General features: G+C 39.2%; 3 protein-coding genes across 3 annotated transcripts; 1 reads left to right on the top strand and 2 right to left on the bottom strand.

Annotated features, from left to right (window-relative positions):
• Positions 1 to 6673: 6673 nt before the first annotated feature.
• LOC110208647 (mas-related G-protein coupled receptor member H-like) lies at positions 6674 to 7500 on the bottom strand (the record flags this gene model as incomplete). The annotated part of the gene is given in 2 exon segments (XM_020986769.2): positions 6674 to 6789; positions 6792 to 7500. Coding segments are annotated over 2 exon segments (825 nt in total), but the record flags the coding sequence as incomplete, so codon positions are not given.
• A 6492-nt stretch (positions 7501 to 13992) lies between these two features.
• Positions 13993 to 27165, bottom strand: LOC110208648 (mas-related G-protein coupled receptor member H-like). The gene is given in 4 exon segments (XM_020986770.2): positions 13993 to 14548; positions 14550 to 14998; positions 18458 to 18543; positions 27156 to 27165. Coding segments are annotated over 4 exon segments (1101 nt in total).
• A 32751-nt stretch (positions 27166 to 59916) lies between these two features.
• On the top strand, positions 59917 to 61739 carry MAS1 (MAS1 proto-oncogene, G protein-coupled receptor). The gene has a single exon (XM_020986732.2). The coding sequence runs from the start codon at positions 59979 to 59981 to the stop codon at positions 60972 to 60974; it is 996 nt and encodes a 331-aa protein (XP_020842391.1). The 5' UTR covers positions 59917 to 59978; the 3' UTR covers positions 60975 to 61739.
• Positions 61740 to 72089: the final 10350 nt, after the last annotated feature.

Here is a 72089-nt window from a genome sequence, read left to right as displayed (position 1 = left end):
CGCCATCATGTTATAGATGGAGAAATCCAGGCCCAGAGAGGCTAAGTGACTTGCCTATGCCATTTTGAACATTTTTCTTCCTAACCTAAAAATGCTTGAATTTAGAATAATGTTAAATTAACAAAAAAATTATTTCTGGAAAACTTGTACCTAAAACACAGGATATAGCGTTAATTTTTTTTTTTCTGAGACAGGTGTTTTTTGGGTTTTTTTTTGTTTTGTTTTGTTTTGTTTTGGCAACTGGGATTAAGTGACTTGCCCAGAGTCACACAGCTAGTGAGTGTTACTGTGTCTGAGGCCACATTTGAACTCAGGTCCTCCTGACTCCAGGGCTGGTGCTCTATCCACTGCGCCACCTAGCTACCCCCTCTGAGACAGTTAAGTGGAAACAACATTGGCTGTGGAATCAGAAGATTTGAGTTAAAATTCTGCCTCTGAGACTAATTGCTGTGTGGCCTTGGGCAGATAAATCACTTAGGTTTTCTGGGCCTCAGTTTCCTTATTTGTAAAATGAGGGGGAGATGACCTCTAAGGTGTTGGCTGGCTCTAAATCTGTGATCCCATTATCCTAAAAGAAAATTAGACCATGAGTCAGGGGACTCCCAGATCAATCATTGTGCAACTTGAGAAAGTCACTTCTCTGGTCTTCAATTACCGTAGTGATAAAATAAGATGTTCAGATGAAAGGCTCAGTCAGGTTCCTTCCAACTCTGACGTTCCATGACTGTGTGCAACAAATGCCAGGTTCTGTAGCTTTCATGTGGCAGAAAATGTTCTCCAATATCTCCTGTAGACCCGTGGGAAAGGCAGGGTCCTCAAGTGCCTTGGGACATTCGGGGGCACTCCATTCAGACCCCAGCTATATGGGCCTTTTTCCAGGAACTGACTTTTTTATGTGGCCAACTACTATTTCTGGAGTTTCATTAGTCCAAAATATCTATATGTAGACCTGGGAAAAAGTGACCTTTAGTTCAGGCATGTGGAAATCTTTATTCCAAAATGGAAACTTGAAGTAGAGGAAGGAGAGAAAGGTTAAGGATTTAGGTAAATATATCATCTCCTAGGCCTGGGACCTCTCCTACCTGGGACTTTCCCACAAAAGTACATGAAAGGACTCAGGATTGTTCCAAAGTAAAATGCAGCTTTGGAGCTAATCTCACTGTTGGCAGGCAAAAGTTGTTTTTGGCACTCACCAGTCACTGCCTTTCTCCTTCCTGGCCTTTTCCCCCTCAAGGCAGCCAGGTGGCCCAGTAAATAGAGCAGTAGACTGGTAGTGAGGAAGATCCAAGTTCAAATCCTGCCTCTGATACTTATCTTTCTCAACCTTAGCTTCCTCATCTGTAAAATGAGGTTGTTAAGAGGACCTTAAAGCACTACATAAATGCTAGGATATAACTAGTCATCACTTCTCTGTAAATTCTTCCCCTTTCAAGTCCTCTCCTGTGACTCAGCAGATGAGCTCTGGTTAGAAGAAAGCATTGGATGTAGTAAGCCACACTAAAGTGTCCCTTATCGTTTCTTCCAAGGGCATTCACATTTAAAAAAGAAGACCCAGAGTACACACATGACCTTTGACTCATCCCTCTCTCCCTCAGCTTCTTATCCAATCAGTTGCCTGGTCCTAAGGTCAGACAGTCTCTCCCTGCTGTTCTTCACTGCCACCATTGTGGTTCAGGCCCTCATCCCCTTTCTCTCCTGGTCTATTCCAATCCTAACCGACTTTCTGGTTTCCAGTCTCTCTCCTCTCTAATTCCCCCTTCACACAGCTGCTACATTATTCTTTCTAATATTCGGGTCATTGAATTATAACAATGCAGAGCAGGAAGGTCAGTCGGAGATCCTCTAGTCAAACGCTTCATTTTACAGATGAGGGTTAGCTCAGCGCGTAATTACTAGTAGAGCCAGGATTTAAATCCAGGTCGTGACTCCAAGTTTAGTGCTTTTCTTATTATACTGTGCTGCTTCTTACATGCTCCCACCACTGCTCAAAAATTTTCCATGGCTCCTTATTGCTCCTAGGATAAACTGTTAACTCTTTACTTATCCTGGTACTTAAGGACCCTCACAGTCCAGCTCCAAACTACTTTACCTTTCTTGAATTACTCTTCTTTACACACTGTGTGCCAGAGAAACTAAGACTACTTGATGCTCTGTCTTCTCAACTTTCCCAATCCAGGCACTGACATAGGCTGTTCTCCCAGGATTGGATCACATTCTTTCTACATCTTTGTCTTTTGAAAATCTCCTCTGCCTTCAAGGCTCAGGTTAAGGGCAACCACCTCCTCAGTGAATCTTCCTTGATACCCCCACCCAAAAGTCATTTCTCCTTCCTTAAGTTTTTTTTGGGGGGGCAGGGGGCTAGTACTTTGTGCTTTTCCCTTTGTGCATTTCTCTTATTAGACTGTGAATTCCTTGACGGTGGTGTTTTGTTTTTTGTTTTTTTGTTTAGTCATTTCAGTCTTGTCTGACTCTTTGTGACCCCATTTGGGGTTTTCTTGGTAAAGATACTGGAGTGGTTTGCCATTTCGTTCTCTCGCCTGTTTTACTGATGAGGAAACTGAGATAAAAAGGGTTAAGTGACTTGTCCAGGATCACACAGCTAGTAAGAGTTTGAGGCTGCATTTGAACCTGGGTCTTCCTGACTCCAGGCCTGGTACTCTATTTCCTGCACACTTAGCTGCCCATCCTTGAGGGCACGTGTATAATCTCTATTAAATTTCTTGCCCTCAAGGAGGGGCTTGAGGAGGGAGAGAGGGAGAGAATTTTGAACTCAAAATTTAAAAAAATGGATGTTTAAAAATTTTGGCTTACATGCAATGGAGGGGAAAAAAAGATGAAGCATAAAAAAAGAAGAAATTTTCCTCTAGCCAGAGTTGTGAAAAATTCTTCTCTCTCTTTTCCTCCATTAAATAAAATGCTATGGTCTTTTATGTTTAAGTCAGATACCTATTTGGAACTTGTATATGTGCTATAAGATGCTGCCCTAAACCACTTTTTGACAGACTGCCTTTCAGTTTTCCCAGCAGGGGAAGGGAAAGAAAGGGAAGGAAAGGGAATAAGCATTTTATATAGCACCTGCTATATGCCAGGCATTGTGTTAAGTGCTTTGCAAATATTATCTCATTTGATCTTTATAACAACCCTGTGAGGTAGGTGCTGTTATTATCCTCCTTTTACAAATGAGGAAACTGAGGTAAACAGAAGTTAGATGACTTGCTTAGGGTCACACAGCTAGAAAGTATCTGAAGCTGTATTAGAACTCAGGTCTTTCTGACTCCAGGCCTAGTGCCCTATTCATCATGCTGTACGTAGAGCAAACATGTAGTCGGGTCTGATTGATTGAACACAAGGTTATTAAGATCAACTTGTGAAGGTAAAATATTGGACCTATAAGTAATGGTTTAGAATAGATTACTTGACAATGAAATGAGAAAAAAAAATTAGATAGCTTAGGCATGAAATTCTTTTGTTGATATTATGAGGTAGATAAAAAGACATATTTTGATCTCATGTTTTGCAAAGAGATCCTTTCAGTTTGTTATAATACTCTTTTTGAAATTTAGTAACACAACATTTTCCAGAGTCACTGAGGGAAAAAAAAAACTTGAAGAGCTGAGTGATTAAGGTGAATCATGATGCTTCTTTGCTAACTAATTTTTCTCCCCTTATTGGAAGGTTCTGAGACCTTTTCTCTATTTACCTGTGGTTATATTTTCTAATGTCAGTGTTCATTATGCTTAGTGGAAGAAAGAGACTTCATTCTGGATTTCAGGTAAATTAATCAAAGACACATTTATTAATTTTTACAAGTAATTGTAGGGATAGAGATTACAGACAATAAATTTTCCTACTAATCAGAGACCTTTGTGACTCTGGAAATTTCCAACTTACATTGTAAAATAATAATGAAACAAAAGATGAAGAAATTTTATAATTAGGAAAGAACAAAGGTATGTCTACAGTTTTCACAGGCTGATTGTGGACACCAATCTTGTGGGAGATTCTGACTGCTCAAAGAATTAATTTTGTTGTTGTTTAATCATTTAAGTAGCATCCGACTCTTTGTGACACCATTTGAGGTTTTCTTGGCAAAGATACTGGAGTGGCTTGCCATTTCCTTCTCCAGCTCATTTTACAAATGAGGAAACTGAGGCAAACAGGGTTGAGTGACTTGCCCAGGGTCATTCAGCTCTCAAGTATCTGAGAGCAGATTTGAACTCAGGTCCTCTTGACTCCAGGCTAGGCCCTCTTTCCACTGTGCCACTTGCCTCCTTTCATAAGATTAAGGATACTCCCAGTGCTTATTTGGGCAGTGATTCCCGTGGACATTAAGTCCACCCTAAACACCCTAATCCTTAGTTTTAATAGATTCCTTAGGATTGTTGGCTTTTTTTCCCCCCTTACGTTAGGGTGAAAACCTTGAGCTTATCTTTACTGTGTCTGGCCCACTAGTTATCTATGTATTGGGAACAGTATTAACAAATGCTTTGGAGAACAATTACCACAAAACAGGATGAATGTTGTGAAACTCTAAAGAACAGTCTTGATCCCAAAGAAGATATATGAGAAGACACCTACATTTTGCAGGAGTGAGGATTCATGGGTGTGGGACATTGTATGTAACATTAGATTTTTTGATGTATTGATTGGTTTTGCTGATTTTCTTTTCTTCTTTCTTTAAAAAAAACCCTTATGAAGTTGACTTTTGGAAAGAAGAGATATAGGAGAAAATATAGGCAATGTAAAAACAAAAAAAAAATCAATAAAAATCTACTTTAAAAAAAAGAAAAAATATGCTTTGGAAACCTTTGAAGCAAAATACAACCAATTCAGTAATTTACTTTCAGAAGACATTTATCAAAAGTCCCTACCCTTGCCAGCTACTGTGGTGTATGTGTATGTATATGTGTACATTATATATATACATATATGTACACATATACATATGTACAAACACATACACGAAAGACAAAACTGAAAAACTGAAACAACCTACTGGAGGAAAACATCATGAACCCAGATAATGAAATATATAATATATACAAAATCATTTTTATGGGCAGAATGAAAATACTAACAACTTAGGTGAAGGGGCTTCAGAATAGGTTTCATATCAGAAGTAGCAATTAAGCTAAGTCTTGAAGGGAGCTTGGGACTCCTAGAGAGGGAGGGGAAGAAGAGCATTCCAGCTGTTCCATAGGGACAGCCTATGCAAAGGTATTAAGATGGCAGATGGAATGTCTTATATGGGGAATAGCACATAGACTAGATTGCCTGGAAAATAGAGGTGTGTGGAGGAGGAGAGTATAATCTGAAATTAATTTGGAAAGACTGGAAATACTTGTAAAGGGTTTCGAATGTCAAGGAGGAGTGTGTCTTAGAGACAATAGGGAGCCACAATAGAATCTTAGTAGGGGCAGCTAGGTGGTGCAGTGGATAGAGCTCCAGCCTTGGAGTCAGGAGGACCTGAGTTCAAATGTGGCCTCAGACACTTGACACTTACTAGCTGTGTGACCCTGGGCAAGTCACGTAACCCCAGTTGCCTTAAAAACAAAAAAAAGAATCTTGAGTAAAAGAGCGTAGTATAATCAGATCTGTACTTTAGGACCATTAATTGGCCCGCTGTGCGGAGGATAAATTGAAGTGACTGGAAGCAGGAAGAACAATTAGGAGGCTACTGTTATAGTCCAGGTAAGAAGGCCTGAATTGTGTTGGTTACAAGGGGATTACATTCTACTTGAGGGAGAGGGAAGAGTGAAGAATGAAGAGTTAAGGTCAGAGGATCATAGCTTTAGAGTTAAGGGTCCTTATGGGCCATTAAATCTAGCTTTGTCTTTTTATAGATGAAGAAGGACAAGTTAAATGACTTGCCCAGGGTTTCTTAAGGGTCTAAGGTGAGATTTGAACCTCTCTCCTCATAACTGGACTTGGGTCCAGTGGCCTATTGGCTACATCACATTGCAATTTATAAGAGGAGAAGGAAGGTGGAAGAAGGAAGGTGGAAGAAGGAAGAAGGTAGGCTATCTTCAGGGATGTGAACCTGGGCAACTTGAAGACTGATATCCACAGAAGTTGAGAGGCAAAAAGATATAAGGAGTTTGAGGGAAAAGAGAATGAGTTCTGTTTTGGCAGTGTTAAATTTGAGTTACTTATAGAACATCCAGGTGGAGATTTCTAGGTGGCAGTTGGTGACATGGGACTTGCAGTCAGAAGAGAGATGAGAGCTAGATATGTAGATTTGAGAATTTTTGTTGCTATATGATAATTGAACCTATGGAAATGGATGAGATCACCAAAAGAAAAAATGGGGATTAAAATACAAAAAGTCAGTCTCAGCCTATAAGGAAATACAAATCTAATCAGAAATGAGAGACAGAAAGAGAAGGGTTTCCAGGACAGATCTTTTGAAAATAGCTAAAACTATTTCCCAGTGTCTGGTTTGGAGAATAAGATTAGAAGGAAGTGGAATGAGTTAAGGACAGTAAAGACAGCTTTATCAGTGTATATGTTTATAACATCTTCCCTAGAAAATGCAAAGAGAATTTTAAAAGTTGTCTACTCAAATAGGCAGCAATCTTTTCTTACCTTGGCTGAGAATATACTTTCTAGGTAATCTTAGTTTAATACAGAATAGGATTTATTTCCAGTGAGGAGCACTGAATTTGGAGTGAATCTATGATCCTGTGATCTCATTCTCAAAGACCCTTTGCAGTGTATCTTTCAAAGACTTCCTGGTTGTCTTTCTCCTGATCTGACCGACCACCAAGTAGACAATTGGGTTGACAGGCTATTCATAAAGGATAATGTATTCAAATATGGATGTAACAATCTCAGAGACTCATAGTTTTCATCTTCAAAATTACGTATCATCACCAAGACTCTTGAAGGCATAGCAGAGAGAAGGAACAGAATGACTGTGGTTATTATGATGGTGTAAAGCTTCGCTGGTTGGCAGTGCTTCAGCTTACAGAAGACCTTGATGAAGAGGATCAAGTTCGAGAAGACCATGAGAGGGGCAAATACGAGGAAGTTCAAGATAAGCAAAAATATTTCCACAACCACGCATGGTCTAAAAGAGAATCTGGGCTCTGCTGCCCACACACACAAAAAACATTCTAACCAGCTCACAAAAACAGAGAATACCCACAGCAAAGTACAGACAATTGCAGTTTGGTGCTTCAGACGTTGACATTTGTACCAAATGGGGTAAAGGACTGAAAGACACCTTTCTACACTGATGGCTGTCAGGAGGAAGAGGCCAGTGTTGTAGCCAAACAGAATCAGCACATAAATGCTCAGACATGACTGTAGCTCGAATGATTTCATATTAAAATTGTAGGAAATTATTATGCCCGTATTAACAGTAGATGTACAAAGAAGGAAAGTCAAGTCAGCAATTGAGAGGTATAGGATATAAACAATAAAACGGTTCTTGAAGTGGAAGAAGAGAAACCAGATGACAAGTCCATTGCCAGCTGTTCTCAACAGAGTGATGAGCAGAGAGACATAAATTGAGATAATTTCAGCAGATTGTAAATTTTAAAAAGACCCTTTCATATGGCTTGGGGCATCTGGTGTGGACTCTATAGAAGGTCTGCTGGTTGAGGACAGCACCATTATCTAGAAACCATCAATTATGCTCATCACACCTGTCAGCAGAGATAGAAAATAGTGTCTATATAGATGATATTTAATGCTATTTAATTATTAAATAATATGTTAATTGGATTTAGTGCTAGAAGGGACCTTAAAGATCAGTCCATCAATCAATAGTCCTTTTAAAGTGCCTAGCTAAGAGCTTAATCATTTATAAGACAGTGTTGCATAGTGGGTGGGGTTAGTGGTAGATTCAGGGCTTTTTGAAAATAAGTAAAACCATTTCCCAGTATCTGTTATGGAGGACAGGATTAGAAGGTGGTGAATGGAATGGACTAGGAGTAGTCAAGAGAGCCCCATCAGTACATATGTTTACAATACTTCTATAAACTTGTTCTTTCCCTAAAAGATGCAAAAGGAATTTTAAAAATTGTCTGCAGAGATGGACAGCAATCTTTTCTTTCTCTGGCTGAGAATCTATTTTCTAGGTTACTGGTGTTTAATAGAGGAGACAGTACAGTTTGCTTGTTTGTTTATCAGTGTCCCTGAGGAGGGCACTGATTTTGGAGTGCTCACGTTGTTCTCTCCCACATGGACATGGGTTATCCTCAAAGACCTTTTGCATTGTGTCTTTCAAGGACTTCCTGGCTCTCTGCCCCTTGAACCAAACACCCACCAAATATACAATCAGGTTAATGGTACTGTTAATGTAAGATAAGAATTCAAGTGTATAAATAATATTGATAAAAATGTAGTTTTCATTCTAGAAGTCAAATAACATCAGCAAAACTCTCAAAGTCTTGACAGAAATAAGAACAGGAACATAGGCTACGTTCCACTGACAGATTGTAAGTTCTTTGAGGGCAGGGTCTGCCTGATTTCATCCTTACATCTTTCTTAGGGTGTTTTAAGAAACTTGCATTTAATTTAATAAGTGAATTGAATTTATAGTTCCATTCTGTAGTAAAGAAAAGAGATGCTAGACAGAAGCCCTGGCTGGTGGGGATGGAAAGGAAAGGAGACTGAATGATTCCTGGAATTTTGTAGAAGAAAAGATGGCTGTATTAGAAAAGTGAAGTGCATTCAACATGTTTATATTTTTGTATTTATTTGAGATACAAGTTCCCCTTCTCAAATGGATATTTTTAAAATGGGAAGGTTTTGTGAGAAATAAAAATATTCTTTTTTTTTTCTTTTGGAATAAAAATATTCTTAAGAAAGTTGCTCATGACTTGCTCCAAATAAAATAGACTGAGAGTATATGTTGAATAAGAGGAGACTCATAGAGCAACAATATAGTTAGGGAGCTGAAAAATGAGAAGTGAAATGAATATACTAACATTTCAGTTATCTGCAGTTCCAACCATGGAGTCCCAAAGAATCTGGGACAACTTTGATTTGGGGCAAGTCCCTTTACCTCCCTGGGTCTCCATTTCCAAATTTGTAAAATTAGGGGGTTGAAGTAAACAATATCTAAGGTCTCTTCCAGGTCCACTTTCCATGATTCCATAAATATTGTCAGATAACATCTTAGGGGATAAGAGGATTTTGAAAGAAAATTGACAATAGGAGAGAACATAAAAGCACAATTAATTGTAAAAACTAGTGCCTTGAAGGCAGAAAAGGATTTCAGTGGGCAGAGACGTGGAACACAAAAGCACCCCCTTCTGGGTATCTTAACACACCTCCATCTATAGCTATAAGCACCCAGTGTCAGTGTTTAATTAACCAGTCAATTAACCAGTAACCAGTACTTACTACATGCTAGACGTTGTTAGTATAGGAGGGATCTAATAGTAACACATTTTCTTACACTCTTACAGGTTTTGCCATTGGAATCAGCATGTTAATATTTGTCTGCTGTGATTTACTTGCAATACAAATCCCAAGTGGTTATTTTTGAAATACTAAGGTTTTATGGGAAATAATATTTTCTTGAGAATTGTGAACTCCTTGAGGGCAGGAACTGTCTTTGCCTTTCATTGTATTCCCTAGAATTTATCATAGTACCTGGAGGTAATAGGCATTTAATAAATGCTTATTGAGTGACTGAAAAGGTTGCTTATATTCCCTAATGTAAACAGACTGATAGTGTGTGCTAAGTAAGAGGAGCCTACAAGGGCAACAATATCAGTCAGTGAGGAAAATGAAAAATAAGAAATTAAGTTAATATGCCAACCCATCAAGGACCTATGAAATCATAAGTGGAGCCCTAAAGTATACCCTAATCCTTTTCAAATTTAGTAGCTAAGCTTTAGAGACTTGGCTGAGCCTCAGAGCCTTGAAGAAGTGAAATTATATAGGTGGGAAAAAGGGGACAATTGACACAATACCAACATCCTAGGAAGAGGAAGTTGACATACATGAACAAGCCCAAGATGTCTATGGTTGCCTTATTGACAGCACAGTAAAGAGGCTCCTTTATGGTAAGAGCAAGGTAAGAGTATTCCCATGGGAGAGAAGTGAGAGCCTCAGCTGGAGAATCAAGAGGCCAGGCTCTTGTCCTGTCTCTCCTTGACACTGGTTGGGTCAAATACTTCACACACATACCTCTTTCCCCCTGACCCTTTCCCTTAGCCTCAGTTCATTCCTCGGAGTAAATTTAGAGGGAGATCTCAGGTTCCTTTTTGCTCTGAAATAGTGATGAACTTAATGTGAACTTACTGTCAAGGATTCTGTCCAGTCTTGAGTTATCCTCCAGCCACTTGCTTTTCTCTTCGAAAACAGCTTCTTGGGAGGGGGGATGCCAGTGTAACTGACTAATTGCCAATTTAGACAGGTGGTTTTTACTGGCAGCTAGACAAAGTACTCATTCACTCTTCAGACAATGTCACCCCAAAGTGCACCTGATGATGCTAACAGGATCTTTTTGTTCTATGTGGAAGCAGGAACTTAAAACGGAATGGCTACGAAAGGTTTTTGAAGTCTTCTGGCCTGATATCAAATCTAGCAATAATCCTGGTGTCTGTGTCCAGTGAGATTTGAAATCTCTTTTGCAGCTGAAATTCTAGTGGTCTATGTTGTTCTGGATATCAGAAGGCCTTGGCTTGGACACAGCTGCTCATGGGGGAGAAGTTGGCATCATTTTGCTTCCCCCACTTCCTCCCCAACAGTCCCCCCATCCCCACCCCATGGGGCACATCTATTGCTTTGGAAAAAAAGTCAGTATAAATAGGCAGGTCATAGAATGACTGCCTAGAAAAATGACTCTGAAATACTTGGTTGGTTAAATTTAAGTGAAATAAACAAACAAAAAGCCAGTTCTTTAGCAGTATAATCTAAGCCATTTTATGGTCCTTCATTTTTGAAGAGGACCAAAATGAACATAGCTAGCTAGCTAGACAGCCATATAGATAGGTAGGTAGATAGATTGGTAGGTTGATAGGGCAGCTGGGTGGCGCAGTGGATAGAGCATAGGCCTGGAATTGAGAAGACCTAAGTTCAAATCTGGCCTCAGACACTTACTAGCTGTGTGATCTTGAGCAAGTCACTTAACCCCGTTTGCTTTAGTTTCCTCATCTGTAAAATGAGCTGGAGAAGGAAATGGCAAACTACTCCAGGTATCTTTGCCAAGAAAACCTGAAATGGGGTCATGAAAAGTTAGACATGACTGAAACAACTGAACAACCACAACACAAAATAAATCGATAGACAGGTAGATAGATAATTTATTAAGATATCACTATATACCAGATAGTGCTAAGTGCTGGGAATACAAATACAGACAAATAAGACCGTCCCTGACCTCCAGGAGCTTACATAATAATGGAGGAAGACAGCACATAAAGGAGGTTTGTAGTGGTAAGCAGCACATGATGTGGAGGTGTCCAGGAAGTAATTTGGCAGTCTGGTTCTGGGCAACAAAAGGCAAAAGTTTCTCAGTCCTCAAGGTAGTGCTCTTAACATCTTGTGTCTTTGAAAACTGTGTTGCTTCTCACTTGTATTTTATAATATTTTAACAAGTTCTTTTTCTGTCTCCTTCAGACACCAAACTCTTGATGTGAAAGAAGCATCACCTTACATTCTTTACAAAGTGATTTAATCCTTTTTATTTATGCAAAAGTTCATTATCTGCTCTTTTTGGCAACCAAACTGCTCACATGTTAAAGACAGCAGTACCTTATATCTGAATGCACATGTATATATACACATATATATATGCATATGTTTATAGACACACACATGCATAGGCATGTAGGTATACACCCATGCATACATGCATGGTCACCCACGTGTGTATATACATGCGCATGTATGCATATGTGTCTATGTCTGTATGTGTTTAGGCATGTGTATATGTCTATACATATATATATATGTGTGTATGTCATAAATATAGAACATTTAAAACAACTGCTGGGTCCAGAGGACTGGGACATTATTTATTCTCTCTCCACTATAAGGCAGCCCTCTCACTGGACCTAGGTATGTAGTCCAGACTGTGTTCAGTTCTAGGGAAGCCTGACCACCTAGAAGAGGGGGTCAGACTTCTTTTATAATAACCTTTGACTCTTTTAAAAATATTTGTAAATTTCTGAACTTAAACACCAAAGAAAAAGAACATTTCCATGTATACAGCAGAACACAAAAAGATCCTTTATGAAACTGTTTCCATTTCACTCTGCCTGCTTAGAAAAAGGATGTAATAAATTCTGTGTGTTAATTTCAAAACTGTCTTGCTTTTCTATGTTTCCTTCTGAACTTTCTTCTGTGCATTAAAAATGTTATGCACGCTTTCTTTCTGTTGGCCTCACTATTGCTGTTCCCTCCTCTCTCTTATCCCATGCCCCTCCCCGAGTAACCAAGAACAAGAAAAGAAACAAACAAAAAATCTTTTGACAGATATGGGCAGTCAAGCAAAACAAATCATAGAGTCCATGCCTAAACATGTTTGACTGTACTTTTGTGTCCCTTGGCCTCTCTCAGGAGGTGGGTAACATGCTTCATCATAGGTCCTCTGTGTCAGTGCTTTGATCAGAGTTCTTAAGTCTTCCAGAGTTGTTTTTCCTTTCCAATGTTGTCTTTGTATAATTTGTTCTCTTGGTTCTGCTCATTCCATTATACATAGTAGTAGTGCTCATAGCTAGTATTTATACTGTGCTTTTGTCTGTAAAGCACTTTACAAACATGATTTTATTTTATCCTCTCAACTTTTATTAAATGCCTCCTATGTGCAACACCTGGAGAAGGCAATGGCAAACCACTCCAGAGTCTTTGCCAAGAAAACCCCAAATGGACTCATGGAGAGTTGGATGTGACTGAAACAAATAAACAACAAACGTGCCAGACCTGCGCTAGGTGTTGTGGAGACAGATACAATGAGTGAAATGATCCCGACTTTCAAAGAGCTTAGGTTCCAACAGAGAAGACAACCCTGACCTGCGTTAAATGTTTTCAGAATAAAGAGATGAGCAGGGTAGTGGGGTGGACAGCAACAACAGCCTTAAAGCCAAAAATATGTGCATTCAAACCCAGCCTCTGCTGCATCCTGGCACCTCTTAAGGTGCAGGGCAACTTTCTAAGACTAAGGCTCAGAAAAAATGCCAGCTTGCATTGGTAGAGGGAATTTTCTAAGAAATCCTTATACCAAGGAAATTGCAGAGGCAGTACCTATCCCTATCCCCTCTACAGGAATAACAAAGAATAAACATAAACAAATATGAAATAGTTAAATACAAGGTGTGTTGGGAAGGAAGGCACTAGCAGGTGGGGGTTAGAGAGTGGAATCAGGAAAGACTTCATGTCCAAAATGGTAAACGAGCTGGGTCTTGAAGGAAGAGAGGGATTCTGTGAGGCAAAGGTGAAAAGGAACACATTTCAGAAATGAAGGCTGACTGACGCAAAGTCACAGAGATGTATGGCAGAGGGCCATGTGTGAGGAACAAAGTGAAGGCAGGTTTAGCTGGATCACAGAATGCAGGAAGAGTTGTTCAGTCATTTCAGTAATGTTTGACTCTTCGTGATGGCATTTGAGGTTTTCTTGGCAAAGATATTGGAGTGGTTTGCCATTTCTTTCTCCTGCTCATTTTACAGAGGAGAAACTGAAGCAAACAGTGAAATGACTTGCCCAGGGTCACACAGCTACTGAGTGTCTGATGCCAGGTTTGGAACTCAGGAAGATGAGTCTTCCTGACTCTAGGCCTGGCACTCCATCCAGTGTTCCACATGCAGGAAGAGAGCAATGTGTAATAAGTTTGGAAAGATAAGTTGGAGCCAGGTTGTTAAGAGTTTTAAAAGCTAAACAGTAGAGTTTATATTCTTATGATCCTAGAGGCAATAGAACCATTGGAGTTTATTGAGTGGAAGAGTGACATGGTCATATCTGTGCTTAAGGAAAATCACTTTTGTAAGTGTTTTGTACAAAACACTTATGAGCTAGGCAGGCACTAATCCATTTTATACTGGCTGATAATCTGTTTTCAGAACATGACTTGTGTCTTTAACAGTGTTCCCACTGGATGACACTGAGATTAGAATACCTTCTTTTCTCTCTCTCATGGGAGCATGGCTTATCCTCAAAGACCCTTTGCAGTGTGTCTTGGATCTTTGCCCCTTGAACCGACCAACCATGGAATAGACAGTTGGGTTGATGGTGCTATTAATACAAGATAATAAATTCAGATATATAAATACTATCGATAGAAATTCATTGTTTTCATCCTGGAAGTCAAATAACATCAGCAAGACTCTCAAAGGCCTTGCAGAGAGAAGGAACAGAATGACCGTGGTGATGATGATGATGTAAAGCTTGGCTGGCTGGCGGTACTTCAGGTTACAGAGGACCTTGCTGAAGAGGGCCAAGCTTGAGAGCACCACGAGAGGGACAAACACGAGGAAGTTCAAGGTAAGCAAAAATACTTCCACCACAGCACATGGTCTAGTGGGGAACCTGGGATGTGTGCCCTGAAGACAGAAGAAGCCTGCTAACTGGGTCACAGAAACGGAGAGTGCTTGCAGCAGATTGGCGCTTTGGGCGTTGGCATTGGTACCAGATGGGGCAAAGGACTGAAAGACCCCTCTCCACACTGATGACTGTCAGGAGGTAGAGGCCGGTGTCGTAGCCAAACAGAATCAGCACGCAGAAGATGAAGTCAACTAATTGTAGTTTGGTTGAGTCATTCTTGGAATAAACCATGTGAACTATAGTATTGGTAGAAATACAAAGTAGGGAAGTTAAGTCAGCCGTCAAGAGGTGAAGGATGTAGGCAGTAAAAGAGCTCTTCTTGAAGTGGAAGATGAGATACCAGATGACAAGTCCGTCGCCAATTGTTCCCAGTATGGAGATGAGCAGAGAAACATAAGTGGAGACATTTTCTGTTGATTGTGATTTCAAGAAGGACCCATTCACCCGGATCTGGGTATCTGATATGGGCTCTGGAGAACTCACAGTAGTTGGAGGGTGCTCCAATTATCTAGAAATCATCAATTCTCTTCCTTAAACCTGTCAGCAGAGATGGAAAATAGTATATATAGATGCTATTTAATTTTGAAAAAAAAAATAGATTCCTAAGATTTAGAGTTTGAAGAGACCTTAGAGACTATTTATGAGAGATATAGTGTAGTAGTTAATGTTAGACCTTCAGTCAGGAAGAGCTGGATTCAAATTCTTTTTTTTTAAATGGCATTTTATTTTTTTCAATTACATAGAAAGACAATTTTTAATATTCATTTAAAAAATTTTTTGAGTTCCAAATTTTGTCCATTCCTCCTTTCCCTCCCCCTCCTTGAAACAGTAAGCAATCTGATGTAGGTAATTATATATGCAATCATGTAAAACATTTTCATATTACTCATGTTGTGAAAGAAGAAACAGACCAAAAGAAAAAAAACCATAGAGGCAGCTAGGTGGTGCAGTGAATAGAGCACCAGCCCTGGAGTCAGGAGGACCTAAGTTCAAATCTGCTCAGACACTTATTAGCTGTGTAACCCTGGGCAAGTCACTTAACCTCAGTTGCCTTAAAAAAAAAAACTACGAAAGAAAGTGAAAATGGTATGCTTTGATTTGCATTCAGATTCCATCAATTGTTTCTCTGGATGTGGAGAGCATTTTTATCATGAGTCTTTTGGAATTGCCTCGAATCACTATTTTGCTGAGAAGAGCTAAGTCATTCATAGCTGATCATCATACAGTATCGCTGTACGGTGTACAATGTTCTCCTAGTTAGGCTCCCTTTACTTTGTATCAGTTCATGTAAGTCTTTCTGGGTTTTTCAGAAACTGGATTAAAATTCTACCTGATGCTTTCAGCTGTATGACCTTGAGCAAGTCACTAACCTCTTTTAGCCTCAGTTTCCTCATCTGTAAAATGGGGGGAAAATAATGCCTGTAGCACTTATATTCATAGGGTAGTTTTGAGGATCAGATGGGATAATGCATATTAAAGTGCTATCACATTAGCCAGATTTTCTCTCTTCCCCCCCCCCCCCCCCGTTTAGAAGATTGAGGCCTAGAGAAGTTTACTTACTTTTCTGAAGACACACTATTGGCAGCTTTTGGCAAAACTAGATCTAAGCCTAAACCTTTACGAACTAAGGTCAGGTTTCTTTCCACTAGAGCACACGTCAGTTGATCTTTTGGTCTGTTTCAATAAGGCAGCTACTGCAATAGCAAGCCACCCTCCTGCATCTCTTCTTTTTATCTCTACCACCACTGTGATTTCTCTCCTCCTAATAAAAAAGAGAAATGCCTCAGAGAAAACCGAACATCAGCATCATGCCCTTAATACCCAGTCAGTAACTTCTTCACCTTTTCACAGTATACTGTCACTGGATACAGAAATGCGGCAGTGTTTTCCCTCTAGGAAAATGTTATTCTCCTTCCCATTCTGTGACTTCACATCTAGCTGTGGTGACACACCTCACTGTGAAGTGATGGCAAAGTCACATCTAGATGTAATGACATACATTACTGTTACTCAGGCTTCTTTGAAGGGAGCTAGACCAGGAGAGAGACTTGTCCTGGCTCAATCACTGGGTTACCATTATTTACCTTTCTGAGTTTAGTTTCTTTAACAAGAAAATGAGGGGGTTAGACTAGAGGATCCCTCAGTTCCTTTTCAATGCTAACATGCTGTGATTTTACAGCTCAAAATTGGGCTGTTTTTACATGACAAAATTTTTTTTCCAACATTGAATGCAGACTTAGGAGGAAAGCAGAGCCCTGAGCATCTTGGGACACTTGGGGGCATTCCCTCACTTGCAAATGGACACTTAGGCCTTAGCTAGACATGCTTTTCTCCAGTGACTTCTATTTTTATGTGTCAATAGCTATTTCTGTCTCTCTTAGGGCAAAAATTCCTGTATGTAGCTCTAAGGAAAAGGGGCTTTAGGTCAGGCTTGTGGAAAGCTTCATTCCAAAGTAGAAACTTGAAGTGGGAGAGGAGAGAAGAAGGAAAAAGATAAAAATGGAATTTCCTAGGCTGGTGTTTTCAGGATGTCCTTCCTACCTGGGAGAGGACAAGTTGAGAGGATTTGAGGCTGTTACACAGAACAGTGAAGTTTGGGACTAAGTGAGAGCAGCCCTATACCATTTGGCTCCAAATGACTTTATCTTAGGGCAATTCTTTGCCGAAACTATTCTAGAAAAACTGGATTACTCACTGATATTGGATCTTCTCCTCTACTTTCTCCCCACTGAGCAGTGATATAGGTTGTTCCCTATGCCTGAATCAAATGAAAAACTGAGGATCAGAGAAATTGTGTCTTGCCCAACTCCATATACCTAGTAAACATCTGAAGCAGTATTTGAACCTGGCCTTCCTGAATCCAAGAGTAGCATCCTATTCCCTTTGCTATGGTGACTCAGTTTCCATATCTGAAAAGTGGGAGTAATAATACTTTCACCTATCTCAGAGTTGTTGTGCGACTTTAAATAATATATGGGATATTGCATAAATGACAGCATCATTTGCAGAGTAGGTGATCAGTCAGTTGATGTGGAATGCTTGTCAAAACTATTTTAAAAATTATTTATTTTAAATATTAAATTTTTATTGAGTTCTAAGTGCTCTCCCTTCTTCCAGTCCCTCCCCCACCCATTGAGAAGGCAAGTAATAAAATATTAATTATACATGTAAAATGCAAAGCACATTTCCATATTAACCATCAAAACCAATATTAGTAAGGAATGGTTAATGCCTTTATTCAAGACCATTAGTAAATGAAAGTATATTTACATTTCCACATGTATCTGTTTGTGCACATATATATATATATATATACACACACACGCACACACACATGCATACACACACACGCACACACACACACACATATATATATATGTATATATATGTATATATATATATATATATATATATATATATATATATATATATATATATATATATATATATACATGTGCATACATATACATTTGAACTCCATATGATATCAGGAAGCCCAAGACACACTGAGCTCTGCTATTATAAAACTTGAAGAAAGTAATTTCTCAGTTTTTAAGTGTGTAAAATGTTAGGAGTTTGGACTGGACCATCTTCAAGACCTCTTCCTTCTCCAATTCCCATGATCCTATAAATATTTTAAGGTCGTAATACCTTAGGGCAAGGCAAAAAACGGATTTGGAAGATAAAACACTTTGGTAGTATAAGTAAACACCAGAGCTCTATTAATGGATTTTTAATCATCCTTTTATGCTGTGGACCTTGCAGACTTTCCATCAATAACTATAAGTACTCATTGTCATTGGTCAATCAGTCAGTTCACTTAGTACCTACTAAGCACTATCAATCCAATAAGAATCTAATAGTAACAAATTTTCTTATGGTCTTAAAAACATTTACATTAGAATCAATACGCTGACACTTGCCTGTTGGTTACTTGAGAGAAAACCTCCTCCTTACCCCAAATGTATAATTCTGAAATACTAAGTCTCCATGGAAAATGACATTTTCTCGAGAAGGTTGCTCATGTCCCCCTAGAGTGTGAACTGAATAAGAGAAGTCTGCAAAGAAGCAGTATTTCTATTAGAAAACTGAAAGATGAGAAATTAAATAAATACACAGACACAGCAGATACCTACAGTTTTATCAATGGAGCCCCAAAGCAGATCCCAACCCTTCTCTAGACTACTAAATTAGACTTAAAGTTATCTGAGACTTAGAGAGTTGAAAAAATGAAATTATAAGAGAAGGGAAACACTGGATATTGTAAGAATGGTTTACAAGCACAAATAAGCCCAACGCTGTCTAGTTATTTTATTGAGCCCAGCACACAACGGGCTAAGATGACGGTTGAGAGTAGGACCTGCTGTCCTCTGCAGGAGGAGTATGAGACCTGCTCCGGTTGTCAAAGACCCAAGCTCTTGTCTCAGTTCTGCTCTGGACTCTTTGAATTGACTATATTGGGTCTAACCACTCACTTCCCTGAGCCCTAGTTTCCTCTTTTGTAAACTGAGGACTTGACTCTGATCCCTAACAGCTCTGAAATAGTGATGAATAGAGAGCATAAACTTACGGTCAAGTTTCCTTATCCCAGGACTGTCGGCCAGACAGGTTGGTTTTCACTCCATAGATAGCTTCTTGGGGAAGCAACCAGCATGACTTGGTAATTACCATTTCAGGAATTTGGTTTAGGGTCTGACTGGACAATGTGACCATCTCTTGCTGATAAACAAAGACCAGCACTGACCTACGATCACCCCCAGATTGTACCTGATGGAATTAGAGGGGACAACAAGAGGTTGGACTTGGAGGGACCAAGGAGGGTGCTTGAAGACTTTTAGGGTTAATATCAATCTGGCAACATTCTGCTCTCAGAAGCTTATCTTAGCTTGCATCTGTGCCCAGTGAGATTTGAAATTTCTTTTGCAGATGAAATTGCAGCTGTCTGTGCCATTATGGACATTGGAGGTCCTTGACTTGGATGTGAAGCAGCACAGGATGGAAGCCAGTTTTTTGTCAGTAGAGGCTAAGAGAACAAGCATTTATTAAGTGCCTGCTCTGTGTGAAGTGCAGTGCTAAGGGCTAATTTAGTCTCAAGTCTAAAGGATCATAGATAGAAGAGAGCTTAGAGATCATAGAGTCCAGCTACTAAATTTTTTAGATGAAGAGCTTGAGGTTCATAGAGGTTGGGGCTTACCCCTGGTAACACAGCTAGTTAGTGGCAGAGGTAGTAAATTTTTTTTTAGACGATTGGGGTTAAGTTACTTGCCCAGAGTCACCCAGCTGGCAAGTGTCTGAGGCCAGATTTGAACTCAGGTCTTCCTGACTCCAGGATTGTGCTCTATCTGCTGCCTCTGAGAGGCAATAATCTTAAACCCACATCTCTGGATACCTATAATAATAATTGTTCACATTTATGTAGTATTTCAAAGCTGGCAAAGCATAGTTACTGCATATCTTATTATCCCCATTTGACAGATGAAGAAACTAGGGTTCAGAATAGTTAAGTGCCTTGGAGAAGGTCACACAGGTAGGAAGGGACAGAAAGGTCAGGGGGGTAGGTAGTGCTGGGCCTGGATCTGGAAGACCTAAGTTCAAATTCAACTTAGAAACTAGCTGTGTGAACAAGTTAACCTCTGTTTGTTTTAGTTTCTTCAGCTGTAAAATAGGGATAATAATAGCATCTACCTCTCTGAGTTATGAGAATCAAACAAAATGGTATTTGTAAAGTGCTTATCACAATGCCTGGCACATGGTAGACACCATAAAAATGCTAGCAATGATGATGATGATGATGATGATGGATTGGAACCCAGGCCTTCCCAATTCCAAGTCTAGTGAACTTTCCACCATGGAAGTTTTGACTCTTCCATAAATTACCTCAACCTATCTTTACAGTGGGGTTGCCATCTTTCCTTTCCTGTCTGTGGCCCTGTTTCATGGCAAAGAACTTATCTCTTGACCAACAGCCAGGTTTATCTAGTCCAGTGCCAGGTTTTGTTATATGTTCGGAAGCTAAAAAGAGGGTGGGAACCTGAGGAGCTATTTAGTAGCTATGTGATGTTGGCCAAGACAGTTAATCTCTTGGTCTGTTTTCTCATCTTTAGAATTTAGGGGTTGAATTAAAAGATTCCATAGAACATATGTAGTTATGTGCATATTTAATACATGTATATATTGTTGTTGTGTTGTTCAGTCATATCTAGCTCTTCGTGACCCCATGGACCATAGTATGTTAGATGCTTCTATTCATCACTGTCTCCTGAAATCTGTCCATGCTCATGTTTCTTGCTTCTTTGTTGTTGTTTTTTTTTTGGCTAGGCAGTGGGGTTAAGTGACTTGCCCAGGGTCACACAGCTAGTAAGTGTTATGTGTCTGAGGCCAGATTTGAACTCAGGTCCTCCTAAATCCAGGGCTGGTGCTCTATCCACTGCGCCACCTAGTTGCCCCCATGTTTCTTGCTTCTTTGACACCATCTATCCATCTGTTGTCCCCTTCTCCTTTTGCCTTCAATCTTTCCCCACATCAGGGTCTTTTCCAATGAGTCCTGTCTTCTCATTATATGGCCAGTGAATTTAAGCTTCAGCTTTGGCATTTGTGCTTCCAAAGAATAATTTGAATTAATTTCTTCAAGTATTGACTAATTTGATCTCTTTGCTATCCAAGAGACTCTCAAAATTCTTCTCCATCACCACAATTGGAAAGCGTTGTTTCAGCAGTGCTCAGCTTTCCTCATAGTCCAAAGCTCACAGCTGTCGCTAATGGAAAAACTGTGGCTTTGGCCATGAGGAACTTTGTTGGCAAGGGGACATCTCTCTGCTTTTTAGTACGCTGTCCAGATTTCCCATAGCTTCGCTTCCAAGGAGCAAGTATCTTTTAATTTCACGAATGCAATTACCATCTCCAGTGATCTTTGAGCCCGAGAATGTAAAGTCTGACCATACTCCCATTTCTTCTCCCTCTGTTTGCCAGGAGTTGATGGGACCAGTTTTCAAGCTCTTGGTCTTAAATTTTTAAGCTTCAAGCCAGCTTTTATACTCTCCTCTTTCACCTTCATCAAGAAGCTTCTTAATTCTTCTTTACTTTTTGCCATCAGAGTGGTATTGTCTGCATATCTGAGATGGTTGATATTTCTCCCAGCAACCTTAATTCCAGCTTTTGATTTATTTAGCCTAGCATTTCACATGATGTACTCGGCACATAAGTTAAATAAATGTGGTGACAATATATACAGCCTTGTCATAGTCCTTTTCCAATCTTAAACCAATCAGTTGTTCCATATTTAGTTCTAACTTCCTTCTCATAGAGATTCCTCAGGAGACAAGTAAGATGACCTGATACTCATCTCTTTGAGGATTTGCCACATTTTGTTATGATCTGCACAATCAAAGACTTCAGTGTAGTCAGTGAAGCAGAAGATGTTTTTCTGGAATCCTTTGCTCTTCCATAATCCAGGAATTAGGATGTAAATTGGGCTTTTCTAATCCAGTGACCACTGTTGTATTTTCCAGATTTGCTGGAATATTAAGTGCAGTACTTTAACAGCATCATCTTTTAGGATTTTAAATAGTTCAGCTGGCATTCTGTCACCTCCACTAGCCTTATTGTTAGCAATGCTTCCTCAGGCCCACTGGACTTCATTCTCCAGGAACAATGGCTCTAGATCAGCAACCACACCGTCTTGGTTATCGGTGATGTTAAGATCTTTCTTGACTAGTTCTTCTGTATATTCTTGCCACCTCTTCGTAATCTGTTTTGTATTTCATGATCTCATGGACCATAGCATGTCAGACCCTTCTATCCTTCACTGTCTCCTAAAGTCTGTCCAAGCTCATGTTTCTCACTTCTTTGGCACCATCTATCCATCTGTTGTCCCCTTCTCCTTTTGCCTTCAATCTTTCCCAACATCAGGGTCTTTTCCAATGAGTCCTGTCTTCTCATTACGTGGCCAAAGTATTTAAGCTTTAGCTTTGGCATTTGTCCTTCCAAAGAACAGGAATTTTTAAATTTCTGTTAAGTCCCTACCATTTTTGTCTTTTATTTCTGTCAAGTCCCTGCCATTTTTGTCTTTCATTTCTGTTAAGTCCTTACCATTTTTTTGTCATGCACGTTTTTACATGAAACATTAATAATATCTCTAATTTTCTTGAAGACATCCCTAGTCTTTCCCATTCTCTTGTTTTCTTCTGTTTCTTTGAATTGCTCATTTAAGAAAACTTCTCTATGCTATTCTCTTGAATTCTGAATTCAGTTAGGTATGTCTTTCTCTTTCTCCTTTCCCTTTTGCTTTCCTTTTTCCCTAGCTGCTTGTAAAACCTCATCAGACAGCCATTTTGTTTTCTTGCTCTTTTTCTTTCGAATGTTTTTTATTGTCGCCTTCTGTACAGTATTGTAAACCTCTGTCCACAGTTCTTCAGGCACTCCGTCTACCAGATCTAATTCCTTAAATCTATTCATCATTTCCACTTCATATTCATAAAGGATGTTATTTAGGTTATACCTTTACAATGTGATAGTTTTCCTACTTTCTTCAATTGAAGTCTGAAATTTGCAATAAGAAGCCCTGGTCATAGTCAGCTCTAGGTCTTGTTTTAACTGACTATAGAGCTTCTCTACCTTTGGTTACAAAGTACAAAATCAGTCTGATTTCGATATTGACCATCTGGTGATGTCCATGTGCACAGTCAGTTACCCTTTGGGCTGTTGAAAACAAGTGTTTGCTATGATCAGTGAGTTATCTTGACAAAACTCTATTAGTCTTTGCCCTGTTTCATTTTGTACTCTGAGGCCAAACTAGCCTGTCATTCCAATTCTCTTTTGATTTTGTATGTTAGCATTCCAGTCCCCTGTGATGAATGTGACATATTTTTGGGGCATTATTTCTAGATGTTGTAGGTCTTCATAGAAGTAAGCAACTTTGGCATCTTTGGCATCAGTGATTGGACTATAGACTTGTATTACTGGGATATTGAATAGTTTGCCTTGGATTTGAACAGATATCATTTTGTCATTTTTGAGATTATACCCCACTACTCCTTTTCTCACCCTTTTATTGATTACAAGGGCAACTCCATTTTTTCTAAGGGATTCTTGCCCACAGTGGTATATTCACCCATTCTCATCCATTTAAGCTCACTGACAATGAAGATGTCAATGTTTAAACTTTCCATCTACTGTTTGACCATATCCAGCTTAACCTGATTCATAGACCTTACATTCTAAGTTCTTATACAATATTATCTTTGCAGCACTGGACTTGCCTTTTATCACCAAGTACTTTCACAGCTGAGCTTCCTTTCATCTTTGGCCCAATTGCTTTATTCTTTCTGGAGCTGCATATGTGTGGTTATGTATATATACACACACATATACAAGGGGACAAATCAGGGAAACATCTGTTTGTCATAGGAAAGGTCCGGTGCAGAATAGATCCCCATATATGCTTCTGTTTGGGGATGGAATTGTGCTGACTGCATCAAGCCCCAGAACATTGTAGAGCCTGCTCAGTTGCACATGTACACACCTTCCCTGTGGTGAGCAACGAAGGAAATGATTTACGACTCAGATGAGAAGAATTATCTTTGTTTTCTGAATGTGGGCTTGAAGTTTCTTTTTAAAAAAAATTTAATTTATTTATTTTTGCAGATCCAAGCATTTATTTTTTTCTTTTCCTTTTTTAAAATTTATTTAAATATTTATTTTTAGTTTTCAACATTCACTTTCACAAGATTTTGAGTTCCAAATTTTCTCCCCATCTTGCCCCTCCCCCACCCCAAGACAGCATGCATTCTGAATACCCCTTCCCCTAATTTGCCCTCCCTTCTATCATCCCCTCCCCTTTTCTTATCTCCTTCCCCTTCTGTTTTCCTATAGGGCAGGTTAGGTTTCTATACCCCATTGCCCATATATCTTATTTCCCAGTTGCATGTAAAAACAATTTTTAACATTTGTTTTTAAAACTTTGGGTTCCAAAATCTCTCCCTTCTTCCCTCCCCAAACCACCCTCATTGAGAAGGCAAGCAATTCAATACAGTAGTCATGCAAAACACTTCCATAGTAGTCATGTTGTGAAAAACTAACCATATTTCCCTTCATGCTGTCCCAACCCCTGTTTATTCTATTCTCTCTTTTGACCCTGTCCCTTCTTAGATGTGTTTGCTTCTGATTACCCCCTCCCCCAATCTGCCCTCTCGTCTATCACCCCCCGCTTCTCCCCTGTTCTCTTGTAGGGTAAGATAGATTTCCATATCCAATTGAGTGTGTATGTTATTCTCTCCTTAGGGCTTGAAGTTTCTTAAGGCAGGCAAAAGTGGTGCAAGAAAGGTGGATATTATGAATCTGGTTTATCTAGAAATAGTGAACATCTATAGTGTGTCAGCAATAAATGGGACCAACTCAAGTCTGTTCAAAGTATTGGTAGAATACTGTAAGTAGTAAGCTGGAGCTCAAAACCTTCCATGCTGTCCTGTTTGGAGCACAAATAGAGTGTAGGGTTGTGCTATGTTTTGTCCTCATACGTTATGTGTGTTCACATGAGTCTGTCTAGATCTGGCTTGAAGGAGGCATCAATAGATGTATCTTCAGTCTCTTCCATCCACCCTTCTTCAAAGGAGATTGATTCTTACCAGAGAGGAAGCAAGAGGTTGATGGCAGAGGCAGGACACCTTGCTTCCTTCAGAGAAAGGGTACTAGGCTAGAATTATATATACCTGCTCCCTTAAAATTTACTAGTCTAGGTGAGATAATTTTTAGGTTCACACTAAGTTCCTGATCACTGTCCTTTAACAAGCAAGGAGTGACTCAAAAAATATATATATATATATCTATGACTTGACTCCCTTCTCACCAAATGCCAATTTTACAATAAACCCACTTGGCAAATAGCAAATGAGCTCATTTATTCAGAATTCAGAGAAGTTATAAAGATTAAGACCATGCCAGGCAACATACAGAATGAATGAGCTTTGCCACTGGGAGTGAGATAACTCAGAGACAGAGATGGGAAGACAAGCAGAGAGAGAGAGAGACATAGAAACACTCAGAGATAGTGACACACAGAGATAGAGGGACAGAGACATACGCATAAAAACAGAAAGAGATGGAGACACCCAGAAACATACACAGAGAGACAGAGACACATACAAGTATAGAGACATGCAAAGAGACAGAGACGTACATATAAAGACAGAAAGAGGTGGAGACACACAGATAATCTGTCCTACCCAGGCTGCCAGCCAAATGCAGTTGGTGTCTATGCTTTCATTCCTATGCTATCTTGATTATTTTTTTTTAATTAAAATTTGAAAGCCAGCAATCTTGGTGAATGATTAATGACAGCAGTGGGGAGAAGGATAACTTCTTTTATTCTTAAGAAGAAAGAGATGCTTTTATTCCCCTTGGCAAGATGCAATGAGAGATAGTTGAGGTGTTGCCCCTTTTCCTAACTGAAATGTGGGTACCATTATTGGTGTGGGCTAAGGTGTGGTGGGGAAGCTGGCCCCTGAGTCCCCAAGCAGAGAAACAGTACATAAATTTAAAAATCATCCTATATGCCAGTAAGAGAAATAATCGAGACCATATGTTATGGATTTTTATCATTATATCCAGGATCATTATTATTACCCATAAACTCCATCACAAGTGGGAGATCTTAATGACATATGCATATGTTTATCAGCTGCCTTCCCATTACAGGTGACCCACAGATAGAAGTAATCCCTAATGCAAGGTGAGGGTTGGGACCAATTTCATTGCTTAAGGTTCTCTGGCTTTTGTTTCTCCACCATTTTAGCCTGAGGCATTGAAACAGTAGCTGTCGAGGGTGTATTTGGTTTGGCTTTGATGAAAATTTCTGAAGCTGGCCCTCTAGCACTGGAGATGCAAGCTGCTGAATCACTGAGGCTGCTGCTAGCTATGTCTGGTGTTAGAGGAATTCCAGTACCAAAGCCTGGGCCCCTCAGATCTCTCAAGGAAAGCTACATGCATTATTATTCCCAAGACACATTAATTACTCATTCTCGTGAACAGTCCTCTAACATGTGTGGACATTTTATAGGTGAAATTCCATTTATGCTGGTACCTTTATTCTAACATATCTGTCTGTCTGGCTATCTGTATGTATATTTGTGTGTACAACTAGGTGGTGCAGTGGATACAGTACTGGGACTGGAGTCAGCAAGACCTGAGTTCAAATCTAGCCTCAGAAACTTACTAGCTGTGTGACCTTGGGCAGGTCTCTTAACACTGTTTACCTCAGTTTCCTCATCTATAAAATGAGCTAGAGAAAGAAAGTGTAGACTATTCCTGTTTCTCTGTCAAAACAACTCCCCCCAAAAAGGGTTCACAAAGAGTTGGACGTGACTGAAATGACTATATCTATCTATCTATCTCTCTATCTATCTATCTCTCTATCTATCTATCTATCTATCTATCTATCTATCTATCTATCTATCTATATGTATATGTACATATGTATATATATACACATATATATACACATATGTGCATATGTAAACATTTATACACAGATACATATTTACGTACACACACAAATGCTTTGCAAACCCTAAACTTGCTATATGGATGGGCTGTTCTCTTTTATTCCAAATCTCTTCTTTTACATGAGGACCCTGAGGCCCAGAGATGTCAAGTGACTTACCTGAGGTCATACAGGTAGCAGAGCTAGACCTTATTTATATACCTTTGTGATGGTAAGGCTAGATGTCTCTTCATTATACCATGACATGTCAACTGATTCTTAAAGACAGTTTCTGTAAAACAGCTATGGACAGAAAAATATGCAAAACCCCTGACTGTTATTTCTTTCTCTCCTTCCATCCCTACAAATAAGTTATTTTCTAGGATTTCTTTCCTTTGTCTAAAAAGGAGAGGTACCTCAGTGAGAAATGGATATCGAGAGGAGAAAGGCCTTTTTAAAATTGGTTCACTCTGGGCCTTAGTTCCTAGCCAGTAATATTATCACTATTTTAGAGTATACCATATTTTCCTTCATAATTGACTTGTGTTTTTTTCCTCCAGGAGAACATTATTCTCCTTTTCCAATTAAAATTCTCCTTTTGCACCTAGCTATATGATAGATGTGATTGTCAGTATAAGCTTCTTTGAATTTCTTTATTAGATGAAATTAGCTTGGTAAGAACACTGGTTGGGTGGGGGCAGCTTGGTGGTGCAGTGGATACAGCACCGGCCCTGGAGTCAGGAGGACCTGAGTTCAAATGTGGCCTCAGACACTTACTAGCTATGTGACTCCAGGCAAGTCACTTAACCTCAATTGCCTCACACAAAAAAAAGAACACTGGTTTGGAGTTCAGGGACCACTTGATGACCCTGAGCAAATTATGACCTCTCTGGGCTTCAGTTTTCCTCCACTATAAAATTGTATCAGATGCCCTTTTAGGTCTGACATTCCATGACCATATTGGGCATTTTTCATGTAGCAAAAAATGTACACCAGCATCTAGTGTGGAATAGGAGAAAGGCAGGGCCTCACCACCCTGGGGCATTGCCCTCTTTGCAGATGAGAGCTCAGTCCTCAGCTAGACAGCCCTTCTATTTTTATGTGCTCAATAACTTTTTCTGAAGTCCCATCAGTACAAAATTCCTGTATGTAGCCCTGGGGAAAACTGGACTTTAGGTCATACATGTGGAAAACTTTATTTCAAAATGGAAACTTGATGAGGGAGGCAGGGAAGAAGAAGGATTTAGATAAAAATAACCTCTCCTAGACTGATGTTTTCAAGACCTTCCTGCTACGTGGAACACTCCCACAAATGATCTGAGAGGAGAAAGGTCAGAGGATTGTTCCAAAGTAAGATGGAGAGTTGGGCTTAACCTGTGGACTGAGCCTTGGAAGAACTGTGAACAGGCAGTTTGTCTTTGGGATCCACTTCTCACTGCTTTTTTCTTTTTGAGTTTTTCCCATGCTCAAAGGCCAGTGAAGTAGGTACTATTATTAATTCCAATTTACAAATGGAAAAAAAACTGCAGGTCAGAATGGTTAAGTGACTTGCCCTCAATTACTAAATATCTGAAGCCATATTTAAACCCAACCAAGTCTTTCTGGTTCTTGGGGTGTGCTTGTAATTGTTTAACAAACAGAGGGGAAAGGTATGCATGACATATTTTTTAAAGTTTAAGTTTGAATTATTAGCACTTTCTTAAATCTAGACAATCACAACAATATATCAAGCCCTGATCCATCATGTTTACCTATTTCCCAGGTGTAAGTGCTAACAATAAAAATTTAACAATCAGCTTGAGCCAGTACAGTTGATTCTAGCATACCACTGATATACACTGGGTTTTTATGAGCCTTAGTTACTTCATCTGTAAAATGGGGGTAATAATACCTCCACCTACCTCATAAGCTTGTTGTGTGGTTCAAATGATATATCTTATGAATTATTGCATAAAAGAAAGTTATTATATGAAGAGTAGGTAATTAGTCAATTGGTCCAGAACACCTCTCAAAACTAATGTTGTTAATTCTTTGAAATATAGGATGGCTCTTTGGGGAGGAGAAGAAGGGGTAAAAGGAAGAAACTGAGGCAATATAAAAAGATATCAGGAAAAAGCTATTTAAAAAATAAGGTTGTTAAGGAGGGGCTTCTGCCTTAATTTAAGATCTTCAGCAAATGAACAAATCATAGAAACAGTAGAGTTTCATCAAAGAAAATCACAATGAAACAACACATCCTAATTTGAGGGATGCAGGGAATGTATTCCTGAGGGGGAAATGTATATCTGTAAACACTTTGGTCAGTGAAAAAGAGAAAGAATAGATCAGTGAATTGGACATGCAACCTACAAAAGTTACAAAGCCAAAAAAAATTATTTAGTGCTTACTATGTTCCAGGCATTGTATTAAGTGATCAAAGAAAGGTAAAGAATGTTCCCTGCTCTCAGAGAGCTCACTTTCTAACAGACGAGACAACATGCAAAAAGCTCTATATGTACATGATATATAATGTAAAAGGGTGGTAATCTCATAGGGAAGGCACTAGGGTAAGGGGGGCCAGGTAAGACCTCTTATAGAAGGTGAGATCTGAGATGAGTCTTGAAGGAAACCAGGGTAGAAGTGAAGAGGGGCAGTGTCTTCACTGAGAAAGAATGTCCTGAGAGTCAGTAGATAACATTATCTTGACTGATAAATTTGGGTGGAATGAGTCTTAAAGGATGAGAGGTTACTGGTAGTAGAAGGAAAGTCTGGAAGTGGCCATGGGGAGCCCCATGACCAATGAATTACAGGGATATGAGTAAACATGCAACCAGTACTGGAAAAGGTGGTCAGGATGCCATGCCATCAGGAAGGAGCTAGGTCTCAACAAAAGCCAAAAGATGGCAAGAGTGGGAAAGGAAAATGTTTAAGATGAAATTGTTTGTTAACTATGGAACAGGAGAGTACAGAGAGGAGTGGATAGGTACAGAGTGAGACCTTTGAGTGGTACAATTGAAAAGATGGAAATAAGGGAGCAGGCAGCGGGGAACAAGATATGGGGTTTGTATTATGGCATCTGGGAGTTAGGAACCACTAGAATGGAGAGAGTATTGTCAGGTCACAATCGGCTAACCCCTGAGGATGAATCCAATGGTTAGTTATCAATGTTAGTTTAGTTAGTTATCAGTGGTTAGAGAAAAGTCCCTTGAAGAAGGAAAGTGAATTAGATTGCTCAAGGCCTTCTATCCATGTTCAACTTTGTGGCAGGTGATGGCATAGTGTTCTATGAGGCCCAGAAGGCCCAAAAGACAGTGTAGCCTGGAAGAGAGGTGGACAGGAGGCAGGAGCTCACAATTTGAAATAAGTCTGGTTGGGAATAGCCTCCATCCCAAGGACTGGAGAAGACCCTGGAGCAAAGAGAAACATAGAGACTGAAAGGCCCAGATCAGTGCTGATCTCAGCAGGAAGAGATAGAAAATAAAATTCCATTCAAAATAACTTCGAAATGTGTCAAATATTCTAGAGACTATTTGTTAAGACACATGAGAGCTATATGAACACAACCATGAAACCCTTTGTGGGAAATAGACATACCTAAATAATTGGAAGCATATTAATTACTCTTGGGTAGGCTGAGCAAACATAATTAAAATGACAATAGTAAAAAATAAAATAAAACAACAGTACATAAATTAATTTGCTCATTCAGTGCTATACCAGTCAAACTACCAAAGGATTACTTTAAGGAGCTAGGAAAACTAATAACAGAATTCATATAGAGGGAGGGAAATAATGAAAAAAAAAGTGACTTAGCAGTACTAGTTCTCTAGTACTAGGTTATTACAAAGTAATAATCCTCAAAATGATTTGGTCCTGATTAACAAAGAGAAACAAGCTCAGAAGGAAAAAGACAAATAGGATAACTTTGAAAGTAACATGTATATGTATGTATGTATATATATTTATATACATATATCTATATAGCAAGCTATATGTAATAGAAAATAGTGTTTTCACAAATGGCCCTTACTTTCTATTCTCCTTTGCATAATACAAATACGCAGACTTTTTAAAAGTAGAGTTGGACATGATTTGTTCCTAATTTTGTTGGCTGATAATAGCTAACAGATCCCATGTTGTTGAGGAATGGTCTTACAAGGAAGAGAAGAAAAGAATGAAATGATGATGAGCCCAAAGGCTCCAATGAATAAGATTGGCTTAGTTGGCCAAAAGTAGCAAGTGACAATAATATTACACAGAAGAGAAAAAGAGGGAAAAGGTTCTTGTATAATTAAAGGTTAAAACCAGATTTGGGGTTCTTCCTAAAGAGGAGAGAGCTGGATGCTTTGAGGAAGAGGAAGCTACTTGCCCTGCTAAGAGTAATAGAGCCACAGAAGCTACCAGGTAAGAGATAATCCAGGCAAGGGCAGAGGAAGAAGAGAAAATTAGGAGTTGTAGATGACTCTCTGCTCAGGAAATATGACACAGCCATTTGCCATTCTGGTAACAGTAGAGAGATGTAATAGGATCAATATCTACTTGCCCGCACCTCAGGTTAGACTAATTATTTCTCTAACAGGCAAGGAAGCTGTTCCCAGAATGTCACTGGAGAGAGGGTGGGAGGTGGAAAGGGGTTTCAGGCTCAAAAAACATTGTTGATGATGCAGCTTCCTGGTGACATCAGGTCTTATTTTCGTAGTTTGCTGTTGATAGTTTCATAGTTTGCATAAAAAGGCCAGACCATGTGGAGTCGGGACCCTTCAGACTTGGTGATTGTCCTAAGGTCCTGAATGGTACTTGCTGGTCAGATATATTTCCCTATAGAAGGGAGAAGATTCTAACCAAGCTGAGTACTACATCTTTTTTTGTCATTTCTGTGCAAAGATTAAGTCAACCTTCTCTTGTTGACCTATAAGTGTCTCCTTACATTCTGATAATGTAAAATGTAAATTTCTGATAAAACTACCAAGGAACCACCCTGAGTCAGGCTCTGACATCAAGAATTCTGTTGTCTTTCTGGGGCATGTATCTAAGACATAAGAAAGAACCTTCCAAGGCATATGAAATGGATGACAACTACCCACGTCTGAAGATTCACACAAGCACAAATGACACTTTTAGAAGGAACCTAAAAAAGTAATACAAATAATTATGAAATCTTGGGCAAGAAACTTGAAGATTATAAGGGTGTAGTTTTCATTTCCCTGTTTTTTGCTCACTGAAAATATGGTATATAGAAGAGAAAAATTGATTTGGGAAATAAGCAGCTAACCAACAAGGTAGTGTCTGAAAAGAGATTAAGATTTCTGAAACACAGTTTTGGGTTTAGGGTTGATGGATTCCTAGCCATAGATGGAGTACACCCAAAATAGGTTGGTAAGAATAATTGTCAGGTGTCATGCAAACTTCATCAAAGGACTTTAAACGAAAAAGGAATAAGAGGTAAAAAGCATGATGGAGAATATCTGGGTAAAGGTAAAAGTTAGAAACACAAGTGATTTTGTAATTTGAGGGTACTGCTGACCATTTAGACAAAAAAAAATAGTTGAGTTTGGGACATAGTTCACACGTCTGTCCCAGAGACAGTGATGAGTTCAAGTATCCAGGTATGTTCTGAAGAGCTCTCTGTGCCAAAAGTAGGGCAGCCAATAACTTCTTAACTTGACTTAGTGATAATTTCATCCTCCAAAAAGTGGAGAAATCAAAAAGAAGAAATTCTACTCTGGAGATGATTTTAACTATCAGGGAGGAACTGGTTGCTGGGGTGGAAATGATGGAAAATTTGAGGGAGAAGTGACCATTCAGTCATAGTGTTTATGATAAAGAAGAGGAAACCTGAGCATAATCTGGCATACTCCCTAGACTTTAAGAAAGCAGAATTCAAAGGGTTCAGAGAAAAGATAGATAGACTTCTGTGGTATATGGAGTATATGGAGTAAAATGCTTCAGAAGAAGTCAGCCCAAGAGGAATGGGAGATTCTAAAGGATAGAATTCTAGACACAATTCCTTTTTTTTTTTTAAGGTTACATATGTAAATCATGTTAAGCATATTTCCACATTAGTCAAGTTGTGAAAGTAGAAATAGAAAAAAGGAAAAAAAAACATAAAAAAGTGGAAATAGTATGCTTTGATCTACATTCAGACTCCATCAGTTCCTTTTTTTTAAATTTATTTTTAATTTTTTTTAAACATATGTTTTTTAAACTTTGGGTTACAAATTTTCTCCCTTCCTCCGTCCCCACCCACCCTCATTGAAAAGGCAAGCATCTTGATACAGGTTATAGATATGTAGTCATGCAAAACACTTCCATAGTAGTCCTGTTGTGAAAAACTAAGTATATTTCCCTTCATCCTATCCTACCCCCCCCCATTTATTCTATTCTCTCTTCTGACCTTGTCCCTTCTCAGAAGTATTTGCTTTTGATTATCCTCTCCCCCAATCTGTCCTTTCCTCTATCAACCCCCTGCTCTCTTGTCCCCTTCCCTCCTTATTTTCCTGTAGGGTAAGATAGATTTCCATACCCCATTGTATATGTTATTCCCTCCTTAAGCCAAATCCTATGAGAATAAGATTCACTCATTCCCTCTCACCATCCCCCATTTCCCCTCCACTGTAAAAGCCATTTCTTGTCTGTTTCATGTGAGATAATTTACCCCATTCTACTTCTTTCTTTCTCCTTCTCCCAGTATAATCCTCTCTCACCCCTTAGTTTTATTTTCCAGATATCACCCCTTCATCTTCAACTCACCCTGTGCCCTCTATCTATGTATACATACATATGATTTTTTCCCCTCCCACTACCCTAATACTGATAAAGGACTCATGAGTTACAAATATCATCTTTGGCATGCAGGAATGTAAACAGTTCAACCTTAATAAGTCTCTTATGATTTCTCTTTCCTGTTTACCTCTTCCATGTTTCACTTGAGTCTTGTATTTGGAAGTCAGATTTTATATTCAGCTCTGGTCTTTTCCTCAGGAATGTTTGAAAGTCCCCTATTTCATTGAATGACCATTTTTTACCCTGAAGGATTATACTCAGTTTTGCTGGGGAGGTGATTCTTGGTTGTAGTCCTATCTCCTTTGCCCTCTGGAATATTGTATTCCATGCCCTGTGGTCCCTTAATGTAGAAGCTGCTAAATCTTGTGTTTCCTGATTGTGTTTCCACAATACTTGAATTGTTTCTTTCTGGCTGCTTGTAATATTTTCTCCTTGACCTGGGAACTCTGGAATTTGGCTACAGTATTCCTAGGAGTTTTCCTTTGGGGATCTCTTTCAGGAAGTGATCAGTGGATTCTTTCAATTTCTATTTTGCCCTCTGGTTCTAAAATATCAGGGCAGTTTTCCTTGATAATTTCTTGAAAGATGATGTCTAGGCTCTTTTTTTGATCATGGCTTTCAGATAGTCCAATAATTTTTAAAATTCTCTCTCCTGGATTTATTTTCCAGGTCAGTTGTTTTTCCAGTGAGATTTCTCATAAAGTCACTATCTTCCAATTGCTCTATTCTAATTTTTAAGGAAGTATTTTCTTCAGTAAGCTTTTGGACTTCCTTTCCCATTTGGCCAATTTTGCTTTTTAGGGCATTCTTTTCCTTATTGGCTTTTTGGACCTCTTTTGCCATTTGTGTTAGGCTATTTTTTAAGGTGTTATTTTCTTCAGTAATTTTTTGGGTCTCCTTTAGCATCACTCTCAGTTTTTCCTCTACTTCTCTCACTTGCTTCTCAAAATCCTTTTTGAGCTCTTCCATGGCCTGGGACCAATTCATATTTTTCTTGGAGGCTTTGGATGTCGGAGCTTTGGCTTCATTGTCTTCTTATGGTGGTGTGTTTTGATTTTCTTTGTCACCAAAGTAAGATAATATAGTCTGACTCTTTTTTCACTGCTTGCTTGTGATCTCGACCAATTACTTGAGTTATAAACTCTTTGTTAAGGTAGGAGTCTGTTTCCAGTGTGGAGAATGTACTGTCCCAAGCTTCAGGGGTTTTATGCAGCTGTTTTTAGAGATACTTCTAGGGACCTGTAAATTTTCAGTTCTTCCAAGGTGCTATGATCAAGGGTGAGGTGTTTACTCCTTTCCTGGCCTGTGCTCTGGTCTATGAGTGACCACAAGCACTCTTTTCTGTTTTGGAACTGTGAGGAGGATTTCTCTGTACAGCCACTACAAGCTCTACCAGCGCTCCTCCTGGTCCCAGGATTGCCACCCAGAACTGTGACCCAGATCCAAGAATGGGCAAAGCAAGAGAATCCTGCACCAGCAGAGAGATCCCTGCAATCCCCCTCTGATCAGCCACTCGATTCCCCATTCTGTGGGCTGGAAGGAGGCAACCACTGCCCCAGGACCGAGCTTGGGGACTAGAGCTGAGACCACCTCCCTTCTCTCTCTCACCTCAGACACTGACTTTTCCTACTGACCTTCTAAATTGTCTTTGGAGTTCGTGGGTTGAGAAGTCTGGAAACTGCCACAGCTGCCGCCATTCAGTCCTCTGAGGCCTGCTCCAGGTTTGCTGCGGCCTGCGCACCCACACCAAACTGTATTCCTCTACCTGCTCAGCTTGGTATAACTTTCTGATCAATCATCCAGGCTGGCTTGGGCTGGAAATTTGTTTCACTCTGTCCTTTTGTGGGTTCTGCTCTCCATCAATTCTTTCTCTGGATGTGGATAGTATTTTCCATCATGAATCTTTTGGAATTGTCTTAGATCATTGTACTGCTGAGAAGAGCTAAATCTGTCATAGTTGATCATTGCACAGTGTTGTTGTTATTGTATACAATGTTCTCCTGTTTCTGTTAACTTCATTCAACATCAGTTCATGTAAGTCTTTCCAGGTATTTCTGAAATCTATCTGCTCATCATTTCTTAAGGAACAATAGCATTCCATTACATTCATATACGACAACTTTTTCAGCCATTCCCCAATTAATGGTCATTCCCCTCAGTTTCCAATTCTTTGCCACCACAAAAAGAGCTGCTATATTTTTGTAGATGTGGGTCCTTTTCCATTTTTTTATGCTGTCTTTGGGATATAGACCTAGTAGTGGTGTTGCTGGATCAAAGGCTATGTACAGTTTAGTTGCCCTTTGGGCATAGTTCCATAAAGATACAATGCCATTGAGGAATAAAAATCATACTTGGCTGGAGACTGATATAGATGCATAGGGATTGACCAATCAACTTATGTTTTTAAAATAAGTGTAGAAAAGAACAGAAGAAAGGATAGGCAACAAAGGTGAATATTAAAGAGTGGCACAATCTTGTAAAATGGTGTCAGGAGTGCTAAAGTTCAGAATGAGCTAAGACTGATGAGAGAAGCCAAGGGCAACAAAAAGGGCTGTTGTTGTTTCAACAATATTGAGAAAAAAAGAGAATCAAAGAAGGGATTGGACCCTTGCTTGGAGTGCTTGGGATTATGAAAAATGACAGCAGTGAAAGCAGAGCTAATCAGCTGTTATTCTGTTTCTGTTTTCTCTCTCACAAAGGAGAATAACCCTTAAAGCAGAAATAACGGAACAAAATGACTGGAAGGGAGTTGATACCCAAGATAAATAAGAGCCTTGATGAATTCAGGTTCCTGGGCCCAATGAACTGTGTCCTCTCATCGTGAAAGAACTGACAGATACTATTGCTGAACTCACTAATGATATTGGAAAGATCACAGAAAGTCAGAGAGGTAATAATGGAAGAAGGTCAAATGGTGTTCTGATTTTAAATAAAGGAAGAAGAATAATTTTCAAACTATAGACTAACAAGCTCAACTTCCATTTCTGGGGAAAGTTTTGATCGTTCGCCAGAGAGAGCTAGAGCATCTCTTTAAAGGGAAAAGTCATTACAAAGAACCAGCTGCAGACATGATAATGTTTTTAATGAATTCAACTAAAATTATAAGGCAAAAGAGCACTTAAATATAAAAGTTATGCCACAGTGAAGCCAATTTGACAACTAATATAGTTTGAGTCACAAAATATCAAGCTGCTTTGTACATGTCCTGTGCTATCAAAAGTTAAAACAAGAAGTGAAATCTCTATTCCCACACAAATTTGGGGTGAATATATTTTCCAAACTCAAATTACAGTTCCTGTAGTGTTTTTCAGCCTTTGATGCAAATGCTAAAGGAATTTTTATATTTTAAAGTATCTATTTGACTGTGCAATTAAGAAGCTTCTACATCAACTTCAACTGGAAGTGACTGATTTGTAATTGTAAAATTAATTTGTAACGTAATGACATACCAAATGGGCAAAAGTGGATAGAATGCTGGGTTTGGAGTCAGAAAGACTCTTCTTCCTGAGTTCAAATCTGGCTTCTGACACTTATAAACTGTGTGACCTTAGGCAACTCACTTAACCCTGTTTGCCTCAGTTTCCTCATCTGTTAAAACAAGCTGGAGAAGGAAGTGGCAAACCACTCCAGTGTCTTTGCCAAGAAAACCCCAAATGGGGTCATGAAGAGTCAGACATGACTGAAATGACTCAACGACAGTGCCAAAAGACAAACATTGAGGTAGGAATCTAATAGAATTCTCTACATCCTCTAAAAGCAATGAATATACTCAACTAAAATTATACAATCATGGACTGATATCCATATTTGGCAATACTCATTTTTGTGAAAAGACATTTTCAAAGATGAAAGATATAAAAATCTCATTACAGATCAGCATAAACAGATGAACATTTGCAATCAGTTTTAATGATAGAGAACACTTTGAACATAATCAAATAAAATGTTATTCCCCCAAAAGAAGTCTTTTCTTCTCATCAGTAGACCAGAATTACAAAAATCTTGTAATCAGTTATTACTATTATATTTTGAATTTCATCAATAAGAGATTTGTAAAACCTTATTTTTTCTCTTGTTATATAGGAACCTACACGATATCCTTGATTTTGATTCACAGTGTCAGATATTTACTATCTGTCCCTCTGCATAAAAAGCTTGCTGAACCTTAGAGTTAGAACATTGGGCTGAATCTAATAAGATGAAATTCAGTGTGGATAAAAGTCTTGCACTTAAATAGAAAAAATTGACTTCATAAATACAAGATGGAGGAGACATAGATAAACAGTGTTTGTTCTGAAGGCGTGCTGTAGACTCCAAGCTTAACATGAGTTTGAAGTATGATGTTTTAGCCAAAAAAAAACAACAACATGAGATTCAGACTACATTAAGAGGGGCATAGTCTTCAGACATAAGGAGATGATAATCCCTCTGTGCCTCATCTCAGGGACTGTGTTCAGTAATGATGGCACAGTGGATTGAAGACCTGAGGTAAAATCCAGCCTCAGACACTTCACTGTGACCTTAGGCAACTCATTTAACCACTCCACCTCAGTTTTCTCATTTGTAAAATAGGGATAATAATAGCACCTACCTCTCAGGGTGGTTGTGAGCATGAAACGAAATGGTGTTTGTACAACGCTTTGCAACACTTACAGCACTAACTAAATGTCCAGAGTAAAAGCAGCCAGGGGTCTTCATCGAAGGGCTTTGGGTCCATGTTATATGAGATTTGGTTGAAGGAATTGCTTCTCCCATGGAAAAGGGGAGACTGGTGGGGTGGGATGAGGTGGGGGAACACGATAGACGCTTCTCAAGAGCTAGCAGGTAAAGGGGGACTGGAACTTGTTTTGTCCCAACAGTAGAACCAGAAGTGGTGCCTGGGAAAAGGGGGAAAGGCTCATTTAGTAGGTTTGATGTCAGGATGATATTTCCTAATGGTGAGAGCTGTCCAAAAGTGGACTGGCTTTCCTTGAGAGGTGGTGTGTTCTGCCTATTTGGATATCTTTAAGCATAGGCTGGACAACTATTTGTCCGGTGTGTTATAGTAGGCATTCCTTTCACATAGGGGTTCAACTAGATGGCCTCTGGGTTCCTTTCCAACTCAAATTCTCGGATTTTGCTAAAAGCCCATGTGACTGAGAAGGGCTCTTAAAGACTGTAAGGCTGATAGCAATTTGTCAACATCCCATTCTCAAGAGCTTATTCTTAGCCAGATCTGCGTCAAGTGAGGTTTGAAACCTCTTTTAGAGCTGAAATGCTCGTGGCCTGCAATGTTCTGTTCATCTAGACAGTTGCTGCATCTCTCTCTCTCTCTCTCTCTCTCTTTTTCTGTGCCAAAAGAAGAGCAGCTAATAATTTCTTGATTTGCCTTAATGATAATTTCCTCTGCTAAAGGGCAGAGAAGCCAAGAAGGGGAAGTTCTATTCTGGTCTGATTCTCACCAGCAGGAAGTAATTGGTTGCCAGAGTAGAAATGATCAGAATCTTGTGGGGAAGTGACCGTTTTGTCTTAAAAATTTTTTTTTAATATTTTATTTCTTTCAGTCAGCAGAAATCTGCCTTCTCACTCTCCCCACTCCCCACCTACCCACAAATGAGAAGAAAAGAAATACAAACCCATTACAAACACATATAGTCAATCAAAACAAATTTCACATAGTATTTTCTCATTTTACACTGAATCCTTCTTTATTAGGGGGTGGGTAGCATGTTTCATTATTAATCCTCTGGAATCTTAGTTGGTCATTACACTGATAAGAGTTCCTAATTATTTTAGAGTTTATTTGTCTTCTTCATATTGTTATCATCATATGAATTGTTCTATAGTTCTCTTCACTTTACTACACATCAGTTTATGCAGGTCTTCGTAGGCCTTCGTGAAACCATCCCCTTCGTCATTTGTTACAGCACAACAGTAGTCCGTCACATTTATATAACATAACTTGTTCATTCATTCCCCAATTTATGGGTACGCCTCAGACTCCCATTCTTTGCCACCTTAAAAAGAACTGTAAATATCTTTGTATATCCTTAGAGTTTACTTTTCTTAGGACTAATTTCTTCTTTAATCTACCTTCATTCTAATTCCTTCTCCCTCCTTCTTTCCTTTCTGTCCTGCTTCCCCATTGAGTGAATGTATTTATGTACTCAATTGTAAATATAAGTGTAGTTATATTCTTCCTTATTTGGCCAGTTCAAATGAGAACGAGGTTCGAGGGTCAGCTGTTTTCCATTTCTCTTCTTTGTCTACTTGCACACTCTGATTATGTGATCTAATCCAGTGTCATCAGGGGCCATGACACATTGTAGCTTCCACAAGTTAGAAAATGCTGTACCAAAAAATTTAGATGGAGTATTTGACTTTATTCAACCTTTTGTCTTCAAAGAGAAACTGAAAATCAGGGGTAATGGAGAGGGAAGCAATGTTTGAAACAATACAGAACTTTTGACATTTGATGAATTTTGTATATTATCTTTTTTTAAAGCCCATTAGTTACCAAGTAAGAAGTAAAGATTCAAAATCTATTTTGGCAATTATTTTTTTACAAATTCACTCTTTCCTTTAGAGAACTTTTATAACTAAAGATTGATTTACATGAAAATGTATAGAAAAAATAATTGAAAAGTCTGTTCAAAAACTTTTGTTCCACTTATATCAACTTACTACACATTCTCAACAGTTATGAGTGGGTTGTTCATGAAAATTTTATCAGATATTAAACACATCTAACCATCATTTCAAATTACTTCCCCACTAAATATTTTTATAGTACATACATGCTAAGCAAGAATTTTTATAAAATTACAAAAAAACCCTAAAAGAAATTTAAAACATGGAATCTTTGTTTTATTGCCATACTTGGTATGCAGTGACTTCATAAATTTCAAGCAGTTCATTTTTACTGTATCTTTACTTGTACGTTTGTTCTCAGGTTACCTAAGTCACTTATATACAAATAAGATAAACAGAGCCAAATTAACGAAAGCAAACAGTGGGTATTTATGAATGGTGGTGTTTGGGCATTATTTGTTAGGCACTTCTCTAAAGTAAATTGACTAGATTAAAACTTTGTATTAAGAAGCACTTTTCTAGTGGTAGTCATAAAAGTTGAAATCATGTATTTTGCAGATTGAGATATGGACGTGTGATAGCCAGAGGACACCTATTTTTTCTACCACTGTTTGTGTTCCAACCCTGAAGTACCTATAATAATGACACCTGTGGCTAGAACCAGTGATCTCTTCCTCCTATTCCCTAACACTAACCCACCCTTCCCCTTCCCTTGCATGACAGGTATTCAATAGATAGGCAGTTTTCTTTGCTTAGACATGGCTTTGTGAAATCACAATGTACCTAATGTATTATGCCAGAGGCATTCTGGGAAGATGGCAGAAATTTCCAGGCTCTCTAGATTTCCTCTACAATGAGAAAATCAAACGTTTGAAATGTATGTAAGAACTCCACTTCTCTATATTGGCTACATTAGATTTCCAAAATGTTAACTGTGTTTATTCCCCAGTATTAAACATAAGAACCACATGGTTTTTCACACATAAACATATATTTCTATACGTATAACATTTAGAAATATAGAAATCCAAGTAGAAATAATATAAACCTTTCCTGAATCATAAACAAAAATGATTTGGGGGATAGCAAGGATGGCAAATGAGCTGCTGTGTAAATTCTGGGATGAGACAAAAAGTTGGAGGGCTGGTTAATTCTTCCTTCCTCTATTTCAGGAATATATTTCTACATATATTTTATATATAGAAATATAGAAATTCAAATAGAAGTAACAAAAACCTGTCCTAAATCGTAAACAAAAATGATTTGGGGGACAGCAGGGATGGTAAATGGGCTACTGTATAAATTCTAGAATGAGGCAGACAAGTCGGAAGGCTGGTTAATTCCCCCTTCCTCTATTTCAGGAATATATATTTCTATCCATATAGAAATGTAGAAGTCCAAATAGAAATAACATAAACCTATCCTAAATCATAAACAAAAATGATTTGGGGGATAGCAAGGATGGCAAATGGACCTCTGTGTAAATTCTAGAATGAGGAAGCCAAAAGTTGGGAGGCTGGTTAATTCTCCCTTTCTTCCTCTGTTCTCATTTCATCTTTCTTGGATGTTTGACATCCATAGTGTCAGGTAGTTTCTCAGGGACTGTATTAGTGTGCTGTCTTTGCATGATTCTTCTCTTAATATATCAAGTCCAGAAATGGCTTTGCCAAAAACCATCTTTACAAGGGAACAAGCTTTCTATGGGGAGTTCAGGATCCTAGAAGAGAACAAAGCACCAGACTCAATTGTATGGAATGCAATGGCTGTATCTTTTTGCTGATTTGAAATACTTCTTTTCTTTTCTTTTCTTTTTTAATTTTAGGCGTTTTGGGGTTAAGTGACTTGCCCAGGGTCACACAGCTAGTAAGTGTAAAGTGTTTGGTCTGAGGCTGCATTTGAACTCAGGTCCTCCTGACTTCAGGGCCGGCGCTCTATCCACTGTGCCACCTAGCTGCCCCTGAAATACTTCTTAATAGACTTATGATTGATCTAGTACTAATCTCAGCCAAGTATTAGTCTCCTTTCATTTTTCAAATTAAAAACTTTGCTTCTACCTTGTAAAGCGTTAGGAATTAAGAACTTTCCCAGTGGAGACAGCATGTTGTTACAGATCACTTAGCTTGGTTTCAGTTTTCTCTCCGTGTTTTCATGCCCATTTGCTGTTTTTTTCTCAGCATCTTCCATCTTTTGCTTAACACTTGATGGACCTTCCAAGATGACTTCTAGGCTCCTACATTTTTGTAGGTAACAGAGAAGATTCTTCTCCTCATTGAAACATTCAGCTCCTTACGTGGAGATATCATGTGGGCTTCCATGTCATCATATCTTTCATCCTTCTTAGCCAGTTTGGCTTCCTACGTGAACTCATTTTTATTCATGACTGAATATTTTATGCCCAGAATGAGTGGTGACTGGCCAGAAGGGGGTTCAGTGAACACTGGGTGGTTACTCTTTGAGGCAGATCAGCCCAGTTCTGGATCCATTTATAATCATACTTTCATCTAACCTAGTGGTTTCCAAAGTGGGGGCATGACCCCAAGGAGTGTGTGATCAGCCATTCAGAATATGGAAAGATAGGTTGCATCCTACCCTTCCTAAGATAGCCAGTCATGGAACTTGTCTCCATCATAATCACACTTACCTTTTTCTCATTGTGGCCCAGTAGTCCACTATTTGACCTCCTCTCACTCCTATGCAAGCTTTCAACTTGCTCCTATTTGGAGTCCAGCCTCTTAGGGTAATTAAAACATTAGCTGCTACTCAGGTAGCCACAGTAGCAGCACAGGTGACACTAGGAAAATTCTGCTTCCTTCCACCCCCATCTAGCAGGTATGCATAAGTGGGTATAATAAGAAGAATTTGGAGACCAGTGATCTAGCTCCCATAGTTCCATTTTTTTTCCCCCTGCAAGAATATCCTGAGTGACTTTATCAGATGCTGAAATGTATATAAACAATGTGGAAAGATTTCCCTATTATACCTGTCAAAAAAATAAATGGGGTCAGTTGGACAAATATGTAAAGGGATTTCATGTGAAAAAAGGAATACATTTATTTTGTTTGATCCCATAGAGCAAAATCTGGAATAATGCATGGAAGTTACAAAGACGTTAATTTAGGCTTGATATCAGGGGGAATTTTTTTTTCATCAATTAGAGACAACCAAAAGCAGAATAGACTGCTTTGGGAGCTGTTTTGCCTTCATTGGAGGTCTTCAAGCAAGGCTGGGTGACTGCTTGTCAGTCATTTTATATTAGAGTTCTCTTTCTTTTTATTGGCTAGACTAAATGTCTGCTGAAGTTCTCAAATTCTGGAATTCTGGGAAGTTGGACACTAGAGGGCCTCAGACTGGACAAAATGCTGACCATGAAGTAGGAACTGGTATGTTTTTGATCCTTACCAATGGTACCCATTAGTGCTCTAAATTAATATTAAGATAAGTGGACAGGACGAAAAAATCATTGCCTGAAGGAGCCAGACGAAGGTTGTTAGAGTGAAACCTGAAACAATTTATAGCCGCAAGTTCATAAGACCATAAATTTGGTGTTAGAAGCAACCTTAGAAATCATCAAACTCAACCCCTTAATTTTACAGATAAAGTAAACCAGCAATAAGTAGCAGATGCAGGATTTGAACCCAAATCATTTGAGTTATTTCCACCATACCAAATTGTGACTAAATTAGTTATCATGCATCCTGAGGCTGTACTCTGCTTAACATTAACTCTGGAGACAATCACCTTTCTGGAAAAGAGATTATACTGATTTGTAATGTTCCTTCTGTCTCTTAAATTCTTTTTTATTGTCCTCTTACTCAATAAACTTTTGCTTTTTAGTTATTGTCTTAACCAGCATGGATAACTACAGTCACTGTTGTTTTATGAGTCAGTCTCTGGAATGTTTAACCTCTCTAACCTTTCTAGAGCAAAGTGCGTTGAGTGAGTGCTACTCTTTGGCTAGCCAGCCATCATCAGAATCCATATGTTTCTAAGTACTTGGACTAAAGCAGAACTCATCATTCCTTCCAGATTATCACAGCTTTCTGTGTTGTGAGTAGAACATGCTTGTAGCCCTGCAGCAGTACTGCCATGGTGTGGTAGAAGAATGTTAGAGTGAAAAGAAAGCCCCCATCTATATCCTTCTGAGCAATCGAGCTTCTCTGTTGTCTATTGATTAAGGGTTTTTGAAGGTCTCTGGAAGCTTAGGTCACTTCCAGATTTTGAGGCCACTTGACATGATAGTTGAAAAAAAAAAGCCAAAAACAAGAGACCAATTTCTCAAATGAGCTTGCTAAGTTAATTGCCTAAACAAGGTGTAGTTAGTGAAGTCAACTAGTGTCTAAGTGTTGGAGATACAAAGAAAGGCCAAAAAAAAAATACCTGCTTTCAAGGAGTTCACAGTCTGATGGAGAAACTCAGTCTAAGGCTAGCCAGCTCCCACATGCTTACTCTAGTAAGAACCTGACATGCATACGAGACCAAATATTGGTCAAGAAGTCCAATGAGAAACTACACTAAGTGACTTTGTCCACCTGAGCACTGTACAAAAAGTCATCCAGAAGTCCATGGGTGTTAAGTAAGGAGCAAAGACAGATGCAGAGCAGGACAGTAGGTTGGCAGCCTTTCAGAGGGCAATTAGGTGGCCTAGGGGATAGATTGCTGGGCCTGGAGTTAGGAAGACCTGAGTTCAAATCCAGCTTCAGACACTTACTAGTTGTGTAACCCTGTGCAAGTCACTTAGCCCTGTTTGCCTCAGTTTCCTCATCTGTAAAATGAACTAGAGAAGAAGACAGCAAACCACTTCAATATCTTTGCCAAGAAAACCCCAAAAGGGGTCACGAAGAATTGAAAATTACTGAAATGACTCCCCACCAACAACAAAGTCTTTCAGCACTACCAGCAAGGAGCCAGAAACATATGTAGCCTACAGATCTCTGTGTCTAGAAGCATCAAGGGCAGAGGACGCCCTGTCTTGCCCCACCCTGCCTCTCAAAAATAAAGGGAGGTCAGAAGACCCCAAGGAGACAGAAATCCCCAGGGTGGGGACCTTAGAAGCCATGGTGAGCAGTAGTGACCAGTGTTGTATGGCAGTGCTCATACAGGGTCAGCCATAGCACCTAAGGACTTCAAGGTTACTAGTGCTTTGCCCTGACAGGTCGTAGAAGGCCCTGGAGATTTAGTCTTCTGAGCCCCAAAGATCCAAGAGGTCCTATCCTCAAAGAAAAAAAGATCAGTGCATGAACTCAGGTGATCCAGAAAGAAACTAAGAGGGGCTGTCCACTCTAAACAAGAAACACGGGGAGGTATAGAGCGTGGTCCTGGAACAAAGACCCTCTTCAGGAACTAAAGTTGGAAAAATGAGTAAGACAAAGATGACATGAATCAGTATCAACAATTAAAGCTCATGGGGCAGCTAGGTGGTGCAGTGGATAGAGCACTGGCCCTGAGGTCAGGAGGACCTGAGTTCAAATGCGGCCTCAGACACTTGACACTTACTAGCCTAGCTGTGTGACCCTAGGCAAGTCGCTTGCAATGTGGTTGCATTGCCTAGCAAAAAACAAATAAACAAACAAAAATTATAGCTCCTGAGATCTGCCCCTCTCCGCCCCTCCCCACCCCAATAAAAGAGAGTAAGTCTGTAGCAACTACAAGCAGAGACTTACAGGGGAAAATGGATTTTCTACAAGGAGAAGAAATGAAATAAGAGATTAAAAAGTGAAATAAAAGCTCTTGTGGAAAGAACTAAGAGAATAAGTAGTCTAATTTAGAAGGGAAAAATGGTCAACCTTATCCAAGATAGGGGCTTTTTGAAATCAATGACTCCATGATCAAATAAAATGATATTTGTAAAGCACTTAGCACAGTGTCTGATACATATTGGTGCTATATAAATTCTTCCCATAAGAGAGAAATATTAGAACAATATTTAAATATTTTAAAAATAGAAGAAAATATAAGAAATCTGACATCAAAATCAACTGACTGGGAAAGCAGGTTAAGGAGAAATAATTTAAGAAATCGTTGGACTTTTTGAAAACCCTTATTTTTAAAAAGTCTGGGCACTATGTTCCAAGAAATCACAAATGAATCTACCCAGATCTGTTAGAACCTTAGGGCAAAATAAAGATGAAAAGCGTTTATCAATAACCTCCTGAAGGAACCCCAAAAGGAATTCCATGAATGTCACAGCCGAAATCCAGAGCTCCCATATTAAAGAAAAAATACTGCAAACATTCAGAAAGAGGCAGTTCAAGTACCAAGGAACCAAGAGCTCTCCTCCAAGAGCTGGGTTGGATTCCGTTATGCACATTATTGGACATGGCCACTGTATGGCTTAGCTTTCCTTAATTATTCTTATTTGTTTAAAAAAAAGTGGTGGTTGTTGTTGTGTCTCTTGTTTTTTAAAAATTACATTGGGGCAGATATTGAGAGGGAGGAAGGGGTTAGTAATAGTGACATCCTCCCAAATTTAGGGCCATTGCTTAAAATACACATGAAAGAACAGAAGAACTTTAGAAGGAAAAACAGACAAATGGATAAGTTTTGAAAAGAATGTGCGTTGTTTATTATATACTTTAAAAAAAAGAAAAGCAAGCAATATCAAATGGAGATTCATGGTTTCATTAAAATTCCTTTTTTGTGTTCAAATGTGTATTTATGGAAATGTTCTTTTTGTATGTCAGTTCAAAATAAAAAATAAAATTAATTTAAAATTTTAAAATCAGAGTTATGAGACCATAGATGTGGAACACTGCCTATAATATCAGATTTTTTAAAATATGTTGGTTAATTTTCTCAAAATTTTTTAAATTTTTATTCTTTATAAGAAAGGTAAGTTAAAACAAAATGTCTATAAAATTTCATTTAAAAATAAAGATTAGTGAGAAAGATAATTATATCTAGGTATAGCAAGAATTTATCTAAAATTTTTATCAGATGCTTTACCAACTTTTTCTCCATTCAATTGTACTACTATAATTATTGAGGTTAAAATTTAGCTGTTATGCAATATCAAAACTGCCATGAAGCCTGTGGAGTCTATCCAAATATTCTGAGCCTTTAGTTAAACAGTGATAGTTCTTAACTTGCTAAATTTAAAGCCTAGTTGGAGACCCAGGGCAAATGGCCCTCCTGTTCCCCACTTATGAATGGCTTTGCCAGTGATAGCCCATAAGGCTACTTCTATAATCCTCTTTATCTAAGGCAGTGCTCACCATATTTGCTTTCTCTTTTGCTAGACAGTATTGGAAGGATCAACATTGCCTGTAAATGTATTTTGTGTGTGTGTGTGTGTGTGTGTGTGTGTGTGTGTGTGTGTGTGTGAGAGAGAGAGAGAGAGAGAGAGAGAGAGAGAGAGAGAGAGAGAGAGAGAGAGAGAAAGAGAGAACGAACATCCATCCTGTCCTTTATCTAAAGAGACCTTTATCTAGAAATCTTTCAGGGTAAGTGGAACAAATAGTAATCTGAGTGAGAGATACAAAGCGTGCCCTCAGTTGAGCAGAGTAAAGCAGATCCTAGTCCTACATTTTTTAGATTCTTATTTTGACCAGTTGCTCAATTCCAGCTTAACTGGTAAATGAGAATCACTGGGGATAGTGAGCAGGTCTTGGAGGCAGAAGACTTGGGTTCAAGTCTTACCATGGCCATATGCTGGCTGTTAAATTTTAGGTAAATCAGTTAACATCTCAGTACGCCTAAGCAACATTCTGAAGCTCTAAATTGCCAGGAAGGTGCCCATCTGCACTGGCATAGGAAGATCTTCAATGGGAGCTACCTAAACCAATAAAATCATGGGTTTGGCCCATTCTTGCTAAATAAATGCTGATCTCTGTTACTTCTACCTACTGAAAAACTTCCAATTTTGGGAGTACCTGCTAATTCATTGTCCTGAGCCAAAGCCCAGTGACCTCATCTTAGTTACAGTTTTGGTCCCATAACACTGGAAAGCAGGGGAACACAGATTGCTCTTTTCCACAAACTCTCCTTGGCTCTCTTGGCCTTTCTCTTTGCTCTCAATTCCTACCACTCGTTTCCACCCCTCACTGAGAAAGATGATTACTCACAAAGACAATTCAAGCACAGAAATAGCCAACCTATTTGTAGCTTAAATGCTGGCAGTTTTATTTTTACAGAATTGCTGTATTTTCTCTAAGTATAAATCATTATCTACCACAAATGAAACTCAAGTTCCATCTGTAACAGTTCCTGCCTAACTAGTGGTGCCAATTAGTCACAAAAACAATTGTCACCTTCTACTACCCACTCAAGAAGGGAGGGGAAAAAAAAGAGATTCATTTCACCCAGAGTTTCCATTTCTCACTATTGGTCACTCTCTCCTCTTAACCAGGTTGCCACTCCAGCTTCCAGCTGGTCCTTTCCTCTTTCACCCTCTGGCTAGGATTGTACTAATCAATCTCTGCTGCCAGTATGGACAGACTCTTCTGTTCTTTTAAGAGTTGTTAGAGCAAACTGGTAAGTCGATCAGTTCTGTTGACTTAAATAATGATACCATAGGCTCTCTTCCAGTTGTAAGTTCTGCCTAAGGTTTCACAGCCCCAAGAGGAACAGAATGAATCTTTCACAAAATCTGGATGGTCTTTCATGCCCTGAAAAAAAATTAATGAAAAGCAAGAAAGCAGGGAAGTTCTTTCTGTCTTTCTTTCTCATTTCCCCTCTCTTTGTTCTTCCCTGCCTTCAGTGTTTCTTATTTGTAACTGCCCCCCCCCATATCCCCAATTTGCCTATTATTTTTATTCTATCATTATTGTCCTCGCGTATATGTATAGGAGTGTCATATGTGTCTGTCTCATCTCTATCTTCATTTGGGAGATTTGCCTTGTAGCTTGCCTTGTTTTGATGATTCCCCATGTTCAGTTTCCACACTTTGTCTAAGAAATGCCAACTGCTCCAGTGGACAGGACTGTCACTTACCTGGAGGAATAAGAATCAGGTAATGGAAGTGTGTTCCGTGAGTCTGTGGGACTGACTTGGCCAGTTTTGACTCTATGTGACATAGGCATGTTTGGAGGCAAGTGGAGTTCCCCGATTTGGGCTGGGGTTGAGTGGTTTTAGGGGCTGACTTGCCTTTTTTTATTTCCTTTTTTCTATAGGAAGACCAGAGCAGCAGGTCTGTCTTCCAGTGACAACCTTGGCTCCCATTCTTTTGTGTGTGTTTGGTCTTGATTATTGTGGAAAACAGACTGAAGAAATGTGATTTCAGAGCTATTTGTTTACCATAGAATGTGGAGTTCCTTTCTCTCCTTTTTGATATCTGATCAATTCTCTAGGTCATGTACTGCTTCTCATGCTGTTGACTCTATCCACTGGCTTATGACCAGTTTGAAGATATAAGGAAAAAGGGGAAATGATCTTTCTTTGGCCATTTATTATGATTCTGGCCCTTCTTATTATTTACTCTGAGGCAAAAGTGCTCTGATATTCTACACCTCACCCTCAAGGGGATTTGGATTAGGTCTAATTGCCATTTAGTATATTGGCAGAGGGAAGGTGATGGGAAAGGAGAAACACTTACATGTAAGTGAATAGACCTTAGCTTTCTGATTGCATAGGAAGAGATCTGAATTCTGATTTTAGTGTTTGCTCCCAGGACGAAGTTTTCAGAGCACTCTGATATAGCCTTCACTGCTATCTCCAACCACCTGGCTAACTAAGTGGTTTTTCTGGTATTCATCCAGTGGGTCACTTTGCTCTTACAGACTGCATTGTGCATATGGTAGCCAGAAAAGAGATATGGGAAGGAGCTGCTTTTCTCCTGTTGAATTTTGCCCTTCCTATTAACATGTTTTTAGGTCATTCATCCCTTTGTCCTTCATATCATAGTGATTGGTCCCCAGCTGGCCCTCGCTGGGGTTCGAAGCAGGTCCATTTTCATATGTCACTCTCTCCTTCATACCTACTCCAGTTCAGTGTGAAGATTTTCCCTCAGATGTGTCACTGAATGATGCCATTGGAAGCATAGCTTCTGCTGATAAGCGTGGGACCATCTGCTTGGCACTTCGCAAATATTTTCAGTCGTGGGAGAGCAGCCCTTTATTTCAGTAGAGAAAGGAGGCTCCAGCCACACTTCAAAGAGAGGCTGAGGTTGGAGACCCTCCGACTGAAGGGTGGGGTAGGAGGGGAAATCTGCACCCTCTGGATGGATGCCCCAGGATGCTGAAGAGGATCCTTCCCATGGGCATCTCTGGACCCTCCCATGAGGATAATATTAGTAAGTCTCTCCTCCTATTTTAATTATTCAGGTGTTTTTTTAACCACAGAAAAAAAGAAAAACTATCATTCAGAGAAGTGCTTCTGTGCTGGTCACTCCATCATGTATTAGGTGTTTGCTTGTTGGTGTGTGTTGTCAGTCAGCTCTCTCAGTTCCACGCTGTTATTTCGGAGTGCTTTGTCATTAACTACTAGTTGTTTTTGGTCAGGTGTTTTATACCTTCCCCAACCTTCCTTGAAAATCGCCATTAGGCGACTTCTCCTTGACCCACGTCAGGAGGTGAAGGTTTTAAGATTAAATCTTGGTTGGTGGAGTCCAAGTTGTAAAAGTGGCTTTCTAAAGAACTCCTTTCTGGCCAGGTGTTTGCACTGATTCAGGATTGGGGGTTGGGAGGGGACTGTTGTTCCCTTTGCCTCCCCACCCTTCAGTGATATTACTAGGCAAAGTTTTGGAGTGTTGATTGAACAAAGTATGCAATAGCACATGTCAGGGAGAGAGCCTGATGTGTTAGGAAGAGTGTTGAATTTGGATTGGGGATGAGTTCATGCACTACCTGTGTGACCTTGGGCAAGTCACTCCCCTTTAAAATGAGGGGATTGGACAAAATGTCTTCTGAGGTTTCTTCCAGCTCTAGATTTATGAACCTATGATTTCTGGGCTCCCTGCCAGCTCTAAATGGACGATCAAAGAAGAGCAGAATTTACTTGGCTTCTCTCTTTGCTTTCAGATACAAAGCATCAGCACTGGCTTCGTGGTTTATAGAATCAGAAGAGCAATTATTGATGGCAAAGTTTCTGATAAAAGAAATTTCTAAGTCTTAATCTTGAGTGTCAGCATCTTAGTGACACTGACTAGGCAAGGTGCCTGAAGCTGATTTAGGTCATTCAGTGTGTGGCGTTGGAGTTACGAATAAGAGGTTAACATTGTAGGGGTAGATCTAAGACCAGGAGACAGATTTCTGGAACGCCTCTCTGGAACTCTATTTTCATTTCGTTCAGTTCGGTTTGTTAAATAAGGATCCTGAGGCAGCGTGGAATTTGGGAGCTCAGTAGCATGGAAGTGTTGGAGGGGAGTTGCTAGTGTCTTCAGTCTCCCCAGAAAACAACAACAAACTTTAGAGATACTTTCTCTTGAATTATTTCCACTGTTTTTCTCTTGTCTACTCTTTCTTGTTTTCCCTTTTAGTTTCTTTCTGCCTGAAAAGTAAATACAGCTTACACATCTGCCAGGGCACAACCTGATCAAACTTTACTTTTGAAAGAAATATTCATACCTAACTTCCCTACATATTGAATAATTTTTATAACCTAGTATTATAGGTATACATATATATATATATATATATATATATATATATATATATGATTCGTATATTGGCAAATTGCTCTATAATCTCTTTTTTTCATCTTTTAAAAATGTTTTCATTTTATTTTTACAAAATTTACCGAGTTTTAATAGCACAGTCGTTTGCTGATATACCTCCCATTATACTCTGACTTGTGATAAAATCAATTATTCCAAACCACCTGAAAAAAAAATGACCATGTCTAGCAGTTCATGTAACATTCTACTCTACCTCTCTCCCCAAAGAAGAGAAGTGGGTTTCATCAGTGGACACTGCGATTAACCTGTGTTCTGTTGCCTTTTTGTGTCATTTGCATTTACGTTATTAGAGTCATTGTGCATGTGACACTCCTGGCTCTGCTTAGTTCTGCTCTATATAAGTTCATACAAGTCCTCCCGTGTTTCTCTGCGATTCCTCATATTCATTTGTTTCTCAGAGAACAATACTATTACATTTCAGACATATATCTCAGTTTGCTGAGTTATTGCCTTGTCATGGTATGTCTTTGTAGGTTTGTTTGTTTTTTGGTGAGGCTATCAGGGTTAGGTGACTTGCCCAGGGTCACACAGCTAGTAAGTGTCAAGTGTCTGAGGCTACATTTGAACTCAGGTCCTCCTGACTCCAGTACCAGAGCTCTATTCACTGCGCCACTTAGCTGCCCCATGTCTTTGTATTTTCTTAAAACCACTCTGAGAAATATGTCTTAAGAAGTATTATCCCTATGTTGTCAGGGATGAAATGAGAAGGAAAGACTAAATTACCCCAAAAAGGACATGCACTCCATAGCCTGGGTAGAATTAAGACCTAAGTAGAATCAGCCTTAATACACAAAAGGCAGTTGATAATATATTATTGGAGGTCCAAAAAGGTTCCCTTAGTCCAAAATCATCCCTCCTACCCAGGTGCTACGTTGCCTAGAATTCTACCATTAACATGAATTTATTTTGTGTGTTAAGAATTCCCCCTCTTAAAAACTTGGTGGTCCTGTTTTGTTTTGTTTTGGTTTTTTGTTTCTTTGTTTGTTTGTTGTTTTGCCGAGGCAGTCAGGTTTAGGGGACTTGCCCAGGGTCACACAGCTAGTAAGTGTCAGCTGTCTGGAGCCACATTTGAACTCAGGTCCTCCTGACTCTAAGGTCGGAGCTCTATCCACTGTGCCACCTAGCTGCCTTGTGGTCCTGGTTTAAAATGCAGATATCTTTAGGAGAAGTAGCTCTTAGAGTTACTAACACCATAGCGTGAATTAATTTATCCTTTTTCAGAGGTCTGTATGAAAGAGGAAGAGGAATTCTTAGGAAGGAACTATGAAAGTCTTAACAAATAAACCACATGTTTTTCCTCCAGCTCTCTATATTTCTAAGAGATTGTTTAAACTCAGACTTGGTGAGGGGAGAGATGAAATGAGATTCGTTCTTCTTGTTTTCTGGGGGCAGATGCTATCATACTCTTTTTTAGTGTACTACTCACCTAAAAGGATTGTCCTGGTGAGCTAGTTCACTGAGTAGTGTGGTAGAAGTTACACTCAGCCTGAGTTCAGGAGGGACCTGTGTTTGAATTTCATCTCTACAATAACAAATGTGTTCAGTTGGCTTTTTTGTTTGTTTGTTTTGTTTAGTTTTGTTTTTTGAGTCATTTGTAATTCTTTGTGACCTCATTTGGGGTTTTCTTGGCAAAGAGACTGGAGCAGTTTGCCATTTTCCTTCTACAGCTCATTATACAGATGAGGAAACTGAGACAAACAAGGTTAAGTGACTTGCCCAGGGTCATGCCGCTACTAAGTATCTGAGGGCAGGTTTGAACTCAGGAAACTGAGTCTTCCTGACTCCAAGCCTGGCACTGTACCCACTGTACCACCTAGCTGCCCTACAATGACTAATCCTGTGGACCAAATTGTTTGGTCCCTATCAGTTTCTCTGTACTGTGATTGGGAGCTTTTTTGTAACTGAGTTATACTATGTGGCAAGTAGACAAAAAATGTATACTCCAGCTCTCTACGTCTCTTCCAATCTCAAATACTTCAGTTGCAACCCAAATTTCCCAACCTCCTTAAATTTGGCCTTCCATTCATCTCCACGTCCTATGTAATAGGAATGTGCTTTCTAGCATACTTATTAAAATAAAACTCTACAGCAACAGAAATTGCAGAGCCTGTTCAAGAAGGGAGGGTTGTTATAAAAGGATTTTAATCTATATTCTAGTCATAGGCATGTGACAAATTGGCTGAATATCTGATTCACACATTAGAAAATTATTTTAATTAATGATTGTTCCTAAATTCATGCAAGTAGTTTTTTTTTTTTAATATGGGTTCCTCCAGGAGCATTTTGAGTGAGTCTGCTGTCTGTATTCCACTGACTGATTCTTGAAGCAGATAGCGTTGCTGTTCATTATAAGATTCATTGTCATTATCAGTTTCATTATCAGCTCACTCCTACATTTAGTCACATAATCTGATATTTTAACAACAGGCAGTTCATCCTCTCAGTTTCCTGTCCCCTTTTCCAGTAATGTCATTGTCCAGCAAAGCTGTCAATGCTATCAAGCTATCGTGATATGAGGTCAGTCTAGGATGGCTTTAATTGGGTCCTATACAAAGCTTGATGGACTGAGCTATACTTATTAAGGCTTGATATTGATTGACAATTAAGTCAGATGCTGACTGGCGACTCAGAAATAGTGAAGGATGCTTCATTTGTTTCTTCCTCTTTCCCATTTCTTCTTCCTTTTCTTGATTAAGTTCAAGAAAGTTTAAGGAAGCAGGATGAGGATGCTGCCTCTCTAGAAATGCTGGAGCATCATGGGACATTTATTATTTCTTTAGTTTACTGCTTATTCTTTGCCATTTCCATTTCATAAGGATCTGAGACAATGGTACATTGATGAATTTTTAACAATCCACTCTCTAGGAAAAAAATTTTTTATAAGACACACTTTTAAATTTAATCTGCATCATTAATATTTTCTCTGTCACTTTATTAAATCTTATTAAGTGAAAAGAACAGTAAGTTAAACACTTATTTATAGTATTTGCCAATTTCTGAGGTATAAATGTTTACATTGAAAATTTAACAACCACTTCTTGCCTATTCAAGCTGGATCTAGCACATTCCTGATGGGGAATGACTTAATACAAGAATTATGAGGAGGCATTGTATCTGGAACATGGAAGGTTATAATCAGGTTGTAATCTGCCCTAGTCACATCACATTAGCAATCCAATGTTGAGTTTGAGGAAGGTCATTTTGAAACTTGAAGGGTGTCCAGAGGAGTATAGCCAGAGTATTTTGTAAAAGTCCTCAAGATCAAGGCAGCAGTGTCAGATGAAAAAAGGGGGGTTTTGCTGTTTGTTTGTTTTTTTCCTTTTTGGTGAGGCAATCGGGGTTAAGTGACTTACTTGCCCAGTGTCACACAGCTATTATGTGTCAAGTGTCTGAAGCTGGGTTTGAACTCAGGTCCTCCTGACTCCAAGGCCAGGGCTCTATCACTGCACCACCTAGCTGCCCCACATAAAGGGTTTTTTCATCCTAAAATGGAAAACACTTACGTGTAAGGTGTACGAGGGTATGATGGGTTAGCTTCTCATCTGAAGGGCTGTTTTGGAAGAAGTATTAGATGTGTTCTGCCTGGCCCTGGAAGAAAGATCTAGAAGGAAGGGGTAGATGTTATAGAGAGAGTTCAGCCCAATACAGGTGTTGTCTTACAAGGGAATGGATGATCTTATTAAGTATATTAAGTCCTTGGAGCTTGATCAGACATTGAAGACACGAAGGTCATCTGTTGCATTCTGAGCTATCAACAATCATTTTGACTTTTATCCTGCCACTGGACTTTGATGCAGGAAGAGAGAGTGAGGCTAATGATGCTGTGCAACTCTGCCTCACTTACATCTCATTCATGAGCAAGTCAAGACATCACCTGATGATGTCATTGGTCCTCTTCAAAAATGAAGGACGAACAACAAAACAGGCTCATTTTCAGAGGTGAGTGGAACATGTAGAGATATTTAGCTCGATTGGTATCTGAACAAGAATTCACTGTATCACCAACCCTACAAATGACCATCAGCCTTTGCTCAAAGACCTCTAGTAAAGAAGAAGCCATTTTTTACCAGGCAGGCCATTCTACTCTCAGATAGCTTTGTTAGAAAGTTTTTCCTTATATCAAGCTCTGTGTAGCTTCCTCCCTATTGCTCCAAGTTCTGCCCTCTAGTGCCAAATAAAACAAATCTAATACTCCTTTTACATGCTAGTCTTCTAAATATTTAAAAACATTCTATCACTCCTCTGTCACTTAGTAGTTGTACAAGTGACAGGGCACTTAAGCAGTACAGCAGATAGAGTGCTGAATTTGGAGTCAAAAAACCTGAATTCAGATCTTTTCTCAGACTCTTGCTCAGTAAGCCTGGACTTAATCTCACTTAACCTGTCTCATCCTCAGTTTTCTCATCTGTAAAACAGGGATAATAATAGCACCTACTTCCTAGGGTTGTGCTGAAGTTCAAATAAGATAACATATGTGAAATTCTGTGCAGATGTTAAAGTGATACATGTATATACACATGTATGTATGATAGCTATTATTATTGTGTGATTTACGAAAGTTACAACCTCTCTGGGTTTCAGTTTCCACATCTGTAAAATGAAGGTTAGGGTAAACTTAGAGGCTGCTTTTTAACCTAATAGTTTTCTATTTAAATTAAGTTATTAAAAGTTACATTAAAAAAAAAATAAAACCAGTCCCGAGGTTCAGACTTATCAAAAGCTGCATTTCATCATAATCTTAATTATTCCATACATTTTCAAGACCTTAAAAATAAAGACAAAACAAAGTTGTATTTGGATACACAAAATATTTAAAGAAGTTATACTTAGGGTTTATGTGAAAAAATTTAAAGATAAAAGATTGACAGAAATGGTGTTTATCATTAAATGTTATACAATAATTAACTAAATACATGTTTCTTAATGAATAAAAAGGATAATATAGTAGTATGGCATAGGGGATAGAGTGCTAGATTTGGAGTAAGGGATATCTGAGTTTGAATCTTGCCTCTAATACTTACTAGCTGAGTTTGTTGTTATTTTTCAGTTGTTTCAGTTGTATATGATTCTTTATGACCCCATTTGGGATTTCCTTGGCAAAGATACTGGAATGGTGGCCATTTCCTTCTCCAGCTCTTTTATAGATTAGGAAACTGAGGTAAAAAGGATGAAGTGACTTGCCCAGAATCACACAGCTCTTAAGTGTCTGAGGCTGAATTTGAACTCAGGTCTTCCTGACACCAGGCCCTGTATTGTATCCACTATGCCACTTAACTGCATTCCCATGTGTTATCACATTTCTTTAAATCTTAATTTTCTTAGCTGTAAAATGAGAATGATACTTACAATATTATTATATATTTGGTCCTTGTTTATCATATATAGTATTATAGTAGCGTGTAAGGTTGTGAGGCTCAAATAATTTAATATATGTAAAGTGCTTTGCAAACCTTAAAGCATTATCTAAATGTTAGTTATCATTATTATAAGGATAATATTGACAGCATTATGTTAAAAGAGGAAAAAGTAATTGTGTTAAGAAATTGGGCCTTAAGCTGACTTAGTTCAAGAGCCAATTTTATGAACAAAGGGGTCACACCTTTCCTAGTACTTCTAAAGTAATTTTGTCAAAAAATATAAAATGTAATAAAATGTATATAAGGACTAATTAAATGCCAGATCATCTAGTACATCATAAAGATAAAAGTTTTTTTTTTAAAAAAATACACAAGAAACAAATTACTTTGAGAATTGTACCCTGAACTTGATTTGACAGCTCTGAGAGGATCCCAGTTTTGCTAGCTGCTTCTAAAATTTGGTGCATCAACACTGTAAGTTGTGCCATTTGTAGAGTTATGCTTTCACAAGATTAACACTTACTCATACCATGAGTCAAGGAAAGAAGCTCAGACTCAATTTCAATCTTCTCTCTGACTTGTGGTTAGAAAATTTTTTCAGTCCTTTTCATACCCTCAGCCATTGCTCTGTGTGTCTTCAGAGCATCCTAAAGATCACACTTAGTGAAACTTCAAGATGTGTGGAGCTGGGGTTACATGTTTTTCATAGCTGCCATAATGCTCCTGATCTCTTTGTAAATCAACCTGGGACAAGAGAGAAGGAGTAGGCATAGCCAGCACAGCTGGCAATCTCTGCTCTAGATCATAGAACCTGGATCTAGAGCCTCAAGGAAGGAACTTCTGAGACCATCTAGCCCAATCCATCTGTTTTATACATAAGAAATCCTCAGAGTCTTAGGGAGGTTAAGAGACTTGCTCAAGGTAATGCAAATATTAAGTGTCAGAGACAAATCTGAACTCAGGCCTTCTGACTCCAGAGTTGGTTCTTTTGTTCAGTATTTCTGTTTTTATTGTGTTTTTCCTGTCAGCCACAAAATCACCGATCTGCATACATTTATTAAAGCACTGGTTCAACATGGAGGCTTACAGATAACCATCTTCTAAGATAAAGTAAGGGTCAAGCCTCCTAAATGGCTGTGTGTTGACAACCTTCTATTCTATCATTGCTTCCAGGTTAATTCTTTGTTAAATGTCTGTCAGCAGTGTTCTTGTTTTGTTCTTTTGGATGTTTTCATCTATATGTTATATATTTCTGAAAATATATCCTGCTTATACTTACCATATGTAACCTAGGAAGTTACGTTTGAATACAATAACCAGCTTGACTAGGTGCCTTCATAAGGGATATCTCAGATCTAAATGCTTTTAGCTGATTTTTTTTCTGTAATTTTTTTCTTCTAGCTTGGTTTGTCTTTAGTATACTAGCTTTCTTAAGCATTAATAAAATAGCTTACATCTGGAAAGAAAAAACAATTTTACTGTATACTCCCTCCTTACTGAATATTACTTTTGACTTATGTTTTGTGAGGTCAGCTGAGTTCATCTCAATTATAAAGGCAGAAAAAATAAGATATAGGAGAGTGAATTGACTTTCTTTTCTTTTTTTTTTAACGTATTGGTATATTTTTGTCTTTATATCAACTTCATTTCCAAATAGATCCCCTCTTCTACTACCCAGAGCATTATCTCCTTAACAGAGACAAAAAGAGAAAAAAAAACTGAAACATTTTTTGCAAAACTAACCTATATATCAATTGAGTCTGAGAATGTATGTAATGTTCCACAGCCATAGTTCTACCACCTCCTCTTCAATGAAGAGATGGAGGTGCATTTTCTTATCATTTCCTCCTGGCCAAGTTTGGCTATTATACTTAGCATTCAGTTACTTCCTCCCTCCCTTCCTCCTTTCTTTCCTCCCTTCCTTCCTTCTTTCTTTTTTTCTTTTTTTATTCTTTCCATTTATATTGTTGTAGTCTTCATGAATTTTATTTTGCTGGTTCTATATCAATTCGTATGAGTCTTTTTATGCTTCTCTGTAGCCAATTGACTTTCTCAGAGCCAGACAGAAAGTTTAGGCTAGAGACCGAACTGTTCTCAACCTGGTGCTTTTTCTTTCTTTTTCTTTCTTCTTTTGCAATGGTCATTCATCCCACTGCTGATTAAAATAGGAACTCTGGCCTGTTTTGTTTCTGACCTGAATGGGTTTGCCCTTTGTAAGGCAGCCTGGTTTCTCCCTTTCCCCACGTGTTTTCTTCCTCCCCCCGCCCCCAGTTCCATCCCCCCTGCCAAGGACTTACTACCATATTGTTGCCATACAGTATGGACACTTGATCATCTTAGCCTATTGCAGCTCAGAACTCCCAAGTTCAAGTGATCCACCAGCTTCAGCCTCCCCAGTAGCAGGGCTTAAAGGTATGTGCCACCATGCTGGGCAACCTGGTGTTTTAACTATAAGCCTTCTAGCCCTGATTAAGTATGTTAATATAGAATTCCAGAGATAATGGGGATCATGAAAGGTCACCAAATTGGCCTTCCACATCACTGCCATTCTCAGAAAGAAATTGTATTGCCTCTCTTTAAAAAGGTTTATAGCATACATGTTATAACTATTCATATTGAATTTCTCTCTCCTGTTCAGACTCACTGATTGCATGGCATATTTTTGGACCCATTCACAGAAAAGAAGCCCTGCTCTAAGACTTCCTCATGGATGAAGCAAACCTCACATCATTTATCCCTGAAACTCTTGGGAACAATTCCACCAACAGGAACACTTCCACCAACAGGAACACATCCACAGGAGATGTGGATCGGAAAATCCCAATTGTGCACTGGGTCATCTTGAGTATCTCCCCGCTGGGCTTTCTTGAAAATGGAATTCTCCTGTGGTTTCTCTGTTTTCGGATGAGGAGAAACCCCTTCACAGTCTACATCACCCACCTGTCTATTGCTGACATCTCTCTGCTCTTTTGTATCTTTATTTTATCAGTTGACTATGCTCTAGATTATGAGCTGTCTTCTGGGTATTATTATACCATTGTCACATTATCAGTGACCTTTCTGTTTGGCTACAACACTGGCCTCTACCTCTTAACAGCCATCAGTGTAGAACGTTGTCTGTCAGTCCTGTATCCCATCTGGTACCGATGTCACCGCCCTAAACATCAGTCTGCTTGTGTCTGTGGCCTACTCTGGGCTCTTTCTTGCTTGGTGACTACAATGGAGCATGTCATGTGCATTGACATTGGAAGAAAGGGCCACTCCCAGAGTGACTGCAGAGCGGTGATTGTCTTCATCTCCATCTTGAGCTTCCTCGTGTTCACACCTCTCATGGTGGTATCCAGTGTGATCCTGGTGGTGAAGATCCGAAGGAATAGCTGGACTTCTCATTCCTCCAAGCTCTACATTGTCATCATGGTCACCATTATCATCTTCCTCATTTTTGCTATGCCCATGAGACTTCTTTACCTCCTGTACTATGAGTACTGGTCGACATTTGGGAACATGCACCATATTTCCCTTCTCTTCTCTACCATCAATAGCAGTGCAAACCCTTTTATTTACTTCTTTGTGGGCAGCAGTAAGAAGAAACCATTTAAGGAGTCTTTAAAGGTAGTACTGAACAGGGCTTTCAAAGATGAGATGCAACTAAAACGCCAGGAAGACAACCCTGATGCTAGTGCTGTTGAAACTGTGGTCTGACGCTCAGGAATTTAATCATGGGGATTTATGCTGCTTGAAATTGCTGATGGGGCAACAGATGTTTCCTAGACAATCCCTGGAATGCTTTTTAAGCCCATTCTAAGTATGGCATAGCAGGTGTCCTTACCAGATGCAGGTATATGGTTGGATTGGTACCATGTACATGTACATAGCTTCTGGAACTGCCTACTCCTGTGTCATGCCTCTATTAATTTTGTACCCATCAAAACACCTTCTTCTCTTCCCTCTAAAATTTTGTCACAGCATTACTCCCAAGGAGCTGTAAAAGAGACTTATAGTTGAAAGATTTACAAATATTCCCAGAAAAATAGCAGAAGGATATGTTGGAACTTGGATTCTTTTACAATAGTAAAAGAAAAAAAGACTTAAAAAACCCAGCTTTATCATGTGCACATTCTTTATTATTTTAAAGGTTTTATTTAAAATAAAATTTTTTCCCTTATAGCACTTAAATCCAATGGAGAAGAATATCTCTATTGAAATCCTGTGCAGCTTCTGCAATCTTGAACTGATAACTCCTAATATGTTAGGCAATAATCTTAGGGTAGCATGATGTAATAGATAAATGGATGGCCTTAGGACTGAGAAAGCCTGGGTTTAAGTCCTATCTCTGACATATTCTAGTTGTGTGAACATGGGCAAATAATTTAACCTCTCACTGTCCCTGGCAATCATCTAAGACTATAAGTTACAAATGAGTTGTTGATCTCTGCTGATGGAAGGACTTTCCACACTAGGAGTTTTCTACAGTGATAAGATTGGGGGGAAAACAATTGGGGTGTGCACACCCTCCCCCTCCCCAATTACTCTCGGAGGAAGAAGACAGAACTTTATGGCTTCCTTTGGAAGAAATCTTGGTTTAAAGAATTGTCTGTATTTTTGAGTCCTTTGTATTGTATTATAAACATTGATGAGTAGAACTGGACACATCCATCCATGTTAGTGAACCAACATCTGGACTTGCCCCTGTGAAATGATTTTTCATTCATTGAAACAGACTTTTTTCTCAGAGCCAGTTTCCCTTGAGCTCTACCTCTCTATCTAAGATACTCTCTTGCTATTTTTTTCTGGATGAAGTCATGTGGTAGGGGAGGGTGCATGGGAGTATCCTGGGGAAGTGATGTTGGTAGGTTAGGAAACAGGATTCTTTTCCCAAGAAGAGTCTCTGCACAACTTCCCCAGCATCGTTGTCCACTCCCCACAATTTCACTGCTCCTCTGCAAGAATGTATGACTGCTTCAGGACTTTCTGCACTATCATGGACTGCATGTCCTTGTTATTAATTGTCATGTGTGAAATGTGCTAATTTAGAGACTCCATGCCATGCTAACTTGCCTTCTGTCCCTTTTCTAAGAGCCTCATAGAGATAGTGTTTCAAGTGGCAATTTGGCAGAGTAAAATATCTAAATTCGTAAATGAGACCTATTAGTATTTGTTTTAACTGCATGTTCCTAAAAGGATGAGAGAAGCAATGATGAAGGGGCCTGTTGTTATGGTCTTTCCTGTCCAAGGGCCTTCTCCAAGAAAACATTCTTTTCATTTCTCCACGAAAACAAGGTTGGCTCTTTCCAGCAGGGTAGCCTTACTGGGGTAAGCTAGAATCTCTCCTGCAGTGCCCATCCTCATCCCAACTGCCAACAAAGTTCAGATGCAAGGCTCTTAACAGTGAGTGACGACATCTGATTCATAGAGAAGGCAGCTTGATTCCTACAGCCCAGATGGGGTATGCAGTGGTGACATTTAGAATGGACTTGTTTTTGAGGGAAAACATGGCATCTTCACATAGAAAGTGCAGAATAAATAATGGAGGATTGGGGAACTGTTTTCTCACTCTCAGTAAATCATAGAAGATAGCATTAGTTTCAAAACAGAACAGGTCAAAACTACCTTTTCTAAAAGGGGTTTTGGAGCTTCTTGAAATATTTCTAACCAAAGGAAATTTGGAAATGTTAGCCCTACACTTAATTCCATTCTTCAAGTAAGGCAAAGTGGAATGTAATTGTGAACAGAAAGATCTTTATAACTTTTTAGCAGTACTGTTATAAAGAACTGGAATGCAGATTTCAAAATAATCCCTCAGTGTTGAGAATTCAGCTGACTTTCCTTCTTCCTCATGTCTCCTTCTGTCCCATCCTAGGGTTTGCCAATAAATAATTAATGATCACCTATGGGAGAAACATGTATACACACACATACACACGCACACACACACACACATACACACTTAATCTGCCTTATTAAGATTTTCTCCATTACTTTCTTAAGTCTAGAAAATCAACACAACAATGTATTAAGCCCTGATTTGTAAGGTTTCTTGATTCCTGGGGTATAAACACTCACACCGAAAATTTAACCAGAAGTTCTTAAGCCCTTCCAGCTGTCTCCAGCATACAAGTTTAAAAAAAAGTGAATTGTAAGCTGCAAACTATGATAGATAATATGCCAGGAAACTAAGACAAAGTAGGTGAAGGACTAGTAAAGAATTTTAACAAAAATTCACGTGTGGAAGAATGTCTACTATGTCTGCTATCTTTAGGGTGCACAGACCTAAGTCATTGTAAGCACTTGTCTCCCTTGCTAGAATGTGAACTCTTTGCGAGTAGGGGTTGTTGTTTTCTTTGTATATATATCCCAAGTACCCAGCACAGTACCTGGCCCATAGCTTGTGTTTAATAAATACTTGTTGATTGATTGATTGCAAAGTTATGATTATTTCTGAAATTTGCTGAGGCCTGAGGTGAACCCTAGAATTTTGAAAGGGTCTTTTCTCAAGGAGGGAAAGAAGGTAGCTTACACATATATACCCGTAATCCAAGGTAATATAAAATGTATTGTGGAGACAAGGCTATTTCAGAGTATTCAGAAGAGGGAAAGATCACGTCCAGCTGGAGTGATTAAGGGTAGCTTCCTGGAAGAAGTGCTATTTGAGCAGATATTTGAAGGATAAAACTTTCCTTCAACAGGTAGAGATGGGAGCAAGAGTATTCCAAGCTAAGAGGATGGGATGATTAGAAGTAAAAATATGGATGAAGGCTAAAGGCACGTTTAGAGAACAGCACGTGGCCCAGTTTGGCTGGAGCACTGGGAGTTTGGGGAAGTAATGGAAGATAATGTTGGAGAAATACATTGGGACCAGAATAAGGAGGAGTTTGACTGTCAGTGTGTGGACTTGATTCTGTAGGCAATGGGGAGTCATTGAAGGTGTTTGAGCGGGAGGATACTGTGAGTAGTACTTTAAAATGATTAATTTGGTGGTCATGTGCAGGGTAGGTTGAAGAGGGGAGAGAATGAAGGTAGATGTTGTACCCACTCACACTCTGATGCCCTGGCTCTGGGTCCATTATGTTCCTATCTTAAAGATCCTCTTTTCCCATGAAGAAGCTACTGGGGGCTCAGAATGTTCCATTCTGCTATATTATACTTAGGGGAGCTGGCATCTCTCTCCCCAAGTGCTTAAGAAGCACACCTTTCCTTCCTTTCCCTTTCTTTCCCTTCCTTTACTTTTTCTTTCCCTTCCCTTCCCTTGCCTCCACGCCATCCTTTTCCTAAAGCTTATTAGATGTCTAAGCTTAAATATTATGTCAGTACCTCTATAACATCTATAACATCTGTAAAAACTGAACTCATCTTTCTCCCTAATTCTGCTTTTCTCCCCATTTTTTCTATTTCTGTTAATGGAACCAGGAGTCCTGGACTCCTAACCTTGAATTTACTTTTGGTCCTTTTATTTTCCTTACCCTACACATTCAGTTTGTTGCCAAGTCCTGCCATTTCTACCTCCACAGTGTCTCTCATACCCAGCTTCTCCCTACCCACTACCATTATAACCCCCTAGTCCAGGCCTTCATCTTCTCTCACTGCTAGAATTCTAATAGCCTCCTAAATAATCTTCTTCCCTCCACAAGTCATCATTCTGCTATCTAAGTCATCTTCCTGATACACCACCATGATGATATAATTCCACAAACTCAGTGGCACTCCACTGCCCATCTAATAAAGTATCAACTTCTGACATTCAAGGTCTTCCACAGTCTGGTTCTACCCTCTCCATCTCATCTAACCTTATATTACTATTCTATCCAAATTAAACTACTCTTTCTGTCCTCCATTCTCATTCTTCCTTTGGTCTCTATGCATTGGCTCATGTTCTCCCCATGCCGGGAATGACTCCACTACTTTCTATCTCAGGGCAATACCTGTTGAAGTCTCTCTCTTCCTTCCAGGCTCAAATGACACACCATATCCTCCATTAAGCCTTGCTTGATTCCACCCCACTTGGGGGAAAACCATCCCTCTTCCAAACCCACTACAACTGCCAGATTCAAACCTCTATCACTTCTTACCTGAACTAGGGTAATACATAGCCTCTAGTTGTTCCTATTTACAGTCTATCTTTCATATTATATCCAGAGTAATCTTCTGAATGCAAAAGTCTGGTTATGTTATTCAGCACTTGAAAAGCTTTAGTGGCTTACTATCTATTTAATAAAACATTAATTTAGTCTGGCATTCAAGACCCTCCACAATCCTGGCTCCCACTCACCTCTACAACCTGTTTTCATAGTACCCCATCCCCAGCCTCTTTACACATTATACAAGTGAACTGGACAACCTGCATGCTTTTCCCATGCATGGCGTGCAATCTTGGTCAGTCTCCATCTCTGCCCTTCGAAGTCTTTATGCCCCCTTTAAGACCACAAGTCAGGTGGCACTCCTCTCCTATACTTTGATATTTTCCCTCTCCTTGAACCTCTCAGATCACTTTTACCTACAGCCTCACAACAAGATTTTTAAAGGAAAGATGAGAAAGCACTGAAACTTTTTTTTTTAAATCTGTGTTGAAGGTACATGCACATGCCTTACTCCTTACTAGATTATGAACTTCTTGAGGGCAAGGACTACTGAAAGTACTGAAGAAACACTTTTAAAAAGCTTGATCTGCATCATTAACACTTTCTCCATCACTTTATTAAATCTAGACAATCAACAAAACAATAAATCAAATCCTATTTGTAGCATTTGCTGATTTCCAAGGTGTAAATGCTCATGCTGAAAATTTAACAGTCCAGCTGGTTGGAAATGACTCCAACGCCTCCCTAGCCAGGGCACTGGGGATATTGAAAATGGAGTGAAGAGCTCACAACAGGATAAAGACTTACTGAAAGGAAAGATGAGAAGATGTGCTGAAAACATGCTTTGCCAATTCTACAATTCCTTCTTCCTCTTCCATCCTCCAGGCCTGACCTATGAAGTGTTACTCTTCAGAGGGTGGTGACCCAGTGTTTTACATTTCCACTGAAACCCCCCTGAAAAGAGATAATGGGCTTACATCATGAGTGATTTCAGTTAGATATAAAAGAGATTGTCATGTGGATGACCACCCTTAAAAACTGACTTAGGTGATTAGAATTGTCTTTCCTGAGAACTTAGCAACTACATGGTTCTCTTCTGTCCGATCTTCTTTGGATTCTTTCCCTTAAAACCCTAGAATGTCAGTCAGAACTGTAAGGGGCTCTATGGATCATCTAGTCTATCTCCCCACTACTATCATTTTATAGGAGAAAAGCTAAGATGCAGAGCAGGGAAGTATCTTCATAAGAATATCCTAGGATTTCATCATAGATGAGGCATTAAAGTGATTGTAGGAACTGATGATAATAAATAGTAACAATATTATAATAATAGTAATAATAATTATTATTATTATTAGGGACTGCTTCATTTTTGTCTGTTTCCTCAGAGTCTAGTGCGATGTCTGGCACGTAGTAGACACTGAAATTCTCATTGATTAATTGATTGATGACAATGCAAATAGAAACAACCCATTTCATGACCATAAAAACAATTGAAACCAACTTCTTTGAGATTGTCAACTGTTTCATGGTAAGCTCACTGGAAGCACAGCCTGAATCTTTCCCTTGTTATGTAAATTTTTTCAGTGCCTGATACAAAATCATACATCCCAGTGTGCTGAATTAAGAAATGCTTAAAGATAAAATGCTAATGGGTTTGAGAAAAATTCATTTTTAAAGGTTACCTTCAAAACTGATAATTTAAGCATTGCTAGCGATATGTTCAGGATTTTAAAATTTGCTATGAGATCTGTATCGACAATTTCGCTTTCCTGTTTTGTGTGATGTTTTATTTTCTGATTATTTCCAAATACATTTTAAAAATTTAAATAATAAATTTAAAGAAACATGGATGTGTAATAAGTTTTAAGCTATATGTCATAACATGTCAGAGCTGGAAGAGACCTTAGAGGTCATCTAGTCTTAACATTTTATAGATGAAGTTGAATGTCACAGAAGCTAACAATGGGTGTCCTCCAAAGCTCTGTCCTTGGCCTTCTTCTCTTTTCACTCTATTCTGTTTTGGTTGGTGATCTCATTGGCTGCGATGGATTCAATTATCATCTCTATGCAAATGGTTCTCAGGTCTATTTATCCAGTCCTAACCTCTCTCTTAATCTCCAGTCTCACATCTCCAACTGCCAATTAGGTGAATGAGACATTCTGGGATGAGGGAAAATGAGTTGTGTATGCCTCCATGGTTGCAAACCTGGGGAAGATGATGCCATTGAAAGAAACAAGGAAGTCTAGAAGAGGTGTGGGAAAGATGGATTTTATTTTACATATGAGTTTGAGATACTTATAGGCTATTCAGCAGCAGTTAATGACACGGGTTTTGAGCTCTAGAGAGAGATAAGGGTTAGCTCTGTATTAATTTGAGAGTCATCTGCATAGAAATGCTAGTTGGCCTCGTGGTAGCTGAGGAGGTCACCAAGAAAGAGAATCTAGAGTGAGAAGAGAAGGCCCAGGATAGGGCTTGGGGGTATACACATATGTAAGGGGGTAGGGCGTGGATGATATTCTCACAGAACCATGAAGACTGAGAAAATGTCGTGGGACTTAGCAATAAGGAGGGCATTGGTGAACTTGGAGAGAACACCTTGAGCCGAGTGATGGGTAGGGAAACCAGCCTGCAGTACACGACTGAGAAGTCAGTGGGAGAAGAGACTGTGGAATGGAAGATAGTGTTGCTCATCCTTCATTTTCAGAGGACCAATGACATCACAGATGATGTCACTCATATGTGAATTGGATTTAAAGGAGGCAGAGTTGCACAAAGTGGTCAGCCTCGCTCTCTCTTCCAGAGTCATCAAAGTCCAGTGGCAAGACGAAAGTCAAGATGACTGGCAGTGGCCCAGGATGCAGGGGACGACCTTGGCACCTTTGATGTCTGACTAAGCTCTAAGTACTCCACAGTGCCTGCTTCAGCTGCCTTCACGGACATTGGAACAAATTGTTCTCATCCTCCCATTCCACTGGGGTAGACATCCCCCTAATTCGCTGACACATTTGAGGCCTGGTCTGGCCCTTCTGCCAAGATGGTTTTACCAGGGTGTGGCTGCTGTGTGTTGTACAGCTTCTTGGAGCCACAGGTGAGAGTAGGGTGACAGGTGGACGTCAAAGGTGAATGAACAGTACTGAAAAGGGCTTGGCAAGCCCTAGTACCAGAGGTGCGCCTTTTGGGGAGAGATAGCCGGCTATTTTCTGGGGACCAAACCTGCTACTGCCCATTGGGAGAGTAAGTCTAGAGTCTGACTACAGAGATAATGTATATAAAGTGCTTTGTAAATTATAAGACACTATATAAATGTGATCTATTATTATTAAATAGTATGACATCTACACTGCCCAAACCATGAAAGTTCACATTGTGGTAACAAGAGTTGTTGTAGTCTGGGAAGAGCTCATTTAGTGCCTTTAGAACTCTATCCAAACCTTTAAATGGTGTAGAGAACAATATACTGTCCAAAGACAGGTTAGAAAACTTGAAGGGGAAGCAAGAATATGGATAATCAATCAGCCAACATTTATTAAGCACTAGGTCATATATGTTGCAGGCATAATAGTAGGTGCTAGATATATAAAGACAAATGAAATAGCCCCTCCCCTCAAAGAGCTTGTGTCCTAATGGGAGAAACAAAATGTACATATGTAAGTATAGGCAGAATAGACAGAAAATTATTACTGTGGAGGGGGGAGGGATACAAGGCACTATCTATCAACAAAGGTGTGCTGTGTTTTATTTCATTTAATTTAACAAAGAAAAGTTAACAATCATTCTATTGGAATTAAACCTGCAGCTCTTGCATAGAGTACATTGAATCCGAGCGGGAAGGCATAATGAAGGTCATCTAGATGTTGGCTGGATGGTTTTACAGAGGAGGAACTCAAGACCCATAGAGGAGACAACTTAGCTATGATCATACAGGACACAGGGACTGGGTGTTCTTCATTACCCTCTATCTCTACTTCATATCATCCAAAGCTGAGAATCCTGGGGGGAGAGGCCAAGTAAACAGGAAGAAAGGGCTATAAATCAGCAAGTCCTTTAGGTACTTCTCCATTTTTTTGAGTGAAAAATGAGTCCAGAAGAAATGACATGTATTGGAGTTTTTCCTGCACCATCTTCAGGGTGTTGAGATATAAAATAGAGGTAGATAGTGGACAACAGATTGAGGAGATGACAGGGTCATGGGTAGATTTTTTTTTAAGCGTGAGGGAGATGAGTGTATTCGAAATCAACAGGGAAGAAGCTAGTGAATAAAGAAATTGAAAATTAGGGAGAGGGTGCTGAGGAGCCATTCGCCTACATCTGTGGAAGATTAGACAAAAGCTATAATTCTGAAATTGCTGGGGAGACTCTGGACGTGAGTAAAGTAGCCAAATTCTGCGGTTTTCAGGAGAAACTCGGGGGGCGGGGGGACAGGGTGTCACAAGCCAAGGAATAATTTATGATAAGCCTCTGTCTATCTGGGGTCTGGGGCTATGGGCTATACCAGTTACTCCTCTTTGTTCTGTGTGGCCTTTATTACCAGAGGAAGTTAAATTGGCCAGACAAAAAATAACAATAACAATAATAGCTAGCATTTCTATAGTGCTTACTATGCATCAGGCACTCTGCTAAGTACTTTACAATTATCATCTCATTGGATCCTCACAACAACTATGGGAGGTTGGTACTAAATCACTTTAGTTGTTATTAGCACTTCTTTCTCTTCTGGGTGACTGCAAATTGGTCATTGAAGCATATATTCCCAGTTTGGTATTGGATAGAAATCTGGAATCAGGAAGAATCAGAAATTTTCAGACTAACCTTTTTTCCCCTGTTATTTTACCTGGACATTTCATATACCCTTTTTTTTTTTTAATTTTCAGGGATTCTTATCTTCCATGATTTCTTAAAACAAGTAGCTTATTAATCTGAGATACCCATCAGTTCTCTCTCTTTTTTTTTTTTTGCTGCGAGGCAGTTGGGGTGAAGTAACTTGCTCAGGGTCACATAGCAAGTGAGTATCCACCTAGCTGCCCAGACTTTTTTTTTTTTTTGGCTAGGCAGTTGAGTGAATTGACTTGCCCAGGGTCACACAGCTAGTAAGTGTCAAGTGTCTGAGGCCAAGTTTGAACTCAGGTCCTCCTGACTCCAGGGCTGGTGCTCTATCCACTGCATCATCTAGCTGCCCACCCATCAGTTCTTTAAGCACTTTAGGGTGTACATCATCATGCTTTGCTGATTTCAATACCTAGAGTTCTTTCCCAATTAAGGTTTAGATTTCCAGCCTCCTATCACAATTATAACTGCTGACATGGGATATTTTCTGTAAAGATAGAAATGTTGGTCTTAAGAGCTTTTGCGTTTTCAAAAAAGAAAAAGAAAGGAAAAAGAAGAAAAGCAGAGAGGGGATGGGACAGTTAAAGGGACAAGCTCCCAAGGGCAGGAGCACAAGGATTTATCTTGGCAAAGAGAAAGGCCATGTCCCCTCTGGGACTGGAGCTAAGGAGGAGAGAATTGGAGATGATGTTGAGGGAATTTGAGATGTAGAGTTGGGGTGTAGAGGAAGCTGGTAACAGATGGCCTCATTTTTTTTCAGTGAAGCGTTAGGCAAGCTCCTCTCCTCTGAGAAAACGGGCAGGGGTGTTGTAGGTGGTTTGAGGAGAGATGAGAAGGTTTGTAACAGATGACAGTACAAGAATTATCGATTTGCAGTTTCATCTTGTTAGGTTCAGCTCTCTATTCTAGCATGTCAGATCTCTATCATCCAGAATGTTAACTATCATTCCCAACTTTGTCAGTCAGTACCCGTGCTTGTATATTTCCTTTCTGAAAATATTAACACTGTGATAGATAAAGGATCACAGACAGACAGAGAGATAGAAACACGAAGACAAATATGTGTGTGTATATACACATACATACAGAGAGAGTACGTGCATCTTGATAATTAGTAATAGTAAAATTTGTGATTTATATACCCAACTATTGCCACGACAAAGTAGGGGGGAAACCTACCTCTCCATGTTGCCATGTAGATCACTGTACATGCCAGTCACAGGTCTTCTACAGAGGCAGCACAGGGCCATGCCACTAAGGGTAGTGACCAGTTGAAGACTGACCCATCGCCACTCCAACAAAGGATCTGGAATAGTTGATGCTTCCCTCTTAAACACACCTTCCTCTGATGAGATCACTATAAGACAGGGTAGTAAAGGGGTGTGAATCAGCTCATCCTTGGGGTGACGTCCTACTAGTCACCAGGCACTTCTGACTAGGACCCTGGGGCACACAATAGAGTTCAGGAAGCCAGGGCTGCCATGTGGCTGTCCTGATGAGTGGGGACTGCCACTTCAGCACTAACTGGAGTGGATTGTGGGATTAATGAGTTCTACTTGATACTATGTTGTTGTTATTCAGTTATTTTTCAGTCATGTCTGACTATGGCCCCATTTGGGGTTTTCTTGACAAAGAGACTAGAATGGTTTTGCCATGTCTTTCTCCAGCTCATTTTAGAGAGGAGGAAACTGAGGCAAACAGGGCTAAGTGACTTGCCCTAAGTGTACTATAATAATATGTACCCTTCAAGAAACATCTCTAGCATTGTAAGTATCTCATATCCTTCAATTCTAGCACCTTTGTAATTTGAATCTGAACACTGATGGTAAGGTTAATACCCCATCATTCCTGTATTTTAAGCTGTCCAGAAGTCTAAATTATGTTCTCAATTGCCATCTCCTTTGAAAAAATTAT

This window comes from Phascolarctos cinereus, unplaced genomic scaffold (assembly GCF_003287225.1).
Source record: "Phascolarctos cinereus isolate Bilbo 61053 unplaced genomic scaffold, phaCin_HiC Scaffold_5;HRSCAF=322, whole genome shotgun sequence".
Taxonomy (NCBI): Eukaryota; Metazoa; Chordata; class Mammalia; order Diprotodontia; family Phascolarctidae; genus Phascolarctos; species Phascolarctos cinereus.
This window is presented reverse-complemented; position numbering and strand designations above follow the sequence as displayed.

Bases quoted from the DNA above. Each gene is read 5' to 3' on its own strand.
- MAS1 (XM_020986732.2), top strand. From the start codon at position 59,979: ATGGATGAAGCAAACCTCACATCATTTATCCCTGAAACTCTTGGGAAC.